Source organism: Caretta caretta, chromosome 9, assembly GCF_965140235.1.
Source record: "Caretta caretta isolate rCarCar2 chromosome 9, rCarCar1.hap1, whole genome shotgun sequence".
NCBI lineage: Eukaryota > Metazoa > Chordata > Testudines > Cheloniidae > Caretta > Caretta caretta.
In genome coordinates this window covers 6661620-6731873 of record NC_134214.1, presented here as the reverse complement: position 1 = coordinate 6731873, position 70254 = coordinate 6661620, and the positions used below count along the sequence as shown (strand labels likewise).

Genomic DNA, 70254 nt, shown 5'->3' with positions numbered 1-70254 from the left:
AGCCCACCCTTCGCTGAGGAGTATGGCTGGAGCTGCAAAGCTGGGAGAGTTGCCAGCTCCTTTCAGCCACACATCAAAGCACTTGGAGCTCAAGGCAAGTAATGATAAATGTACTGAGCAAGGAGAGTGGATCTAAGTCTGGACATCAGCGCGGCCTGGGTGTTTCTGGCTGGGAGAAGGGCCGGGGTGTCCCTTATGCACCCAGCCCACCCCAGATTGTAACCAAACCCTGGCCAATGATGTCTGGTGCCCGCGTACCAGCCGGTTAGGTGTTTGAAGAGGGCAAGTCTCACAGGGTGTCTGTAAATTAACATCCATGCCTACAGGATGGGCCCATTCGCTTAGGGGGGGAAGACGGGTGGGTGGGCACGGCACAGCATGGGAGTCACAGTCTGGCGTCTGTTCCAGGCTCCACCACCCACTCACTACATGATCTCGGACAGGCGGCCTCTGTGCCTCGGTTTCCCCATCTGTAAAACAGGTGACTTGCTGGCCTGCCTTGCTGGGGGCGCGTTATGGTCGAGGCCTAATTCCCGAGTGTTTGCCAGGCACACTGCTGGCGGAGAGGCACTGGAGCAATGCAGTGTGTAGTTGGAGCCGTGCCGGGGGGCTGGCCCCATGGATGGCAGGCTGAGCAGAACCCATATCAACCAGGTCAGTGCCTCTGCTGGGATGGTGAGGCTGATGCAGAACCTGTCCAGGCCGCAGTCAGTGTGTGCGCGAGGGGTGACCGGAAAGGCCTGTAGGGCCCCGTTTCAGACGGGCACAGGCAGTGTACATGGTCAGTCCGGCACGTACGCTGGGACAGGTGGCGGCCACAGGGCAAGCTGGGCCTTTAAGTGGGGCTGTGGCCTAATTTTCTCCCAAATCAGGGGACTGCAGGTCTGAGAGCAAGGCCTGCTGGGAGAGAAAGCAGGGTAAATGCAAGCCACTTTCCCTCCTTCCGGAGTCAAGGGGCACGGTGGCAGGCCTCTGGCTGGGTTGGTGCAAAGATGCGGTGGCTCGGGCCTGGCTAGGGCCAGTGGGGAGCCGCCTGGATGGGGTTGTAGCAACAGCCTGCTCATGGGGCCCTTGAGGGAGGCTAAGAGCTGGGCAAGCCAGCGGGCCAGTGCTGGAGTTAGCCCTGTGTGATGTGGGTACGTGAGGCTGGCGTGGATGGCTGCTCCGTGGATGCGCGCTCTCTCTCTCTCTCACAGGGACACCTTCATCCTATTCTTCCCACATCACATAGAGGCCTCATTTGCCTAAAAGCATGTTTGCTCCTTTGCATATGGAACAGCACCTGGAAGGGGAGTGGCCCATGGCAAACATCCTTCCACCAGCCCCGCCCCAGCTACTCCTCCATTGTGCGTGCATGTTATTCCCCCAGCTCCTGGGGCGGATCCGGCAGCCTGGCCCCTCTCTCTCCTCCCAGGGCTCTGCCACTGGGCATGCTTTAATAGCTGCAGAGCCCTTTGGGATGCGGTGCATCGGCTGATAAAGAGAGTGGAGGAAATGGGGTGAGATTTGGGAGAACGAGGCTGGAGAGAGGGGAGCCAGGAGCCATGCTCTGCCTTGGGAGGGGCCGGAGCGGGGGCACCGTTAGGAGAACATGGCGCCCTGGGTGAAGGGCGTCCTCCCCCTCCCTTTGTGCGAATAGCAGCTGTGGCGAAGGGGCTTTTGGCAGATTGAAGCAGCAGCGGAAGCTGTGGGGAGGAAGAAAGGACCGACCTCACTGCGGGAGCAAGTTCCTCCTTCTAATGGCCACAAGGGGTTGGGGGAAAGGGAGCGACTGCACTGACCCCAGTGTGGCACTAGGGGGTGCTGTGCAGCAGGGAGCAAGATAGGGGACACCGGAGGGGGCGCTGTTCCTTTCAGCTAAATCAGTGCTGAGCCCAATGTCCCAGCGCTAGGGGGCGCTGTATGGCCGGGAATGGGTGATTCAATAGGGGCCACTCTCCCCTCTGGGTCAATGCTGACCCCAGGGCAGTGCTAGGGGATGCTGCACTGCCGGGAGCAGAGTGGGTGACTCAGTAGGGGGTGCTCTCCCCTCTGCTGAGTCAGTGGTAACCCCGATGCCGGCACGTGGCAGTAGGGGGCGCTGTGCTGCTAGAGGCGGTATCTTGCAAAGAACATTCAAACCCAAATCCCTGACCTGCCGGGTTGGGTGGCAGTGGGGGTGCTTGGGGCTGACACCAGTTCTTGGTGACCCAGCAAGAGGGATGCATCAGATTTGCTTCACACTTGTTTCTTAACCCAACAGCTCCAGCGCCCCTGCCCTGGGGTTTTAAGACGTCACCGTAGGATGCATGCTGGTTAGTAAACACCCCCGACACAGCCCTACTGTCCTGTGAAAGACAAAGGGATTGTGGATGCTGACTCATGGCAAAGCAGGAGCTGAATTCAGCTCGCTGGCTGCACAGACTGTGTGTGCAGTGTGTCCGCACGCCTGTGTACCTCTGGTGTCGCTGTGCTGATCCACTAATGACAAATGGACACGGGACATCAGACCCTGTCCCCATCGTGACATCCCCATCGTGGGGAGAATGAGTCAGACTCTGACAGAGGCCCAGGGCCTGATGTCTCTCTCTCTCTCTCACTCCCTATTATTCAATTCAGGAGGCCACCAAATGAGCATGAGATTGTCTTAAAAACCATGAGATTCCAAACCAAACACAAGTGGGCTCTGTGTCTCCGCCTTCTGGGTTTTTTTGAGCTGTTTAGGGGCCACATTTTCAAGCTTTTCTCTGCAGCCATGAGGGCTAGCCCCTGACTTTTAAACACGAAAACAAGGTTTTTCCATGATCACAGGACTCCAGGAGCTGGGGCTTTAGTAAAAAAAACACCTAATACTGCAAGGGTCACAATGAAACTGCAAGAGCTGGCAGCACTGGCATGGATAGGCGTACGGAGCAAGCAGGCCCGTGTATTGCTAGCCAATGCTGCCCTCTTCTTGTGCACAGGCCAAGCCCTTGGTTTGCTGGAAGGTCTCTGCTTCCTCCTTTCCCCTCCCCTTCTTCCTTTCATATTAAAACACAGAGCCTGATGCTTCCTCTCTGGTGAGCCCCTGCTGGGCCCTACCCCACGCTGGCTTCTGGCTGTCACTTCGGCTTGCAGGGGAAACGGGCTGACTAACAAGACCCGCTGGATTTGTGAGCTGGGAGAGGGAGGGGGGAGCTGAGCTCTGCATGCAGCACATGCGTGTGTGAGGCCGCCTAGCATGTATGTGCATAGCATGTCCGAGATAGAGCACGTGGCTGACCCATCACAAGTGTCTGGCGTAGCCTCTCCAGGGCGGGGCGGGGGGGAACGCCGTGCGCGTGTGCAGTGCGGCTGTGCACATGTGTGTAGCGTGCTTGTGAACACGTGTGAGCGGCATGCCCTCCGCACGTGGGGGCAGCACATGCTCGTGCTTGAGCGATGAGGGCGCAGCCGGGGCTGTGCGTGCGAGGAGGGGCACGGGCAGGCGGCGAGGGTGAGCAAGCGACCGTGCCCACTGGCCAGGCGGGGGGCGTGAGTGTGGACGGGGGCCTGTGTGTGTGTCCGTTTGCACACCCGCCCGCTCGCCACCTCGAGGGGAGCGAGGCAGCGGGCCAGCCAGAGCCCGCAAGTGTGATTTAGAGCCGCTGCCCGGGTGATGCGGGGGGCCCTGGGCCTGCTCGTGCGCTGGGGCCCTGCTCTTTGTTGTGCCTGGCGCCAGGCATCCATGATGTGGAGCCTGAGCGGGAGAGGCAGGAGCTGCGAAATGGCGGCGGGGAGGCGGGGAGAGGAGGGGAGGCGGGAGCAGGGGAGGGAGGCAGCAACTTGATCCATGGCTGAGCTCACACACAGCCCCACACGAGCACACACACACAAAGGGCTGGAGAGAAAACACGGAGGCCAGCAGGAGGCTGCGTGGAGCGGGGCCTCCTCCCTGTGTTGCCAGCCCCGGGGTGCGGGAGGGAGAAGAGGGCCCTGCGCACCCCCAGCTGTGCCCCCCGGGGCTGGCAGTGATGCCCCGGCTCCGATTCTGCCCAGGGATCAGCAGAGAAGCAAATTGGAAATGAGTTCAGAGCCTAGATCTGTGCCTGATGACGGTGGCCAGGCTGAGCCAGGCCCAGTGCCCCCAGCACTGACCTCCCAGCACCAGTGCCCCCTCGCCAGCCCCATGAGAACCAAACCCGCCTGCCGGGGCACAGCAGCCTGGTAGCCGGTCCGGCTCTGGGAAGGCAGCAGGCTGGCTTGCTGTAGGCTGGCACGGCGGGGCCAGCAAGGGGGCTGAGCAATCTGCTTTTGGGAATCAAAACAGCTTCATTTTGGGGCTTAGGATGGTGCCTCTGAGTAGCAGAGAATTCCTCCCACCAGGCCAGTTCATACATGGGTCAGGGAGGGATGCAGGAATTGTCTTCCCTTACTCCAGGGCCTCCTATCTAAGGGTCTGAAAGCCTTTGTAAGCACCGCACCTTGCGCCTTTCCTGGCCACAGTAGGGATTATTAACCCCTTCATGCAGATGGGGAAACTGAGTCACAGAGCAGGGAAGTAACTCGCTGAAGGTCATACAGCAAACCAGTGGCACTGCTAGGAAGAGAATCCAGGCGTCCTGACCCCCTTTCTCCCCAGAGCTGAGAATAGAACCCAGGAGTCCTGACTCCAAGTCTGGCGATTTTTGCCTGCCTTTCAGAGCATGTCTTCAGTGTGCACAGTGAAGGGGCCCTGTGGCAGTGCATTAAATTAAAAACCCAGGGCACAGTTTTGCTGGGAGTTGCCGATCATCTTGCAGGTAGCGGGCAGGATCGGGGGTCTCCTGGTTGTGAGTGGAGCGGGTGTGGGGCGCACGAGCTGGGACGCAATGCCGCAGCCTCTGTTCAGTACCCTAGGGATGGGAGTTCCGGGGTATGGTATCGTATATACTGTAGGGCAGATTGTGTGCCCATGTCCAGTTGTACTTGGCATATGGCCACGTGTTGATGGTGGCTTTAAGTCACCTCTGCAGCCCTTCAGTCCTGGGCCCAGCGGGCACTGGCCCTGTCCGTGGCACAGGACGGAGGCACCTGAAGGCTGCAGCTGCCCCAAGGGGCTGTTCTGACAGCTGGGATGAACGGCCAGGCCCCACCCCAAGGATTCAGGAGCGGGGAGAGCACTGCACCACCAGATTTCCCCTCCACAGCGAGGCTGGGAGCATTGGAGCACAAGTCCAGTGTATCCAGGGCATGGTCCATGGTGCAGTGAGTGGAGATGGAGTGCAGTGCATGATACCCTGCACAGTGCGGGGAGCAGCTGGGGACAGCCCTGACCGTTACAAATCAGCGCCTCTCCACTGAGCTCACTGGGGTTGCACATAGGAGCAGAACTGGGTCCAATGTGCAGTGTCTGATGCTGTGATGGTGCTAACAGGCAGTGTGGTGATGAGGCCCACGTGAGCTGGGCAGCTCATGCAGTGCAAGGTATGAGACTCTCACTCCCCCGGGAAGCTCTCTGCAGCAGATGGCTTCCAGGCCTGAAGGGGATCTGGTCACCTTGGGGCTGCCCTCTAATCCTGTTCTGAGTGGCACGTCTGGGAGAGGCTGGTGCTGGGAGCACAGTGGTGAAGGCTTCAACAGAACAAACTCCGCCAGCATCTCTCCCACTCCCCGCCTTTCAGGTGTTTCTTTTCAAACTCCTGGGCCGAGCTGGGTAATTGGATGCTTCTGACAGTGAGCAGCAGATGGAACTGGCAATGGGGAAGGGGAGGGAAGTCACAGCGTGAGCTTCTCCCCCAGCTCTGCCAGGGCCCCTCGCTGCTCCCAATCCTAAACCCCAGATGCAGTTGGTGGCCGCCCCTGCAGTGTTAATGCTGGCCAACTCCTGTGGCTTGGGGCTGCAGGGACGAAGATAGCCAAACGCAGGCTGCACACTCCCAAACATGGGGAAGAGGGTCTGGCCACGCTGACCATGGGATGGGGTGCCATATGGAAAAATCCCTGGCCACCCCGCAGCTAGCACAGCTACCTGGGACTTCGTGGTGGGGCTGGAACTCAGACTCTCCTGCTCTAAAAGGACTAAAATGGCACCATCACTTCACCTAATGGGGGATTGCCATTAGCTGTTAATGGCAGAGGGTCTATGACACACAAGCAAGCTGATCTGATTCTGTCTGGCAGAGGGCAGTGGTGGACACGGACACACACACATGAAGAGGAGAGAAACACAAAACACACACACACATGAAGAGGAGAGAAACAAAACTTGAGCTGTGTTGGGGCAGTTGAAGTGAACAGCCAGGGTCTGGCTGGTTAGAAACTTGGGGGAGGCGTGATCTGAGGATGTGGGGGAGCCCACAGCTGCCCTTCTGCCCCTGTGAGCTCCCAGGGACCACCACAAAGTGACCACACACAAGCAGGCATCGGTGACAGTGTTTCTCATGTCCCCTGCTGGTGGCTGCTCCACAGAGGGTAACAGCCTGCTACTTCTGCTAGCTGGGGGGTTCCTCCTTTAGCTCCAGTCAGAAGTGTGTACTGCAGTGCAGGCGGTCCTGGGTGTGAATCCTGGTGGGGGTATCGCACGATCAGCCTTCTCCACGGCTGAGTCGTGTGCCAGTGGGACTGGACATGGTCTCACTGAAATATCCTTGGCAGCTTTCAATCCTGCCCCGAGCTCCTGGCACAAGGAGGGAGTCCCTAGCATTGCTGGGGTGATGTACACGAAGGCCAGTCCACACAGGCTGCCATAGCGGGGAGCCAGGAGCGAGCAGTGGGCTTGCCCCCGACTTAGGGCTAGGTGGGCCCCATTTGAATGGCATCCTAGGGTCCTGGACCTGCTCAGCCCCCCGTGACACAACACTGTGTTTCCCACTGCTGGTGCCTCTGTGTAGGGGCCCCCCAGATGACAGCGTCAAAGCCCTCAAACATCCAATAGCTAAAACACGGCCAGGTAATGATTCCTGCTGCACCAGGCTTGCAATGGCTGCAGCTCACAGAGCCTTTGCCCCTGGCTGGGATGCACCCGCCAGGCCAGGGTGCAGAGACGAGGGCTGTGCCCGCTGTCCGCCGCTGTGAGCCCTGGGGGCCCAGCACCCACGTGAAGGGAGTGGTTGCAGTGCAGGCCGCTGCATGGGTGCCCCTGTCACCCAAACACTGCCTCCAGCTGCCCTGGGCTCCATCGAGTGGAGTTTTCCAGTGCCAGCCTCCCAGGTGAAAAGCCACTGACCGGGGTGTGTCTTTCCTATGCTTCTCCACCCCCTCCATCCGAGACATTGGGAGCCCCTTGGCACGAGATTCAAGGCTGTCAGGGCTTCACTCCTACAGCCACCGCCCCAGAACAGAGCTCAGAGAGAGCAGGCTGGGTCAGTGCCCAGATGCCTCCTGCCCCGTGCACCAAGGACGTCCAGCAAATGCCGTTTCCTCCAAGGCCAGCCCCGGTCAGCTGCATGCTAGAGCCTTTGTAGGATAAATTCCCTCCATGGCCCAGCAGTGCTGCTTCCCCGATGGCTAGAGGGCCCCCCCCCGCAAGGCAGAAATCAGCATGTTTCCTCTAGGTCCCTTCCAGGCACAGACAGCTGAGAGGCCGCTAGGGGGCCTTGAACTCGGCTCCCCTTGGGCTCCAAAGGTTGATCCGCTCTTCAAGGGGCTGGAGTGACTCTCCTAGAACATAGAATATCAGGGTTGGAAGGGACCTCAGGAGGTCATCTAGTCCAACCCCCTGCTCAAAGCAGGACCAATCCCCAATTTTTGCCCCAGATCCCTAAATGGCCCCCTCAAGGATTGAACTCACAACCCTGAGTTTAGCAGGCCAATGCTCAAACCACTGAGCTATCCCTCTCCCTTGTATGCTGGAGAATTGCATGTTTTTTAATGCACAAAATGCAGTCTACTAATTCCAAACATGCCACCCTGCGTCCCTGCTTCTGCTGGCACCGTGCCCCCGCGGGGCTGCCCAGGCCCGGGGCTGGCCCCGGCCAAGTTCCTGCTGGCAGGGGTGTAGCTCCTCCGGGCCGTGGCTCTGCGGCAGCGCATTCCTCCCCAGTGGGCAGGAAGGAGTGGGAGCCCCAGGGATCCCGGGAGCCAGGGCTCGCTCAAGCCCATACATGTCCCGGCCCCTGGCAGGGCAAAGCTCTGCATGCCCTGACACAAAGCAGGTATTGTGCCGGGGCTCTTTGTCTTAAAGGCACCATGCGCCTTTCTGGTGCGGCTGGCTGAGCCGCCAGGCCATTTCCCAGCGCGCCCGCTCCCCTTGCTCCCGTGCGCTAATCTGCCCAGACGGGACCCCAGGCAGCTCACCCCGTGCTCTGCTCCCGCCCACCCCAAAGCCCTCCCAGGAGGCAGGACGCTCTGGGCAGGCAACAGGAACCCACTGATTGCAGTTGCCCCGGGGTTGCTTTGGGAGGGGGTCTTTTATCCTGGGGGGGGAGGCATGGCTGGGTGGAGGGGCCATGCCTCCAATGGCGGGAGGGAAGAGGCTTGTTGGATGATCGACAGGTTACCCCTGCGCTCCCAGGAACGCTCAGCTGCCCCAACCTGAAGTGCGGGTTACAGTGGCAGCTGCAATGCCCCAGGCTCTCGGCTCCTGGCCTGGGTGGGTCCCATGCTGGGGGCCAGATCCTGAGCTCCTCCCTCCAGCAGAGCCCCGACCGCCTGTCATAGGAGAGAGCGACAAGATCAGGGCTGGCATCCATCCTGAGAGCAGCGGCAAAGTGGCCCCTGTGCTTGGAGGACAGGCCGGCCCTATGACATGCTGACATGAACGGCGGGGGGGCAGATCGGAGGCCAGGGAGACTGCGGATCTGTGCAGACCACCAGAGCAGGGACAGCATGGGCAGCCTCCCCTGCCAAAGGGCCTCAGAGGGGTTCCCACTGGAGTGGGGCTGCGGCCCATTGGCAGGGCCTCAGGCAAGTATCCACTTCTCCTTGGCCGGGATGTGGATACTTGTCTGGCCCCGTTTCCTTCCCTGGGTTCAGATGGGGTCTTTAGAGCAGAGAAATGCCGCTCTGGTCTTCGCACGCTGAGTCCCAGACTCGGAGCCATGGGGAGAAGCCCCCTGTAACCAATGCTGGCTGCTCCTTGGCCACGGCCCACCGTTCGTGGGCCATCCCACAGCTTGGGACCTGGCTGCGGCTTCCTGGATGGTTAAGGAGACGCTGACGACAGGCTTCAGGCCTCTGTGGCACAATCTGGTGGTGCATCAACTGCAGCATCGTGGGTTATAGACACTGATGTCAAGGCACGTCATCGGGTCGAGGCTTCCCCTCGGAGCGGCTGGCCAGGAGGGTGGCTGTGGGGCAAGGAAGTCGTTTGCTTAATAAGAGCCAGACCAGTGCGAAAGAGCTGATTCTTCATGGGGAAAGCTGAGATCAGGAGCTCAGCAAGGGAGCTCGGGTTTACTGGGCGAGACGCTGGTCGGTGCCGCTTTTGGCTCGGCCAAAAGGGGCACTGCAGGACCAGGCGCCCCCTCCTCCAGGTGCTGAGCATGTTACCCAGGCCCTGAGCTCCATCCAGCCTCTGCTGACCCTGAGGGAGCGAGAGACGCAGCCCTCACCCGCTCCCGCACGGCCACTGCTCTCTGGGAAGCTAATTTACACCAGGCTGAGGGCTGAACAAACTCGTGCCAGTGTCTCCACCTTGTGCTAGTAAAAAAAGCAACAGGGGGACCGTTAATGCAGGGGTTGGGGGGCAACTCCAGCCCAGCATGAGCCGTGACCAAAAGCTAGTGCCTTACGTGAGACGAGCGTTGTGGGGTCTCAGGCCCGTTCCCAAGGGGCAGAGTCCGGCTCACAGAAGCCTCCCCTACCGTCAGCCCCTGGGACTCAGCAGAGAGGCAATGCTGCCCAGTGGTTAGAGCCCCAGCCTGGGGCTCCAGAGACGTGCGTCAGTTCCCTGCTGTGACGGATTGACCTCAATCCCGGGGAGGGGAGAGGAGGGGGTGCGGGAGGATAAATCCAGCGAGGTCGGTTAGGAGCATAGACACTGGGGTGATGGGAGCCCAGACTGGCACCTTCGCTAGCAAGAGGCTAGGGGCTGGTGGGCTGTGGGGACTGGCCACCCCTGAAGGTGCCCCCTTGCAGGGCCCAGTGTGTTTGCTGCCCGCTGGGGGCTGATAAGAGCAGCAGGGCTGGTTCGGTCAATGATTGACGAGCTGGACTGTGTTCTCTGTGCAGAAGGGCCAGCCAGCACTGATAGGAGCCTGTGGCCGAAAGGGGCAGGAGCAGCCCAGGGCGGGGACCAGCTGCTGGCTTTGCAGAAGGTTGATAAGGATGTTTGCCTGGGAGGTTAGCGGGGGCCGATTCCCCAGCTCTGGGCTGAACCCTGGTCCCTGCCTCGGGGGCCAGCCCCAGAGGACAGGGATTCTGTGACGTGAAGAGGCAGGGTCACCCCTGGGGTAAACCTGCTGCACTGGCATGGACTCATGCCAGGGGGGGCTATGTAGGGCGATGCCGGGCTGGCATTTTAGGGGACCATCCACTCTCCCTGTGGCTCGGGTTGGGGGCTGGCAAAACCCAACCCCTTGCCACATCTGATTGCCCAAGTGCAGCGCGCCAATGCAGGAATGCGGGGCTGTGTTTCGGGCCGTCAGCCCTGATTAAAGGCTGGCGCCCCCCCCCCCCCCCCCGCTGCCAGTGTAAATCCCTCACCGCCTTTCAAGTGCGTTAGGGGATTAGGGGGGCCCAAGCTCCTGCGGCCTGAGCTTCTCCCATGGCCCCGTCTCTCTGTGCCGCGCGTCTCCTTCCCCCTCTGCCTGTCTCCCTCCATCCGGGCTCCAAGCTGCCCCCCTCTCCCCTCCCCCATCGGCTCCGTGCCCCGCAGGGCTGGACCTTCCTCCGGGGAGCAAGAGGAACATTGCCCCACGCTGGTCCTGATGTGCAAGGCCGTCCCTCCCAAATCCACACAACAGGTAGCTCCAAGGGACACCCAGCTTGAGGCCCAGGCCTGGCCTCGGAGCCAGGGGAGGGGTTTGGGGCCCTGCACCCGCCGGGCGATGCACGGGGTCAGGCGCCTGGGGCTGGCTCTGCTTTTCCCCTCATTCAGCTGCTCCTGCAGCCTGCCAGCTCCCTCCGGGCCATCTGCAGAGCTGCTACAGAGCCAAGCTTGTCCTGGAGACACGCCCCCACTGCTGCCTCCACCCCCCCCCACCCCATAGCCTTGGCCCTGGCCCTCCCGGCTGCTTTCGCCCGGCCCTGGCAAGGCCCTGTCCTGGTGCGACGTCCCCTAGTGTCCCAGCTGCCCGCGCCACCTCCCTGCACACACAATGCACAGCCCCCAGCTGGCGCCGAGGGCATCCACTGCTAGGATTTCACAGCGAGAACGAGCACGCGGCCCGGCGCTGTCGCCCTGGCTGCAGCAGGGAATCTGCATCGGCCTGCCGGGGCCTCCCTGGCACCCTTGGCTCGCTTTCTCCTCCCCGATCCAGGTGCTCAGCATGGCACACCAGCGGCTCCGCTCGCCTCCCCCAGGAGCAGCCTGCCCAGTGGTGCCATTGGGCTGCTCAGGCCCCCTGTGTCCCTGGGAAGCCCCGGAGGACGCTGGGCAGGAGGGGTTTGCCCAGGTGGTGTCTGTGAATCGCAGCAGGATGGTGCCACCTGCTGCCACGTTTGACATGCTACACTCGCGTCCATTCACGGTTTGCTAGCGGAGTCCAGACCTGGCCATGGCTTCGATCTCCAGATCTCATTCTTACAGCCAACAGGCGGCGCTCCCGGGGCTGGGACAAGAGGGCTTCCTTTGGAGACTCCGGTGGCCCTTACTCCCAGCCTAGATGGAAAATACTTTGGCGGGTTCCCACCGCCCCCCCCCCCGCCCCCACCTTGGATGTATGTTTCAAGTCAAACACACCCCAGAGCTGCTGATCAAATTAAAGAGCCTATGGCACATATTTATGTTACAGAGAGACCCCAATCACTGATCAGGGCCCCACTGTGCAAGGTGCTGCACAGACATATATAAGGGCCAGTCCCTGCAGCCAAGAGCCTCCAGTGTAACTAGACAAAGGCCAGGGTAAGGAGAAAAGAGTGTAAGATCCTCTTGCACATGAGGTGCAGGGTCCTCGTGGCCCCCACATCCTGCCCATATTCCAATCCCCGTCTCTACATTCTGCCCACCTATTGGGCTAGAGTCGTAGCTGCTGGATTCCTCCCCAGAGGTAGCTGCATTCCAGAGACACTGCATCTATCTCCATTGTAAAGTGCTTTGGGATCCCAGAGAGTGAAAGATGGTGTTCAAAGCCCTTGTATTCACTATTGGTGTGCTCACACAGGCAGGACCCTTCCCCACTCCCACCCACTCCCTGCCCCTTTATTTAACAGTGGGATCAACACAGACAGTTGATCTCTGTCCTTAGCCGTGAGGAGATCACTCAGTCCCGTTCCGTGCCATGGCTTGGTGCGGGCTCCAGGCTGCTGGCTCTAGTTAGATGCTGCAGATCATTGTCTCTTTCCCTGTCATCCTCCCTGGTTGCAGGCAGGGCAAGAGCTTGGGAGATCTTTGGCTTCTTGAACACAGGCCAGGATATTGCGTCCTTCTGGGAAGTGGGTAGGCAGCATTCCCCAAGGGAGGCATTAGCTCTGCCTGTCACTGGCTCTCGTCGGTCTTTGCTGGACATCACCAGCTATGATGGGCTGGAGCCCAGGCAGCTTCCCTGTGGTAACCCAGCATGCCTCAGCCCTCACAGTGAGTGTGTGCACGCACGACAGGGCCAAGTTTTGGGAGGGACTGAGGGCTGGGCTCTTGCCTTTGGCTGTGGTTTGTTTTTCTCACTTGAAGTCAGCCCTGGACCTGCAAGTTGGCTAAGATAAGCTAGGCGTATTAGCCGGCTGGCTACGGGGCATGGGCTGGCTGTGTTTATGGAGGAGGAGGGGAAGGCTGGAGTGGCTTCCCTCACAGCTGTGGGGTGTTTTCAAAGCCCCCCCCACCCCTTTCAGTGCTGGAGTAAGGATCAGGGCCAGTGTTGTGACGCTGGCCCTTGTGCACACTCCCATGTGCACGCTCATTTATTTGTGCAAAAAACCCAACCCCGCCACACATCCTGCACACACTTCCACGCCACCACCATGCAATGCACGTGTTCCTGTGGGCACAGCCGTGACCTTGCACACTTGCCCATTGCTTTGCCCGTGCCCGCACATTCCCATCTCTGTGCTGATGCACGCACAAGTGACTGACTCTGTGCTCCGGTGTGAAGGGGCATGTGTGTATGCCTGAATGCACAGCCTTGCCTATCATTGTGTACATTGTGGGAGTGACGGGAGATCAGTGGGTGTGCTCTGTGTGCGTTGACAGGCTTGTTTCCATGTGGAGCTATTCACACCCCACCTTAATCTGAATTAACTTGTCAGTGTGGACAAGCTCTAAGACAGTGCTGGAGGTGCACGGCGTGTCACGGAGTGTCCCGCCAGCTATTGCTGCTGCTGCTCTAACCTGATCCTGTCCCTCGCTGGTTAATTTGCTGTCACTGCTTTCTGCACTTAGTGTGTCTCTAGGGCTGTTCTGCGGGGAGGGTGATGGGGACAGGGAAGCACAGGGATCTCCAGAGAACACTCGGCTCCTTGTTAATACAGCCGGTGGCTCTGGGGAAGGAGGGCTGTGTCTAATGCTAATTGCCCAGAGGAGTGAGCAGATGAATAGAGCCTGGTGAACACTAGAGGGAGCGCAGGAAAGCAGACCAAGACAGAGTGCTCTAAATCGCGAGTCTGGCTTAAAAATAATGAGATTTTATTAATAAGAATAATTGTTGGTTCTTCCTCTTTGCCTTCTGGTTTCAGACCCTTTAGCTGGCCTTGGGCCATGTTTACCGGCTTTCCTCTGCCAGCACGAGGGCTGGAAACTTTCTTTTTTTAAAAGAACTCCAGGCACTGGGCTTTAAGAGAAAATCCCCCGAAACGCTGTGAAAGCTGGCAGCCCTGAATTTGCTCCATTCATTTCCTGCTGACACGCAGGGGTGCTGGGAGAGACCAGACTTTATTTCATGGCCCGCGTCACACGATGGGGGCAGAGTGACAGGTCAGCATCCAGCGCTCCAAGAGCTGCTGTTACACAGGGCCGATCTCCCCTGCTCAAGCGTGAAGACTGAAGGCCTCAGCCTACATTCCCCAGGGCTGCTGGCAGGAGGGGATGGGTTGTTTTGCACCACACCCCTCTGGATGTGTGTGTGTGTGTCTCTCTCTCTGTGTTGCAGAAGAGGAGCCCAGGTGCCAGCACCTCATCCCTCTCCGAGGCACTTTTGAGATCCCCCTTTACAGCTCTCCATCGCAGTAGTTGTGGGCGTTGCAGATCCCACAGGCTCATTCGTAGTGGCTCAGGAAAAAGTGAATGGTGGGCTGGGGAGCCCCACAACTAATTGGGCTAGAATTTCCCCCCAAAGAGAAAGGCGATGTGGTGACACCGGAAGGCTGGAGTCAGGACTCCCAGGTTGGCTTTACCACTGACTTGCTGTGTGATCTTAAGCAAATCCCTCCCCTCACCCGGTGCCTCAGTTTCCCCATCTGAAAAATAGGATAATAACACTGACCCGCCTTGCAAGGTGGGACTGGTGTCCGTGCAACACTTTAACAAAGCAAGAGGCTGCGGAGGGCCGAGCATTGCCCCGATTATTCCTAAAGCTGGCCCTGTATATTCTACCTTACCTTTGCTCCCACACATCCTTCGGCTATAAAGGCATGTGTTCTCCTTTACCTTCCACTGAGCACCACAGGCAAAGGAATTAATTCCCCAAAGCCCCAGCCTCAGAGCCATTTGCCTCCCTGCCACATTTGGCACAAATCTGCCTTGCTGACTGCAGCTGCAATGCACCACTCTCTCTTAGTGTGGGACAGGCTGGGAAGTGTCGTGGTGGCAGAGATATTGATCAACTGCTGGACACGATGGACCATGCCGGAGACTTGTTGCTGGGAAGCCAGCCAGAGCAACGCGAGGGGCGTGCAGTGCTCCAGCAGCTGGCAGGGGACCTGCTCCTTGAGCCGTGTGCTCATCCCTTGCAGTGATGCCCCTGTATGCAACAGGGTGCCCAAACTTTGCCAGCTGGGGAACCTGAGGGCCACTGTTTGCAGAGAAACTGGGGGCAGACTCCAACTGCCCTGAAAGTGGAAGTGTATGCGGCTTGCAGAAATCACAGCTCCCAGCAAGCCTCGTTCCACAGAACACCAGTGGCCTGCCTCCAGCTCCATTCACAGGCCATTCCCCCATGAGAGCTCCCTGGCTGTTCCCATTCTCCAAGCTAATCTGCTGGCACCCACCTGTTCCAATAACGGGAATCTTGTTATAACACTGGTTTCGACCAATCACATCAGGGGACAAAGCTGTGAAGACCCTGCCAGCTCCTATGGCTGCGTGTGGGCCATCCAAACCAGCAGCCTGCCTCACCAATGTCAGATACTTCAGAGAGAATGAAGAAGCACCCTAATGGGTAATTGTGGAATAACCTGCCGGTAGGGGGAGTTTCTTCCTGACCCCTGACAATTAGTGCTATCTAATGCCCTGAAGCATGAGAGTTTGTATCCTAGCTAATGTAGATGTGGATGTTCTCATTCTTTATATAAATCACTCTTGGAATCGTATTAAGCTCTTGGTCTCAATGACATCTTGTGGCAATGAGTTCTACTAGGCAGGTTAATCTAGTGGCTAGCATTCTGGGACACAGGAGAGCTGGGCTCAGTTTCCAGCTCTGCTGCTGGTTTTCTGGTTGACCTTGGCTGAGACACCGTGCCTCGGTTTCCCCATCTGTAAAATGAGGCTAACGATACTGGCCTCCTTCGTAAAGTGCTTTGAGATCTGCTGATGAAAAGTGCCAGATCCGAGCCAGATGTTAACATTACTAATAGTAACACAATATTTCCTTTTCTTATTTTTAAGTCTCTTGCCTTGCAATGTCATCCAGCATCATTGTTTGTGAACTCTGGGACTCCCTTGAGGATTAGCTTCCAAACCAGACTGTGCACAGACAAAGGTAGCAGGTCGGGAAGCAGGACAAAGCAAGGCGACTGAACGGAGACATTCGGTGTGAGGAGATGTGTGTCACACTTTGTTTTAGGTAGCGTTCTATATTTAGATTTTTCTCATGTTGTGTTGGTGTGGCATGGTGGGGCGATACAGGCTACGCGACAGATCACGCTAAACCCAGCGTGGCTTGGCACAGCAGTATCCAAAAGTTGTTAATATTTGCTAGTCATTCAGTGGCTTATGTGAAGTAACTTGATGGAGCGCTGGACAGGACAGATGGTCCAGAAATTAGGGCACTAGCCTGCAACTTAGGAGCTCTGGTTCAGTTCGATTCCCTGCTCTGCCACAGACATCCGGTGTGACCTTGGGCACATCACTTGCCTCAGTTTCCCCATCTGTGATGTGGGCATAACAGCACCGCCCTACCTCACAAAGGCGGGGGGAGTAAATACATTAGCTGGGAGATGCTCTGATAGTACAGGAATGGGGGATAGATGCCTCCTCAAGATAGACAGTCCAGTTCCTGCTACCCAGGTGCCATGTCACAGCCGGTGCAGATTGTCCCCCTCTTTTGCGGATTCGGAAGGGAGGCCAAGGGTTCATGGACCACAGAATCTGAACGAGGCCCCTGTGACAGGCAGCCCCCTCACTGTGGGTCCAGCCCTGGGGTGCCTGTGTATGGATCCAGATGCCTAGCTTGAGGCCCCTCACTGTTTCATCCTCATGAAACTGGGGTGAGCGGTAGATGAGTGAGATGAGTGCCCCCTGGTGGTAGCTAATCCTTAGTACAAGAAAGGACCTCTGCTCCTGGGACTTGCTAAGCAGACTCGTTAGCAGAAGGCAGAGATTGGCATGAGAACAAAGCAGGGTGGGTCATCGGCAAAGCCTGTTTCTCCCTGCACGAACACAAGGCCCTGTGTCTGTACAACACGCCCCGGGGACGGGGGGACGGGACGGGACCGGGACTGACTGGCAGCTGGGAAGGGACTGGGAAAGGATAACGCCGCCCGCAGCTGGCCCAGGGGTGGGGGAGCGAGCCAGGCCGGGTGGGGAGGATCGCAGCGTGTTGGGCTAGCTCGCAATGAGAGGCGAACGGCGTTCTAAATTTAAACCCGTCCGTGCCCAGGATCTGGGGCCTTGTCTCAGCCTCGCTGCATTGCTCCTGTCAGCCACACCCTGGCCCCAGCTTGAAACAGTTACAGCCTTGGCTGCTGGAGCGTCTGTTTCATCAGCAGGAAGTAACGCCCGGGGCTGAGCCGAGGCTGGGCTCCCAGACAGGCCCATCCCATGTGGAGCACGCCCCCGGCCTGCGTGCCGCACGCCCTGCCGCACACCTCAAACGCAGCCACGAGCGGCCTCCGGCACACACGGCCACAGCCACCCGCGATCCGCCTGCGGCCACAAAACCCCAACACGGGGCGGCCCCCTTCCCTGAACTCAGACTCAGATACGCACACCCCCTCCTCCCCGACAGGCCCCAATTCTTGACTCAACTCAAGAGCCAGAGACATACCCATGAACACAAACCAAAAGGCATGCCCAGACTCAGCACACCAGCTCATCATACACCCCCGCCCTCACACACAGATAACTACCCCCTCAAAACACACACACACACAACATTTAGATCACACACACACACACACACATGCTTTACGCTTAACATTTAGATCACACACACACACACGCTTTACACTTAACATTTGGATCACGCACACACACCTTACACTTAACATTTAGATCACAAACACACACACGCTTTACAGTTAACATTTAGATCACACACACACACACTTTACACTTAACATTTGGATCACACACACACACACACACATACACACTTTACACTTAACATTTAGATCGGCCTAGCTACATTGCTCAGGAACAATTTGAACAATCTGGCGCCCTGAGTGCCGTCGTTAGGTTGACCTCACCCCAGTGTAGGAGCAGCTAGGTCGACAGCACAATTCGTCCATCAACCTAGTTCCCACCTCTCCGAGCGATGGATTAACCAGACCGGTGGAAAAGCCCCTTCCGTCCATGGTGCTACGCTGTAGCATAGACGTGCCCTCAGAATCTCGGTGTTACTTTTATTACCTGCTATAGGCTCAGGGGTGACAATTTAAAGAAACTCTGCCCGGTCACTTGAGCCAGCGCCGGTGCACTGCGGTGATTAGAATCCGGGGAAGAATGTCCCGTAGATCCCGCAGACTGATTTTGGTTTGATAAAGAGACTCACCCTTTGTTCCCTGGCTGGGAAAGTTAAATGAAGGTCACCACTCTGAGCAGGACCAAATGACTTACCCATGGCACATAGGGAATCAGTAGCGGAGCCAGGGAACTGGACCCGGCAGTCCGCTCTAACCACTAGGCTGTCCTTCAGCTCAGGTGCAGAGATGACTCCATCATCTGAAAGCAAAACTGTACTGCAAAGGGAGTCCTGTCAGCAGCCCAGAGCAATCCCCGACAGGCCATCAAGCAGAACAGTGGGTCTGGCTGGGGGGTGGTGGAGGTGCGGGGGGGTGTATCTGGGCTCAAGGGCAGGGAGCTGAGTCTGGTTCGTATCTGATGTTCCCACTACCTGAAGAACAAGGGCCAGTGTATGCTGAAGTGCCTTGGAATGGCCCAAAATGTGTGGGAACGGCTCCAAATGGCTGGCGTTCCTTAATTCTTCACCCTGGCGTAATCTGCCCTCAAACAGAGCACATCCTAACATAGTCAAATCTGAGCGGACCGGCCTGCCCGCCCCCTCGGAGGGGAGGTTTGCAATGACCTTATTTTAGGGAGTAGAAGCTGCTTTATCTTTTTCCTTGCCCTTTAACAAAACTCAACGGCAGCTCCGCTTTCCAAGCTCCCTCCCTCCTTCCCAGCAGCTGCCAGGCGGGGGAGGTTTCTGCCAGGTGCCCTGAACACCCCCTGCATCCGGGGAGGGTGTGGGCTGGAATCAGGAAGCACGCAGAGCATGGGCATTTGTGCCCCGCTTTGGCCCAAAGCCAGGGTGCCGGATGGGCCGTTGACATGCCCGTTGTCCAGGTTCGCTCTTTGCAGCTCGCCCGGAGCAGGCTGGGGAGACACCAAGGCCCAGCACGCCACACGCTCCATTGCAATCCCCACAGCTCCCTGGACAAATTCCTCTCCCCAGCAGCCCCAGGAAGACCCTTCCTCCCCTGCTGCCTCACCCCCAATACCACTAAGATGGGCACTTCCGCCACTTCCCAAGGGGAAGGAAAGACCCCGTTTAGTGCCGACGGTTTGGCCAGCTTCCCAGTCTTCCCCTCTACTGGATTTGCCTGGGCCAGCTATTTCACTGTGGCCGGGGGCGAGGGGGGGGGGGCATGTGTGTGAATGCTGGATCTTGGGGGATCATGTGAATACAGTGGCATTGAAATCTCACCCCCTCACACACAATATATGCTCTGTTGCTCTGTTGCTTCCCATCAGAGGCTCTCAGAGCATGACACAAAGAAGGGCGGCTCTCAGTATCCCCATTTTACAGAGAGGGAAACTGAGGCATGGTGAGCCTCATTCACTTGCCCAAGGCCACAAAAGGAGTGGGGGGGGGCAATGACAGAGCTGGGAACAAAACCGCGTCCTGCCCTGACTACTAACACATCTGTGCCCTGCCTGAGCCCCCAGACTCCAGTCACATGGAGCACACAGCAGGATGGACTGGAGGACCTGGCCGGTCTCTCCTGTTTCTGGTGTCGGATGTGGGCACCTAGAGCCAGACAGGACTGGGGTTTGGCCAGGGGAGCATGCCTAGCCCATGTGCTATGCCTTTAAGAGGGACACGCCCTTGTTATTAAAAGCCGCGCTCCCAGCTCCTTCTCCAGAATGGCTATTTTTATCCTGAATGTTCTTGGCCCTTCCTCTTGCAGATGGCCCTGGTGCTGGGAATGGAGCCACAGTGCTCAGCCAGACGGAGAGCAGGCTAGCTCTGTGGGGCTGGGCCAGGGTCATGCTGAAGCCAGGCAAGGCTGGGAAAGCTGGGGACCTTTTGCAAGCAGAGCAAGCCAGGAACTGCACTGCCTCCCGCCCCTGCCAGGCAGCGGTGGGCTCACACCCAGCAGAGTGCCTGGGTGGGCAGCGGACAGGGAAGATAGTAGCAGCAGGGGGTGGTGGAGGAGAAGAGGGGTAGAAAGAGACACACAGAGCGAAGGGGAGGGAGAGGGGTTGGTGGAGGGGAGACTGAGTGAGCCACCGAAACAGCCCTGCAGCCCCTGGCAGCGTCACCCACGCCGGCCCAGGGTGTGCCGCATCCCTGTCGCTAGAGGACAACAGCCAACTACTGCTCCCCGCTAATGGAGTTAACCCTCTAGGTCAGGCAAGAGAGCAGCCTGCGGATGGTGCCAAGTTGAAATGCTGCTGGCCCAGGGGAAGGGGTGCAACAGCAGCTGGGCCACCAAGTCCCAGACGGGCATGGGGTGTCACCCTGAGAAGCCTGCCCCGGACACAGAGCTCTGGTGGAGACGTGCGGGGACTTTGCCATGCTGGCAAGGAGATGGAGAGGGGGTGCAGCCCTGCCAGCTCCCACGATCTCATCACTAGTCTTGTGGCACTTGGGGGTTTTCCTTAAAGCCCTGTCTCCTGGAGTCCTGTGATTTGGAGAGATGCTCCCTCTCTAGCCCCCACAATGGAGGGGACAAGCTGGAAAAAATGACCTGTAAATCCTCAAGTGGCAAGCGGCAAATAAACAGAAACCAGCGTTTAATAGGCTTGAAAACCTCATGCCTTGGGGACCTGCCTCCTGGTTTTGAAGCGCTTGGGGTTAGCAATACACTGGGAGGCACAGGGAGAGAGCGAGAGAGCGAAGGGATGTGAAGTGAGTCAGCCAGGGAGGGAAGGTGTGCTGTTTGTGTTTTGTTTCTAAAGTTACCGTGTCCACAGCACCCCTGGAGCCACCCTGCAGCTCCTGGGATTGCGGGGGTCCCCAGGGGTTCCCGAGCAGCCCTGCAGCTAAGCCCACCACAGCTAAAAATATCCCCAGCCATTGTAGTCAGCAACAAAGCAGCTGAGCTCACGCCGGCTTATTTTTAGCTTTATCGCATCGGAGATCTGCCACACCGCCCTGTTGGGAGATACTTTCTTCCCCACCCGCTCTCTACCCTCTGCAGAGCTGGGCAGAGCCGTTCTGCTGGCAGGGACTTTACGAGAGCCAAACCTGCCGCTGGGTTTCCCTTCTCCGGGGGCAGGATCGGTTCTTTCTCAAGCTCAGCCAGGGTTGAGGGAGGCTTGAGCCGGGCGGCGATCTGACCAGATACGTCGCTGCGCGTTAGGTCGTTCACAAGGGACTGGGTAGAAGGGTGCACGCTCTCACACTGTCATCGAGTGGCTCGAACAAGGAGCCAGGACTCCTGGGTTCTATTGCCAGCTTTACCCCTGACTCACTGTGTGACTCTGGGCAAGCCCCAGCCCTTCCCTGTGCCTCAGTTTCCCCATCTCTTACGCCAGAACAAAATGACCTGCGTGGTTATGAAAAATAAACTCAGCGAACGTGCTTTGAGATCATTGGGTGAAAGGAGTCATTATTAGCTGGCGAAGGGAATGTGCCAAGAGCCGCATGTGTCTCTAATGCAGCTCTGTGTGAGCCCCACGTCGCCGTGCTCCTGTGTGGCTGTACGTTACCCGGTGTTTGCATGGGAGCACCACGTGGCTGCATGTTGCCAGGCGGTGGGACCAGAGCCCCCTGTGGCTGCTCATCACCGAGCGCTGCTGAGCGCCAGTGGGGGCAGAAAGGGGGGTGGACTGCCAGGCTGCTGGCTGCGTGGCTTTGTGACAGACAGCGCCCAAGGGCCAAGGGAGTCACAAGACGGGAGGCCTTAAGCTGCAGCATTAAAAGCAGATTAAGGAGGGAACCTCGCGGTGCTGATGGCGGGGAAGGGGAGGTATGCTCAGGGACTGGCGACAGGATGCCAGAGCCTGTTGTCTCTCACTGATCGGTTCAGATCCAGCCCAGGGGACTGTAAGTCGGTGCCCTTGAAGAGTTGGGCAGCGAAATCAGCAGGATCTCGGTCTAGCCTCCAGCAGGGGCGCGTTCACATGACAACGGTGCCAAAGGGACCTGCAGCAGAGGTGCCAAGGGTCTTAGAGTGACCTCCCAAGGGCATGGGCAGGGCAAGCTGGGCCATCTGTCTGTGCCGGCACTGGTCTAGCTGCCCTCCGTCACTCCGCCTGCTCAGTTCTGCTGCTCCCTGGGCCAGCCTCGGAAGCATGGAGAGGGTGCATTTCCCAACTGCCTGCCCCACCTTAGCTGGGATGTTCATTCCTTCCAGGCCCTGCGCTCCCGGCCAGGGGGGCTGGAACAATTTGTATAGCAGGGGCGCTGAGAATCATTGAGCCAAACTGTGAATGCTGCCTATGCTGGACTCCACTTCCAGCCAGGGGGTGCGGTAGCACCCCCAGCACCCCTAGTCAGGGTGGATTTGACATGATTTAAATCACTAGTCAGGAAGGCTTGATTTAATCGTGGGTTTCTACATAAAAGTGCATTCTGGAATATGCTGCTCAAACAGTTACACTTTTGTTTCTACTGCCTGTCTCTCCCTTCTCACATTTCTCGCCAGACTTCTTCTCCTGGCCCAGATCTATTCCGTCCCCACCAATCTTCTGTTCATTGAACTGGTTGAAACTTTGCACTTTGAGAAAGAGGTAAGGGATTGACGCTGTGAACACAGATTTGCAGAGGGACAATAGGGTGGAGGTCTGTTATTTCTCACCTCTCTATATTATTTATTTATTTTAAAACATTTTTGCTGTTAACAAGCATGTTATCTCTGGAGACACAAATCCGCAGTTTGAGAACGGCAAAACTAAGCATCTCTGATGGTATCTTCTAGACTGAGCACTGAGTCCCACTGGGTAGAGAGAAAGATTAGCCTAAATAATCTATACAGACCCCCCATAAGATTGGGTCCCTAATCCATGAACTATTGGAACTCATTTAGAAAACTTTTCTTATTACATGAATATATTGTCTCATATTATAGAATTAGAATTATAATCCCGATTCCATGATGAGACATCTTTGAGCTATAAGGTATCTTCATTAAAACTATCTTTGGATAGGTTTTTTCCTCAAAAAGCATTTTATCAAAAAAATCCAATTTAAATTAAAAAAAAATCCAATTTTAAAAAAAAATCTGATTTTTTTAAAAAATTTTAAAAAAAATCATTGATGTTTATCCACCCTGCCCCTAGTTCCAGCACCTATGCTCCCGGCTGGCCTCCTTCATTGCTCCGTCTGATCTCCACCCTGGAAATGCTGATTCGTGTGACGGGGCTGGTGGAGGACTTTTGAAACCCTCCCCAGAGCCTGTGCAGAAGCGGATTGACCATGAAACAAACAGTGCGGTGGCATGGGGCCCCCAATGATGTGGGGCCCTCAAAATGCAGGACACATCACACCTGACACCCTGCCCCTGAGTCCCAGCCGGTGGCCCCATGCCGCTCCCGGAAGCCAACGGCTGCTGGCACATCTCTGTGTGCCCCTGGAAGGGGGAAGGGGGCTCCGCATACTGCCCCCGCCCCAGGCAGTGCTCAGAGACCCACTGCCCCCCTCCCCCCCAAGGCGCACGCAGAGATGTGCCAGCAGCAGGGCTAAGGCTGCTGGCGTTGCCTCCCTCCCGCCCCGAGCACCGACTCCACAGCTCCCATTGGCCGGGAACTGCAGCCAATGGGAGCTGCCGGGTGGCACTTACACCCCTTACCCCCTGCCACACCCCAACCCCCTGCCCCAGCCCAGAGCCTCCACCCTGGACCCAAAATCCTTCCCAGAGCCTGCACCCCTCACCCCTCCCACCCGCCAGCCCCCTGTCCCAGCCCAGATCCTGCAGCCCACACCCTTCACCCCCTCCCGCATCCCAACCCCCTGCTTCAGCCCAGAGCCCGCACCCAGCACTCAAACTCCCTCCTAGAGCCCAACCCCTGCACCTTCTCCTGCATCCCAATCCCCTGCCCCAATCAAGGTACCTCACTTTATTGTCATTTACTTCTTATTACTTATAATATAGGAGAAGGAGGAAGAAAAACAGAATGAAAAACGGGGGGGGGGGGAGATAAGAGAGAATGTTCTTTTTCTTGGCTGGGTCCCGAGGGGGGGCCCCCGAAAATGAAGCTGTGCACAGGGCCCTGCTAACTCTACATCCGACACGCCTGTTTCATCGTCATGTCAATGAGCCTGTGCCTTCCTCCTCCTTTGCCCTCTCTATTGCTTTCCAAGGCAGATAGAGCCTGCTCCTGTGATCTGCAGAGGCCCCCTACACGAGGGGCTGGAGCCCAGTGCGGATGAGCGGGGAGAGCTGCTGGCTCGTTCATACCCTGGCCTCTGTTGTAGCTTCATCAGCAGACCTGAGGGGGATTGGAAGAGATACTGTCTGAGCAGTCCCAGCCATAGCTGGTTATAGGATTGCCAGGGCAGCTCTCTCGGGACCTACAGACCCCGAACACAAGCCCTGGCTGCCAAGTCCAGTTGTGGGAGGGCCAGGGGGACTCGGAGTGGGGCACAGAGTGCTCTAAGTGGGAACTGGGGAGGGGGGTTGGAGCTGTTCACCCCAGCTCACTGGTTTGCATCCAGCCCGGGTCAGCAACAACCAGCCATCGCTTGCCCTGCACGGAATGAGGTTGGTGGGTCTCCGTCCAGACCCGTGGCCATGCATCCAGGACAGCGATGAGCTGTTAGGTGGACCATTGCTAAGCTTGTCCTGTTGATAATACCCAGGCTGCCCCAGTTGTGGGGTGGAGGTCTCAGGTTCGAAAGCTGTCAGCACATCACCACATTCATGCAAAAAATTAAAAAGGTGGATTTCTTGGGTGGGGAGAGGAAATTTTGTCTCTCCTCTCCCTTTTCCCCCCATACCGATTTGGTCCTTTGCCATGGACAGTGTTAGTATATGGGGCACCCTCTGGTCCAAACCAGTGGTCCAGGGACAGATGAGCCATCTCTGCAGCTGGAAGAATCGTACATGACGGACTTGAGCCAGGAGTGGGGTCATCTTGGAACTTCTCCATGGCCCACTCAGGATAATATTGGGTTAAGGACATTTGGATGCCAAATAATCCATGCCCTTCTGCCAGCCCGGCTATGAGATGCCTGGCGTTGGGCAGCCTGGGGAGGTGATGAGCTGCTCAGTAAGGCACTGGAGTGGGAAGATTTCCAAGGCACATTCGTTTTATTGTGATTTATTGTGTATTTATTGTGGGCTGGGTCGCCCAGATCAGGAGGCTGGGAAATTCCCCGGCCCAACCCAAATCCCCCAGGAACGGAGCCAAGAGTTACTCCTCTAGCCAGTTTGATCAATGAAGTCAGGTGGGTTTGACCCCTGCTGCGTCCAAGGCCTGAGTATATTCTGACAGCCCCGGCGTGGGGAGCGGGCGTTTGACTGCAGGCACTTCTGAAAGGCTTGCAGGCGAGGAGATGAGCGCAGGTGCCATGCACACAGCCCCCTGGCAGTGAGTCAGCCGGTGAGGAATGGCAGGGCCTTGCGGGAGACCTGGTAGGTGCTGCCGGCTAGAGCGAAAACCACAGGCTCATTGACATGACGATGAAACAGGCGTGCTCAGTGTGCAGCTTGTGCCGCTCCCCAGGCTGGTCCATTCAGAAGATAACAACCTGCTACTGCTTCTAGCTAATGTAGTCCCTTAGCACAATTGGTAGAGGTCTGTGGTTTGGTGCCGCAGATGCCACGTTCAAACCCTGCTGCTGATCTCTAGTAGGGGGCTGTTAGAGTTGGATAACACTGCCCTGGCTCCCACTAGAAGCATCTATGGGTTACTAAGACAGTGGATAAAGATCCTGGAGTGGGGCCATTCTAACCGGTGTGCTTCACACGTGCTCACCAGGACTCATGTCTCCAGGGTACTTACCTAGCTACAGTACTCACATGGCCCCACTGCTGTAGTATCGAAGCATATCACAAAGAAATCATGTTTTTATTCTCGCAGCGCCCCTGGGAGGTGAGTCAGGGCCCTCGTTCTCATTTAAGGTCACACAGCCGGGTTTCTGGAAGAATTGAACGCCCACTTCCCGAACGCCAGGCTGGTGCCCTGGCCTCTGGGCTGTCCTTCCTCAGCAAACTGGCCAGGTCATTTCTTCCCCTTTTGCACTGGGACGTTCTAACATTTCTCCCAGAAGCTGCAGCTCACCATAGGGCCACCCTTCCTCTCCTCCCAGCTGGGCTGTGGGGCTTTCTGGTCCACCGAGCCCACCCCCTGCTTATGCCTCCTCTGCAAGGGGATGTATATTTGGCCTCTGGATCCAGCTGTCTCTGCGACGCTCCAAGTGGCCAGCGCTGTGGCAGCTAGGAAGGCCGGGGCTTTGTTCTGCCGCACCCTGAACTCTGTGGCGTATAGAACAGAGTGCGTCACAGACTGGGGCCCGCCGAACAGGCCGTTGCTGGGGCAGCTAGTTGCCTGCTCAGTTGAGCCCCGGCGCAGGGTGGTTGTATGCAGTACGTGCGCATCGGTGTTGTGTGCTGTGTATTGTAGGGCACGGCACAGAACAGGTCATCCCTGGGGCAAAGCAGCACCTGCCTCCCACCCTGGCCTGTGTTCTGTGCGGAGCGTAGGTTTCTGTTACCGCAGGCAGCAGGAGGGGGACGAGTGGGGGGGCTGCTTGCTCTGTGGAATGAGCAGCTGGGCTGGGGGCTCTGGAGCTGTCCTGGTTGCTTCCCCCACCTCCTTCTCCCACACACAGGGTCTCCCCTGGAGAACTGGTATTGCCTGGCTGTTCTGCAGCCCAGGCTGGACCCCCAGGGCGAGAGCAGGGTAATGCAACCCTCTCCCTCCAGCAATGGCTGGAGCGCTCCTGAGCTCTCACTGACTGGGAGTCTCAGGGAGTCCCCTTCCAGCACAACACCTCTGTGGGTGGGTGTGTGTGCGCGCCCCTGCACAAACCCTGCACCAGCGCCTGGGGGACAGAGACAAGTGGGTGGGAGAGCATCTCTGCCAGCAGCACCCAGGGAGCAGAGATCTGGGAGGGGGGCCAGCAGGCAGCACCCAGGGGTGCCGTGATCTGGGAGGGGGGCCAGCAGGCAGCACCCAGGGGCGCCGAGATCTGGGAGGGGGGCCAGCAGGCAGCACCCAGGGGTGCCGAGATCTGGGAGGGGGGCCAGCAGGCAGCACCCAGGGGCGCCGAGATCTGGGAGGGGGGCCAGCAGGCAGCACCCAGGGGTGCCGAGATCTGGGAGGGGGGCCAGCAGGCAGCACCCAGGGGCGCCGAGATCTGGGAGGGGGGCCAGCAGGCAGCACCCAGGGGTGCCGAGATCTGGGAGGGGGGCCAGCAGGCAGCACCCAGGGGTGCCGAGATCTGGGAGGGGGGCCAGCAGGCAGCACCCAGGGGCGCCGAGATCTGGGGTGCCTTGGGCTGCGGTAGAAATCTTGGAGAAAAGGGAAGAAGGAGACAGATAAAAAGCGAGAGGGAGAAGGAGAAAGAAGAGGAGGAGGAGACAGAGAGAGGGGGAGAGAGCTAAACCAGCCCCGGGAGCCAGCAGCATTGAGGGGAGCAGAGAGCCGGGGACCGGGAAGCAGACAGAGAGCGAGCGAGCTAAGCGAGCCGGGCTGTGGGAGCCGGACTCCAGGGGGAGAGTTTCCCAGCCCCGGGAGCCAGCACCTCTGAGGGGAGCAGAGATCCGGGAAGAGAAGCGGGGACCAGCCTGGGGAGTGCGAGCGGCACCAAGGCAAGCAGCGCCCCAGGGAGAGAGAGACACACAGAGGGGGAGGAGGCGGCGGAGCTGCCCGGCCTGGGGGCACCCAGGGGAGCGCAGCCCCGAGGAGAGGATCCCAGCAGCAGCCCCCAGGGCAGACAGCGCCTCTCCCCCGTGCACGCACCGCCCGCCCCTCCGCCGGGGAGCGGGCGAGCCGCCCGAGGGCCCCTTCCCGGAGCAGCCGCGGGGAGCCGGGGCTTTGCAGCGACGCTCCGCGCCGGGACGCGAGCTGGGACCGCGGGTTACGCGCTGCGGGCCCGGGGCTCGGCGGGGGCGGGCGGGCTTTGCAGGGCGCTCGGGCGGGTGTGTGTGTGGGGCGGGGCGCTTATAGCTGCTCCCCTCCTTTAGCCTCCGATTCCCCCCCCCGAGCCCCCCTGCCCCTCAGCTGGGGGCTGCCGCACCCCGCGCAGGGGGCTGGCTCGGATCAATGGACCCCTCGAAACCCCCCCCCCCGCGGAGCTGGGGCTGAGGGACGCGACGGACCTGCCCGCTGATTCCCACCGGCCGGGCTGCAGGAGGGAGGGGGGGGCGCACAGGGGCTCCCCCCCCCTCGCCCCACACATGCGCCGGACCACGGCCGGGGGGGGACCGGCGCACGTGGGAGCCGGAGGCGGGGCCGGGGATGGGGTAATGGAAAAATACAGTCAGGGCTGCGGGGGGGGGGGAGCCTTGTGCCAGCGGAGGGGGCCCGGGGCTGCAGCCGCCCCGCCCCGGAGGGGGATGGGACACGCCCCCTCCTCTCCCCCCCCCCGCCGCATGGCTGGGCTGGGGGGAGGCAGCGATGAGCACATGGGCAGTGGGCGAGGGGCGGCCGGGAGGGGTGGTGCCCGGCCCCGGGAGGGAGGAGAGCTCGGTGCCCGGGGCAGCGGGGCAGACAAAGCTCCCGAGCCTGCTGCTGCCGCTGGAAGGCGGCCGCCCCCGCGGCGTGGGTCGCACCAGGGGCCGCCCAGCGCCATTGAAACGGGGGGGGGGGGGAGACACATACAGATTTGCTCCCCGCCTGACCCTCTTTCCCTGTCCCCCCAGCTGCCTGACGCCCCCGCCACCAGCCCCTACACCCGCCTTCTCCAAACGTTGTGACCCGGTGCATGGTGGTGGCCAGGCTGTGGGTCACAAACCCTGGCACATGGCTGTGGGGCGGGGAGCCTGCAACCAGAGCATGCACTGGGGGGGGGCAGCTGTGGGTGTGTGTGTGGGGGGGAGAAGGGGTGCATAGTAGCATGGGGTGGGTGGCTGTGGCAGGTGGGTGTTCGCAGCGAGAGGGGGTGGTTGTGCATGGGGGGGTGGTGAAGTGAGTGAAGGTTAGGGGTGTGTGTGTGTGTGTAGGGGGTGACATTGCGGGGCGCGTGGGAGTGTTGATGCAGAGGACGGGGTGTAGGGGGGAAGGGGTAGTTGTGTGGGTGACAGTGCTGAGGACGGGGTGTGGGGAGAAGGGGTAGTTGTGTGGGTGACAGTGCTGAGGATTGGGTGTAGGGGGAAGGGTTAGTTGTGTGGGGTGGCAGTGCAGAGGACGGGGTGTAGGGGGGAGGGAGTAGTTGTGTGGGTGACAGTGCTGAGGACGGGGTGTAGGGGGAAGGGGTAGTTGTGTGGGTGGCAGTGCAGAGGACGGGGTGTAGGGGGGAGGAGGTAGTTGTGTGGGTGGCAGTGCTGAGGACGGGGTGTAGGGGGAAGGGGTAGTTGTGTGGGTGGCAGTGCAGAGGACGGGGTGTAGGGGGGAGGGGGTAGTTGTGTGGGTGAGAGTGCTGAGGACGGGGTGTAGGGGGAAGGGGTAGTTGTGTGGCTGACAGTGCTGAGGACGGGATGTAGGGGGAAGGGGTAGTTGTGTGGGTGGCAGTGCAGAGGACGGGGTGTAGGGGGGAAGGGGTAGTTGTGTGGGTGACAGTGCAGAGGATGGGGTGTGGGGGAAAGGGGTAGTTGTGTGGGTGGCAGTGCAGAGGACGGGGTGTAGGGGGGAGGGGGTAGTTGTGTGGGTGAGAGTGCTGAGGACGGGGTGTAGGGGGGAGGGGGTAGTTGTGTGGGTGACAGTGCTGAGGACGGGATGTAGGGGGAAGGGGTAGTTGTGTGGGTGGCAGTGCAGAGGACGGGGTGTAGGGGGGAAGGGGTAGTTGTGTGGGTGACAGTGCAGAGGACGGGGTGTGGGGGGAAGGGGTAGTTGTGTGGGTGGCAGTGCAGAGGACGGGGTGTAGGGGGGAAGGGGTAGTTGTGTGGGTGACATTGCTGAGGACGGGGTGTAGGGGGGAAGGGGTAGTTGTGTGGGTGGCAGTGCAGAGGACGGGGTGTAGGGGGGAGGGGGTAGTTGTGTGGGTGGCAGTTCTGAGGACGGGGTGTAGGGGGGAAGGGGTAGTTGTGTGGGTGGCAGTGCAGAGGACGGGGTGTAGGTGGGAAGGGTAGTTGTGTGGGTGGCAGTGCTGAGGACGGGGTGTAGGGGGGAGGGGGTAGTTGTGTGGGTGGCAGTGCTGAGGACGGGGTGTAGGGGGGAAGGGGTAGTTGTGTGGGTGACAGTGCTGAGGACGGGGTGTAGGGGGGAGGGGGTAGTTGTGTGGGTGGCAGTGCTGAGGACGGGGTGTAGTGGGGAAGGGGTAGTTGTGTGGGTGGCAGTGCAGAGGACGGGGTGTAGGGGGGAGGGGGTAGTTGTGTGGGTGGCAGTTCTGAGGACGGGGTGTAGGGGGGAGGGGGTAGTTGTGTGGGTGACAGTTCTGAGGACGGGGTGTAGGGGGGAGGGGGTAGTTGTGTGGGTGACAGTTCTGAGGACGGGGTGTAGGGGGGAGGGGGTAGTTGTGTGGGTGACAGTGCTGAGGACGGGGTGTAGGGGGGAAGGGGTAGTTGTGTGGGTGACAGTGCTGAGGACGGGGTGTAGGGGGAAGGGGTAGTTGTGTGGGTGGCAGTGCAGAGGAAGGGGGGTGGGGGAGGGGGTAGTTGTGTGGGTGGCAGTGCTGAGGACGGGGTGTAGGGGGGAGGGGGTAGTTGTGTGGATGACAGTGCTGAGGACGGGGTGTAGGGGGGAGGGGGTAGTTGTATGGGTGGCAGTGCAGAGGACGGGGTGTAGGGGGAAGGGGTAGTTGTGTGGGTGGCAGTGTTGAGGACGGGGTGTAGGGGGAAGGGGTAGTTGTGTGGGTGGCAGTGCAGAGGACGGGGTGTAGGGGGGAGGAGGTAGTTGTGTGGGTGGCAGTGCTGAGGACGGGGTGTAGGGGGAAGGGGTAGTTGTGTGGGTGGCAGTGCAGAGGACGGGGTGTAGGGGGGAGGGGGTAGTTGTGTGGGTGAGAGTGCTGAGGACGGGGTGTAGGGGGAAGGGGTAGTTGTGTGGCTGACAGTGCTGAGGACGGGATGTAGGGGGAAGGGGTAGTTGTGTGGGTGGCAGTGCAGAGGACGGGGTGTAGGGGGGAAGGGGTAGTTGTGTGGGTGACAGTGCTGAGGACGGGGTGTAGGGGGAAGGGGTAGTTGTGTGGGTGGCAGTGTTGAGGACGGGCTGTAGGGGGGAGGGGGTAGTTGTGTGGGTGACAGTGCTGAGGACGGGGTGTAGGGGGGAAGGGGTAGTTGTGTGGGCGGCAGTTCTGAGGACGGGGTGTAGGGGGGAAGGGGTAGTTGTGTGGGTGACAGTGCTGAGGATGGGGTATAGGGGGGAGGGGGTAGTTGTGTGGGCGGCAGTTCTGAGGACGGGGTGTAGGGGGAAGTGGTAGTTGTGTGGGTGACATTGCTGAGGACGGGGTGTAGGGGGGAAGGGGTAGTTGTGTGGGTGGCAGTGCTGAGGACGGGGTGTAGGGGGGAAGGGGTAGTTGTGTGGGTGGCAGTGCAGAGGACGGGGTGTAGGGGGGAGGGGGTAGTTGTGTGGGTGGCAGTTCTGAGGACGGGGTGTAGGGGGGAAGGGGTAGTTGTGTGGGTGGCAGTGCAGAGGACGGGGTGTAGGTGGGAAGGGGTAGTTGTGTGGGTGGCAGTGCTGAGGACGGGGTGTAGGGGGGAGGGGGTAGTTGTGTGGGTGGCAGTGCTGAGGACGGGATGTAGGGGGGAAGGGGTAGTTGTGTGGGTGACAGTGCTGAGGATTGGGTGTAGGGGGAAGGGGTAGTTGTGTGGGTGACAGTGCTGAGGACGGGGTGTAGGGGGGAAGGGGTAGTTGTGTGTTTGACAGTGCTGAGGACGGGATGTAGGGGAGAAGGGGTAGTTGTGTGGGTGACAGTGCTGAGGACGGGGTGTAGGGGGGAAGGGGTAGTTGTGTGGGTGACAGTGCTGAGGATGGGGTGTAGGGGGGATGGGGTAGTTGTGTGGGTGACAGTGCTGAGGACGGGGTGTAGGGGGGAAGGGGTAGTTGTGTGTTTGACAGTGCTGAGGACGGGATGTAGGGGGGAAGGGGTAGTTGTGTGGGTGACAGTGCTGAGGACAGGGTGTGGGGAGAAGGGGTAGTTGTGTGGGTGACAGTGCTGAGGATTGGGTGTAGGGGAAGGGGTAGTTGTGTGGGTGACAGTTCTGAGGACGGGGTGTAGGGGGGAAGGGGTAGTTGTGTGGGTGACAGTGCTGAGGATGGGGTGTGGGGAGAAGGGGTAGTTGTGTGGGTGACAGTGCTGAGGACGGGGTGTGGGGAGAAGGGGTAGTTGTGTGGGTGACAGTGCTGAGGACGGGGTGTAGGGGGGAAGGGGTAGTTGTGTGGGTGACAGTGCTGAGGACGGGGTGTAGGGGGGAAGGGGTAGTTGTGTGGGTGACAGTGCTGAGGATGGGGTGTAGGGGGAATGGGTAGTTGTGTGGGTGACAGTGCTGAGGACGGGGTGTAGGGGGAAGGGGTAGTTGTGTGGGTGACAGTGCTGAGGACGGGGTGTAGGGGGAAGGGGTAACTGGGGGTCAGTGGGGTCAGTGGTGGACTGGACAGAGGCGTGGTGGGTGCAGAGGTTAGCATATTTTCATTTTCAGCTAAGGTACAAGGAATGGAAAGAGCATGAAAAGCCAGAGAGGCATCTGCTCCTCCTGTAACCCCGTTTCTAGCTGGGCCTGCCAGAGCAAACCCAAGAGCTCCAGCCAGTTTGCAGACGTGCTCGTGACCTTCTGCTCCTTCTAGTGAACGGGAGTATAGTGCAGGGCCCAGAGAGTGAGATTCAACAGTGAACCCTCACTCCCAGCGAACCTGGAGATGGAGCTTCTCCTGCTGCATCCTTTTTTACCCCAAACCCCACTGTCAACACAGGAGTGGGTCTCTTGGACTGAACCGGGATATAGCAACAGTGCAGTTTAGTGAACTTGGATATTCAGTCGTGAAACACGACCTGCAGGGCAAAACTCGCCCCCGTGCAGAGGGACAACGCTAGGCGAACGGCACCCCTAGTGAACTCCAGGAGAACCCTTTCTTTCTAGTTATTTATAGGGAGGCCCGGTGTGCAGAGAGACCAGATATAGTGGAGCCCCACATGTGGGGAACGCAGATAGAGGGAGAGCAGTGACCCGAGGCATTTGCAGTGTGTGGGAAGCAGATATTTTCTAATCTCACTTCTGTTTATTTTTGTAGCTGTCCCGCTGTAAATAGAATTGGTTTGGCAGCTCTTGGCTGTACCGGCTGCAGCTTTGTTCCCCAGAAGGCCTGTCAGGCAGATGGGTTGTTTATGGTAGATTGGGGTGGGCAGCGTGGTGCCTACAGGGTTAAATGTGACCCACAGTGTCCCATGGTAGCTGTGGCCCAAGGCCAGACTGTGGGTCTCAGCATGAACGGCTCCCCTTTGATCTTCATGCAGGGTGCTCTGCTTCTGCAGGGGAGATGAGAGCTGCAGGGACAGGCTCCTTCTCATGCTTACTAGGGCCAGTCCTGTGGCAGCTGGAGAGATGACAGCGGGATTCTTGTTTGAGCACCTTTTGGCCCTGCTGTGGAACACAGAGTGGCTGGGCTTTTGGAGCTCGGGGCCGGCAGGACCAGCTGCCGGGATCCAGTTTTGCAACACGTTTTGTTTGTGCTCTTGGTGTAAAGCCTCACGTGCCCTGAGTTCTGGGCTAAGGAATTGCAGTTGTGAAATATGACACCCTTGCATCCCCTGCTGTGTCAGTCCCGGGTGCGCCCCACAGGGTACCTGCCAGCCCTGGGCTTCCTAGGCACACAGCTCTGCCTGTGCCCCTGGTACCTCCTATCGTTGCAGTCCCAGTGCTCTCCTGAGCAGAGCTCCAGGGGTCTTGCAAGGTCAGCCACCATCCATTCGGGACAAGGCTGAGCCACTCATGTTAGCCTCACTGGTGACCTGAATTGCACCATTTGCATGCACGTCCACCAAAAGGAGACGTTGCCGTGCTGCAGGAGCGCCCCCACCCCACCGCCCCCCAACTCGCTGGGCATGACCGATCCATCCCAGCTGTGGCAGCTGCTTCCTACCGCCCTCCTCCTGGCAGAAGGGGCTGGGCAAGTGGCATCTGTCAGCTGGTGCGGGGAGGGGAGCTGGGCCAGTAGGGGGTGGGAGATCAGGGCGAGGGATAAAGGAGGGCCTATTTTTATACTGCAAAGCAATTTCCAGCACCTCGCAATCCTTAATCTGCTCGAATGCCCTGATGCTATTGGCTCCTTCCCTGAGCCTGGCCAGGGCTCTGTGCAGCGGGGTGAGCCTCCCTCGCCCTTGCTCAGCAATGTCCTTGTGGGGCCCCTTCTTGAGGGGAGTGGGAGCTGCAGCTGCCAGCCAGGAAGCTGCTCAATGCCTCTCTCCATCCAGGGGCCACCCCATGAGAGTGATTTTCCATCATGGCAGGCCTAGGTTAGGACTTGTAGCCTCAGGAACAGGAGCTCCTCTCCCACCCTGATGTCCTGAGCCACCCAGTTCCCCTTGAGTTCCTGAGGATGTGGGGAGTGGCGGGCGCCACTGGAGTGGAACCGGTGTGCTCCACGAGCACAGATGGATCTCGAATGCTCTGGGTGGATTGCTGCTGCGCACTGAATGGCTGGGGTGGAGCTTGCCAAGCCTCTCCCGTTCCGGCCTCTCCCCATCCCAGTCGTTGCTACAGAACCAGTTCTGTTGCTTTGGCAGTGTGTGAGGTTAGGCTCTTGAGCGGGAGGAATAATTACTGGTGTTTACAGTAACACTTTTCATTCCAAGAACCCTAAGCGCATTATATGTACACACAGGGGTCACTTAACCCCCTCTCTGACATGCAGCCACCTCTGGGGCGGAGCACAGCAGTGCTTAGCACAACAGATGAGGACAGGAAGTGGAGAAGAATCCTGCACTGGGTGCAATCTGTAAAGGGGCAAGCTGTCCTTACTCTACTGGAATAGCTGGGGCACCGGTGTTACTGCCCCCTGTGAAGAGAGGCATTGAGGACGTGTCTGCATGGGCGTTTGGAAGCGCGGGACGAGTTCAGAGCATGACCTTTGTGTGCCCTGAAGAGATGAGAGGCCGAACTAACCCTCAGAGGCACTGGAGGCCCAAGGGCTGCCTCTAATGGGCTACAAGGAAGTGCCACCCACGACCAGGGAATAAAGCAGAAGACTGTGAGCAGCGGGAGGGGTTCCATTACTTGCTTCATCTTTTAAGATAATGGATGTTAGGGCCTTCCGAGGGGACAGTGATGGGGAAGAATGGAGAGCGAGTGGCTGTGGGTCACCCAGGGATTCCCGGCGGGTGGAGCCGGCCACGCTGTGCTGATGCGGCAGCATGTCAGCGTGCGCTCCGCAGCCTTTGCTCAGCCATGAATTATTCCGGAACCCCGTGACAGTGGCTCTTGGGGGAAGCGTGGCAGAGCGGCCCCCGAAAGCTGAAGGTGACGGGTTCACCGGAGCAGAGGCAGCCGGCGACCTGTGGCAGAAAGACAGGCGGTGGGGCAGAGCGCAGGGCTTCCCCCGCAGTACAGACTCGAGATGCTGGGAACACTGGGCGTCAGAGAGAAGGCTTGGTAGTCGGTTACACCACAAGAGGGCCCTTTGCTTGCTCCATGAGCTGGCCCAGCAGGGAGCAGCATGGGGGAGGTGGGTGGAGTGCACTGTGGGGGAGAAGAGAATGGGGGGCATCCCCCCGCCATCAATTATCAAGAATATATTTACCAGCATCGCTTAACTCAAGACCATTGTCCTGCTAGAAGTCTCAGAAATTGCTTTGGATGGTCAAATCCTGGGTGTGGTGTTGGTAGAGGCCCTGAAAGGAGCTGTTAGCAGGGCATATGGGCACCCGGGGAAGAATGGATCCGACTGAGCCTGAATTGCCCTCCTGCGATGGAGCGGAGGAGAGGGAAGCAGAGAAATGTGAGCAGAGGTGCCACATGGGGTAGTCTAGTGGTTAGAACAGGAGGGTGGGAGTCAGGAGTGGGACCTGTTCTCAGTGGCCTCTGGAAAGCAATTTCCCCTCTCAGTGCCTCGGTTTCCCCTGTTGTAAAAAGGGGAGAGTGATGCAGATGCGCTGATGTGTGTGAAGCATGTTGGGACCCTCCACTGCAAGGGCAGGGGGATGGGCTCCCTATTAGGATCGAATCCCGCCTGGCCAGGGCACATCTGGCGCACACAAATTGGGCGCACACAGCCACACTCAGGGTGGGGGAGAAGGCACATTTGCGAGCGCAGTGCAGGAAAGGGCTTGGCCAACGCTCGGTGCCTGCCGACTCCTGCAGTCGTGGGACCCCGCCGCCCTGGCGCTGGGTTTCAGCAGTCGTAGGGCCCCGCCCCTCACACGTGTCCCTGAGTGAGAGAACTGCCCGCGTTGCCCTAGTGCTCTAGACCTGCCTCTGAGGCTTGGGGCATGGGTGAGGGCATGCCAGGCATACCACGCTGCATGGTGTGTCACTGGGGAGGGAGCATGCTGACTGGCCGGCTCTCTTCACTCTTTGCCATGCCTTCCATGAACACCCTGGTGGGGGCTTCTGTCCAATGCACCCCCTGTGGTTAGCAGTCCTGTTGGGCAAAGATCTGGGAGATCACAGAGCTCCTGCAGGCCGAGGCAAGGGATCAGTCAGCATCTGGTTGTTTGTACCAGGGTGCCCCCTCTCCCCTTCCTAGCAAGCTGATGGTCCCGGCCAGACTCTCTCGTGATGGAGGCAGGCCCGTACCCGTGCTGGCAACTGGGCAGGGTGCTTGCTGCTGAGCTCTCAGGACAGTGCCCCAAGATAAAGCCAGGACCCCCTTTGCAGTGTGGCCACATCGCGGTGATTCGTGGGGGTTCTGGCTCCTTGCATGGTTGTGCCGCAGCCTCACAACTGCCGTGTCCTGCACGCCACATTCCCGGGGCCAGCCCTGGAGTAGAACCGCCGCGGGGAACAGGCCAGGCTCAGTGCACAGTCGTGCCAAGGCCGGGAGCTCTGCGGCGTCTGACTTGGATGCTTTCTCCCCTGCCTGCTCCCTGCAATAGGGACCCTGCCCTGGGCACACCCCAGGCAGCCACAAAGCAGCTGTGGGCCTCAGCAGTAATTTACTTCCATGAGCTAATGGCTATAAAAGGCCCTAATGGAGGGACTGAGCCTGAATGTTTGATGAGGCTGTACTGCTGCTCCCAGGCCAGCCGCGTTAAAGGGACAGGCCTCTTCCCCCAGGAACAGCTGGGAGCGGCCCTGAGTGTGTTTGTGGGGTGGAGGGGGGAATCACGGCCATTAGGGCAGGAAAATCCCTGCCAAACCCCATCCAGCGCCACCCTCATGGGGACCGGAGCAGGATGGTCTCGTCCAGCTGGGTTTTAAATCTCCCAGGCCGTGGGGCTCCCAGAGCTCCCCTTGGGCCGCGACTCTGCAGCCTCCGCTCCTGGCACCGGGAGCAGCATCCTGATCACCCAGCTGAGTTTCCCCACCCTAGTCTTGCCACGGGGCTGGTGCCCTTTCCAGGCCCCGTAGATGGTTTCCCACTTGCAGAGAAAGCAGGAAGGCGGGAGAGGAAAAGCAAAAGAGAAGAGGGAAAGACGCTGAGCCCTGAAACGGCTCAGCCGCAGAGACGGGCAGACATGCTCCCACTCCTGTGCCCACGTGGAAGGCCAGGAAGACGAAATGTGCCATTTTCTCACCCCCAGCTACACTTCCTTAAATACAAGGGCAATCCATACTCCCTCCCCCAGGGGCAAAGCCGGCTCTTTATATTGGAAATGGCACCGTGACATCTCTCGGGGCTCTACAGCGGGGTCCAACCAAGGGGCTGCCGGGGCGAAGGCCACTGGCATGGGGGTGGGGGCACATGGCAGCTGGAATTGCTGCCACGGCTGAGGTCAGCGGCTCCTTTATCCAGGCCCAAAGAGCCTCTCCCACAGACAAAGGCATTTTACGAGCGCCCTGGCCCCAGCAGCCCAGCTGGTGACATTTACCACCTCCACATTCCCACGGGATTCAAAGGGCACAGATGCACCATGGAACTGCGTGGCCCAGCCTCTCACCCCTGACTTCCCTGCGGAGCCTAGGGCAGGGGAAGCAGCAAGCAGAGAGCACAGGCCTTCCTCATGGGCTGCCCACCAGGCACCAGCCCAAGTCTCAGCCCGTAGCCCTCACCCTCGAACCTGCCCCCTTTCTCTGCCTCGTCCTTACTGCTCTTTACCCCACCTCTTCACAAGCTCTCACCCCAACTGCTCCCCCTTTGGGGGATCCCCCGGAATCCCTTCCCAGCTGGCTCGCATGACCCAGTGGGCACTGCCCTCTCTGAGGAGGGCAGAGCTTGCCAGAGCGGGTGGAAACCCATCTGGGAAGGAAGGAGATGGGGATTTGTGGGCTGTAAGTGCTGCCCTGAGGCAGTTAGCACTCTGGAGCGTTGGGAGGTGCCCATCTGCTCTTTGAAGGGGGTGCCCTTTCGAGGAATGATGCCAAGAGGTACTGTTAGGGCCCCATCAGGCCAGCCTCACCGTTGCCTTGGGCTCTGTGAAGTGCCTTACGCTGCAGTTAGCCTATGATATACAAAATGACCTATATCCCATGGATGCCCCAGGGCCCTCAGCATCCACATGTTCTCTTCAGCCTCTCAGACGTTCCAGGGATCCCTGGAGACCCCAGGCAAACAGCTGAGTCCCTCTGAATGGGCCACTGCCTCTGACGGTGTCTTGGGAAACAGGAAACGCCCTCTGTACAGATGCTGCCGGAGACCATGAGTCACTGCTCCAGAGAGAGATGGATCCATGTGTCTGGGGAATTTCTAACAGCAAATACACATCACTTGGATTTCCTCGACATGCAAAAGCCCAGAGGCCCCCTGGCTCTGCCTCTGGTGGTGACTCAGCAGGAGGCGCTCTCTGAGTCAGTCCTCTACCCCGGGCCCCATTAGTGGGTGCAGAGCTGTTGGAGGTGTCATATTTCAGACTAGATGTGAGCCCACGGTCCCGGCCACTTTTGGCCACAAAGGATCCTCAAATGATAAAGAGTCAGGGCATGTACCCTGGTGGCTGGGTCAAATGCCAACTCAGGTAATTACATGCTGCTTCCCTAATTCCCCCTACAGTCTTGATTAGATAGGGTCTTCTTTTCCCCATTCCAAAGAGCTGCTGCGTTGCTGTTAAGCTGCCATGTTTCACCCCAGAGGTGGCTGCCGTTCAATGGTGGGTGGAGTGACACCTGTACATATGGCTTTTTAAATCATTTTTGCCACTGAAAGTCACCATGTAATTGTCAGCTATTGTTTTTTGTTTGTTTGTTTGTTTGTTTTTGGTTTGCTGTGGGCAGTGGAGGTCTGGCCGGGCTCCAGCGACTGCAGTGGATCCCATCTGGCATCGCATCTTGTCTGGTGGGCAGTGCTGGGTGAGCAGGCTGCCTTTAAAATCCAGGCTTTCTATTGCCAAATACCTGCTCGTTCAGCTGTCTGTATGTGGAACAACAGTGCTATCTAGTGGTTAGTTTTACTTCATAAATAAGTAAGAACACTAACCCTTAACTTCTTCCAAGTCCTTTGAAAACACTAATGAGCTGAGCCTGAAAACCTACCTGGGAGGAGATGAGAGCGTCTGATTATCCCCATTTTTCAGAGGGGAAACTGAGGCACAGAGCGGGGCCATGATCTTCACCAACATCACACAGCAAGTCAGTGGCAGAGTTGGGATTAGAAGTCAGGAGCTCCAGGCTGTCAGCCTTGTGTTCATTCTTCTAGCTTTACTCAGAGATTCCCTTGGAGTTCAAACCACCGGAAAAGAAACCTTGGGCTTTCCAGATAGATAGATAATGAATTTATTGCCAGTGCCTGCAGTGATTTTGTGTTGAGGACTGATATTAATTAGGACGAGAAGCGCAACTCTTACTTTTCCTTTGTCACATAGGGCCTTGTCTATACTGAGGCAAAGGCATCCTGTTAGCAAATGGGTTAAGTAAGACATTTTAATTAGCATGATGTTAAACACAACTTGACTCGTAATGGACTCATCTTTAATAGGAAGAAAGGTGTGTGTTTTCAGCAGATGTGTTACAATCCTAGTGTAGATGGGGCAATCTGGATTATAATACAGCTCTAGCAGGGAGCCTGGGGTTTCCTTTGATTAGCTAACAAGTGTTAAAACTACATCTTGCCTTGCTGATGCTAGAATTTTAATGTGTGTTAAAACCACTATTTTTGCCTTGTGTAGATGTGGCCCGTGTGGGCCAAGACAGTCGGGTTTAAAAATACGTTAGCTGGTCATTGACACTGTCCTTGTCTGAACAAAGGGCTTAACATCATGTTAGTTAACACATTTTTCAACATGATGCATTCTCCCCAGTCCTGAGCCAGGATTTGAACCTGCCGCTGTAGAGGTTACAGGTGCACCTGCCCCTGGATGCTAAGAGTGGAATTGTTATCCTGTGTAGCCCTTTGCCTGCACTGGATGTGCTGGGTTGGAGATGTCAATAGTGAAGATTTGTTAGTCTCTAAGGTGCCACAAGTACTCTTTTTTTTTTTTAGTAGCGAAGAGGTTAATCTCTACAGCTTCACCTTGATTATTTCCTAAGGCCTGACTTCCAAGCCCTCTCCTCTCCTTACGCATATCCTTTCCCTTGGGAAGCTGCAGACCTGCTCCTTGTGGTCAGCTGCAGAGCTGGGCCTGTTGGTCATTCACATCTGCCTGGCCCCTTTGTTACGGTGGTCAGGTCTGATTGCCCTTCCCCAGAAGTGACACAGAGGGGAGCAGACCACAGCCCTATAAAAGGTTAAAGGAGGAGGAGCTTTTACCAAACTCATCCCCAAAAAGTCTCCAGCAGGATACCAAGGGACAGTGCGCCCAGCCAATGACATGGCCAGCTTGAAGCATTACATCATCACGAGACACTCTCACTGGCTGATCGTAGGCTGAGGGCAGGGCACTGATCTTAGCAGCTGTTAATTATGTTTAATGTTTCATATTAACCCTTTCCTGGGGAACTCTGCAGCAGAGAACTCCCCATGGAGCCCCGAGGTAGTTTATACAGTCGTTTTCCTGGCTGTTAGAGCCCTGTGGGAGGTGATGGGAAGGTACAGGTGGAAATTCAGCGACAGTCTATGGGCCTGTCTCCTCAGACATGTGCACAAAAAGGAGCTGGCATGTCACCCGTGACAAGCCGTGGCCTCCTTTGTTCCTTCATCTCACTGCTGGGCTGCGTGTGGGGCTGTGCAAAGCCCCAGCGGCTGGTAGAGCCTCCCCCTGTGCGTGTGCAGATGGCATTATTATTGTGCGAACAAAGGCAGGAGGGGTTCTGGCAGCTGGATAGCAGGGTAACTGGAGCGCAAGCTGTTCCACCAGAACCCCATCAGCGTCCAGCTACAGCGCGGTTCCATTGGAACTGGGTCAGCATCCAGCTCCGGATGGTTCTTCCACAACCTGTTCGAGTGGAGCCAGGTTGGATCCAGCTATGGACTGTCCCTCCAGAACCCGTTTCAATAGATTCGGGTCCGCATGTAGCAATGGCCTCGTGGTTAGGAGATCATCATGAACTTGGCATCTTTCAGAAGGTAATGGCTACCAAACAGATCAGAAGCCACTCCACTGGAGGGCAAGGGGCAGCCTGGCTGAAGGAGGCACACGGCATTTCACAATGTGCTCTCACACAGTAAGGTCCATCTATGGCTATTAGCCAGGACGGGCAGGGATGGTGTCCTTAGCCTCTGTTTGCCAGCAGCTGTGAATGGGCGACAGGATGCATCACCTGATGATGACCTGTTCTGTTCATTCCTTCTGGGGCACCTGGCCACTGTCGGATGACAGGATACTGGGCTAGATGGACCTTTGGTCTGACCCAGTAGGGCCATTCTTACGTTCTTATGTAAGACAGTGTGACCCCTGTGGGTCCTGTGTCCCATCTTGGCATGCTGAGAGCCATCGTCTCTCTGGACCGCACCTCTACAGAGGTATAAGGGCAGCTTCAATCTGCCCTGTTTTGTACAAATCAGGGTGCTGCCGCCCGTCTGTCTTCTGGCAAGTGCTCATATAGCCCCTCGTTTGGGCAAATTTGGGGCAGTTCTGCTTTAGATGCTGGCAGCCATCCTGGCTCTGTTGCAGATGGGTTTTGCCCACCCCCTGAGCCTGCTGGGTTGTACGCAATACCTAGCGTGGCTATATTTTTAGCTTCCTATTTTAAGGGCTGACTTGGGCCAGAGGGAGTGCGCTCTCATGGTTAGAGCAGGGGACTGGGAGTCAGGACCCCTGGCTTCTATCCTTGGCTCTGTCATCAACTCACTGGGTGAGTCATCCCCCGCCCACACCCGCTCTGTGCCTCAGTTTACCCATCCATGTAATGGGGATATTGATGCACACTCCCCTCCCAGGGGAGCTGTGAGACAATCCAAGAATGTATATAGCACTCTGAGCTTCTCAGATAACAGACACTATGGAGGGGTAACAAATTACTGTTATCTGAGCAAAGCCCTGGGACCTGCAGTGAGGGGAGGAAGGAGCAGCTCCTGAACCCTGTTAAACAGAAGCACAAATAAAGAGATCTTCAGGGCTCACTCCCTTTCAGTACATCCTGCCTGAGCTCCTGTAACACTCCAAGGTCAAGCCCCCAGTTTCCAGAGGAAACCGGCCTGGAACCATCCTGTGCTGGTTTATTGGCTACATTGGCAGCACTGAATTCCTGGATCTCCCATGGGGCAGGGTGTAGGTACATGGGGTCCTGTTACCCTATGTGATAAAGTGGAAATTATCTGTAATATTTTTATGAAGCCTAGGCGTGCCTCAGTTTCCCCATGTCTGTTGCATTGCTACCCAGTGGGTGCAGAAGGGTTAACTCCGCACCTGGAACAGTGCAGGAGACAAGAGGTGTGCGTGTGTCACCTAGCTGTGGGTGGAATGAAGAGAGTCATTGAAGAATTGGCTGAAACTGACCCAAATCAGCAGAGAGTCAACCAAGACAAAGAGAACCCCAAGGACTGAACAACCAACCCCTAACAGCAGGAAGCTCCAGCAGGTGGGACACTTGAACTGAGCTGGAGAATAAAGGGAAAAGGGGGCAGGTGACCAGGAGGAAGGCTGGCTTTGGAGGGACTCGGCTGCTCTCACCTGGGCACCGGCGGATGAAAGACAGAGAGATCCAGCCAGGGAATGAAGCCCACTGTAGCTTGGCTGACTCGTCACAGCACGGGCTGGGCTATGGCTTAATTTCGGTCTCGCTTTGCTGACTTAAGGCCCTGCAGAGACTGGAGCCAGGTGACTTGGGAATGGTGGCCTACCTTGGAAAAGGCTGGCTGTGTCGCTGTGAAGACTCCCTGGGAGCATTGAGCCCCTAACGAGCTACAGTAGAAGCTTCCTGCAGGAGTCTAGACTCGCTGCAGGGAGCCACGGAGAGAGAGACGGGTGGCTGGTGCCGATGGCCCGGTCTCAGAGTCGTGGAGGCCACGGGCCTGCCGCTGCGGAGCTGTGTGAATCCCAGGGGCCTGGCCCATTAAAGGGCTCATTCCCAGGAGACTGGTTCCAGGCTGGGCATAGACCAGCCACTGTGATGCCGGGACACCCCCAGGATCCCGAGGGGCAGGACTGGAGCATCTGCCTCTCCCCTGGTGTGCATGGGAAGGAAGGGGGGATTTGATCCTCGATGGGAACAGAAGCATCCATGCTGGGTGGAGAAGGCTGGGCATCTCCCCATCTGTACCACCTACCCACCAGCCCAGAGCAGCTCTGACTGGGGGGAGTGCCCCCACCCGCCCCGTCTCACTCCCCCTCCCCCCGCCATGTCTCTGGCAACGAATCCCAGGGACACAAATAGCTCCTTTTGCCCAGCCAGCCTGGTGGGTTGCCTTGGGAACAGGAGCTCGGCTTTTGATGTCACTGGGATGGTTGCTACGGCGACTGGCCCAGATTGCCTGTCCCTGCGTGAGGTCACTATTGCCATGGAGACGGCCTGGGGTGAGCGAGAGCCCTGGTGCTTTGGCGGTGTGGGGAGGGAAGTGGATGGAGCCGGCCCAGCCCCTTGGCAGCTCCTGAAATGCAGCCGCATCACACGTCCGGCTGCACGGGCCCCATCTGGGACAGGAAGCCTGGCTCTGCTGCCCGTCGTGGTGACCCGGGGCTGCACCCAGGGGTCAGAGAGCAGGGGATGGGGGTCAGACCAAAGGTCCATCTAGCCCAGTACCCTGTCGTCCAACAGTGGCCAGTGCCAGGTGCCCCAGAAGGAATGAACAGAACAGGTGACTCGGGGCTGCACCCAGGGGTCAGAGAGCAGGGGATGGGGGTCAGACCAAAGGTCCATCTAGCCCAGTACCCTGTCGTCCAACAGTGGCCAGTGCCAGGTGCCCCAGAAGGAATGAACAGAACAGGTGACTTGGGGCTGCACCCAGGGGTCAGAGAGCAGGGGATGGGGGTTAGACCAAAGGTCCATCTAGCCCAGTACCCTGTCGTCCAACAGTGGCCAATGCCAGGTGCCCCAGAAGGAATGAGTTAAAGAGCAGGAGGAGCGTCAGTGTCAGAGGGGCATGTAGGCTCAGAGGACACCAGAGTATCAGAGGAGTATTACGGTCACAGAGAGGTGGTAGAATATTCCAGGGTTACTGGAGGTACTAGAGCATCAGAGCAGTACCGTGGTGTCAGAGGCGTACTAGAGGCATTAGAGTATCAAAGGGGTACTAGAGAGACTAGAGTCACAATGATTCTAGGGAGTATCCCAGGGTTACTAGCGCTATGAGAGTACCAGTATTGTGGTGTTAGAGTACTAGAAAAATTAGACTAGCAGAGGGGTACTAGAGCATCAAAAGTACTACTGTAGATACTAGCCTATCAGAGTCAGAGTCGTAGTAGAGAGTTCTCGGGTATCAGATGAGTATTAGAGAGCCAGGAGGTACTTTAGATACTAAAGTGTCAAAGGAGTACTACTAGAGGTACTAGAAGCTCAGAGTGGCACTAGAGGGTCAGAGAGAGGAGTACTGGAGTATTAGCATATCAGAGGTATACTAAAGGTGCTAGAGGATCAGGGTGTACTGGATGTACCAGGGTATCGGGATGGTGGGGATAGAGGCATTAGTTTATGTGGAATAATGTGTTAGATTATCAGAGGGTGCTAGGGACACTAGAGCATCAGACAAGTACTAGTACTAGAGTATCTGAGGGTTAAGAATGGTACTAGAGCATGAGTGAGGTAATAGAAATGCTAGAGTCATAGGTACTGCTAGAGTGTCATAGGGTACTAGAGTATTGGAGGATCAGAGGGACACTAGATGTGGAATATTGGGTCATGGATTTCAGGGTGAAGGAATTCTTAAACTGATGCTGAGAGTAGGGTTCTGCTTTACGAAGGACTTTGAGATTTCAAAGTTTGGCTTCATTTAGGAATGGCATGAAACCTTTGAAAGTCTCCACAAAGGACCATTCCAGAAAAAAATGGTTTGGGATCGATTGAAACATTTCAATTTCAACTTTTCTATTCTATTCTATCCTATATAAAATACAGAATAAATCAAAATGAAAAGTCATTTAAAAGAAATCAAAACATTTCAGTTCGAAAATGTGGAAACTGAATGTTTCAGCATCGTCAGAACTTGGTTTTTACCCCAGAATGAAAGGTTGGCGAAATGGCCACGATTTTGCGACATGTTTCGATTTTGACGGAGCTGCATTTGCTGACAGTAAATGGTTCAGACAGTTTTTCTGCCCAGCTTGAATGGTGCGTGGGACAAGGGAGTGTCTGAGACGGGCTACAGGGGATAGTCTATATGTGAGGGGATGAGGGCATGTCAGATGGGTGATTGAACATGTGGAGTGTGGTCAGGCAGTGGAGTTGCCAGAGGATGGACCATAGCGAGAGTGACCATTATAGCTAAGGTAGCAGAATGGTTACCACACCAACCCCCTTTTTTCAGTTGCTCATCACTTCCTGAAACTTTCCCCTCACCTTCTGCCCTGTCCCATTTAGCATGAAGACTCTCCCCAGCACATCCTGTGATCCCTCAGGCCTGTAAAATGTTGGGATTAGCTGCTTCTGCCACCAGAGTATTTAGCCAAAGCTACTTAGTGAGAGCTGCCCAGGATGGGCAGATGGTAGGTTCTTAAATAGATGGACAGAGATAGGGCAAACCGGCAGTGTACGGATACTGAGTGAGGCCACATGTAGGGTGGGCACTGGAGTAGCCATCCTCCTGTGAGCGACAGCTCGTCTTACTCACATGAACTAGCCTTGGCATAGTTTAGCTGAAAGGCCAAAGCCACCGGGACTTTGGAACTATCCTGTCCAGGCCAAGGGGTGAGATGGCACCTAGAAAAGCTTTTCTACCTTTGGCTTCTAGGATTGTGGGAGAATGTTTTGGGGGAAGGAAATTCTGGGCTGAACACCCCGGGCAGTAGCAAGGGCAGGCAGGCTTGGTTGGTTCAGCGCTCTTTTTGCAAACCCACTGCTTCATTGCAAGTCCCCCAAAGTCATGGCCCAGGTCCTCTTCCACTTAGAACATAAGAGCAACAACGGGGTTAGCGTTCAGAGCCTTCTGCTCCCAACGCCACCTGATCTAAGGGAGAATCTTCATTAGCTGTTAGCAGGATGGGGCCTTTAAATCACAGTTGTAGTTCTGATTCTCTCCAGTAGAAGGCAGTGGTGTATGTGCACATCAGCCAGTTCCTTACAAAAGCCTGAAAAGTGCTCTGAGACAGAAGGTGTTATGGACGCATAAAATATGATTGCAATAGTGTAGGGGTTTTTCCTTAGCGGCAACGGGGCCTGAGCCATTTCCTGCATCCCGGAACCTGTGCTCTGGATCTGAATTTTGTGGCTGGAGTCCGTGTCTAAGTTTGAGATCTTATCAGATGAATCAGTACGATTCCACCCTCTGTCCCCGAGGGCTGGTTTATCCACTCCAGCAAATTGTTTTTGATAAGGTTCTGCCTTAAAGCATTAAACTCTTAGCTAAGCTAGCATGGGCCGAAGCTCAAGCCATTCGGATAAACGGAACAGCTATGGAGCTACTTATCCCAACCTCTTTGGTTTGGAAACTGGACCGTTAAACTAGCAAGAACCAGCTCCCTTTGCTGACATAGGGGTTCAGCAGGGCTAGCATCTGAGAATCCAGTGGGAGGAGTCCTTCTGGTGGGTGCCCAGGCCCAGATGAGGAGACAGGAAATGTTTTGAGGACCCCACTGATTAAGCTTCCAGTTGCATGTTTGGGGAAAGCCTCCAGCTGGGTCTTAAATGTAAGCAAATCTCAGCATGGCAAATGGGGACTGTGAGCCTCTGCAGCTGGAGATCTGCAGTAGGACTGCTCAGCAAGACACCAGCTGGGTTATTGACAGAGTAGAGCACTGTACATCCTTTGTGTTATACCCTCCACTGGAGTTAGAACAAAGGAGACCTGGACCACATTCTCTTTAGAGTCTGCCAAGACACTCCTGACATCTATCCAGAGCAATGCAAAGCACCAGGACTGGGGAACCAAATCTGGCTCCCCACAAATGCTGAAGGCTGAATGCCACATGGCTTGAGCAGTCACAGAGGTTATTCCGTGGAACACTACAGAACCGCAGGGGACCATAGCGCAGGGACACGGTCCCTTATCCCAGCTGCGGATCGGATCGCTGCTTAGGAAGGAGGATGGACTGTAAGGCCTGGAGGAGAGAGTGGTGCGTTGGGGGAGGGCACTGGGAAAGCAAAGAGAAAGGCGATGAATGACCGTCACAACAGTCTGCCATGCAAGAGGTGTTAGCAGCTTAGAGTCATCCTGTCCCACAACACGCAGGACCCCAAACTTCCCACGGGGGCGGGGGGGGGGGTACAGTTAGCAACTCCTGAATTTATAGTCTGCCCCTTGTGGTGCTGAGCAGGCCCCCTGGTGTAAACTCCCAACAGTCACTGTGGTTGGATTCAGCTCATGGTGAACCAGCATGTGCAGAGCCAAGAGAGAATGCCAGCCAATCTAAACAGAGGGGCATGAACTACCCTCTCAGGCTCACAGCTGGGAGATCAAGCCCTCTGGCCGCAGAAGCGCTGGAGTCTGAGATCTGGATGCCGCCTGCTGGGAACCCCTGGAGAGCCCCAGCAAAGGTGTCTGATAGTGAATGCCATCCTCTAAGCGCACGTGGCTTAACTGCATATAATCCATTCAACAGCACAAGTCACCTGGGGCCCTGATCTGTCCTCATTAGATCAAGTGGGGCATCCACCTAGTTTAGCATCATAGCAGCTAAATGCAGTATTTGGGGATTTGCACGCCACGTGAGGTACATTGTGACTACAGCAGTGTCAGAGTAGCAGCCGTGTTAGTCTGTATTCGCAAAAAGAAAAGGAGGACTTGTGGCACCTTAGAGACTAACCAATTTATTTGAGCATAAGCATAAGCATCCGATGAAGTGAGCTGTAGCTCACGAAAGCTTATGCTCAAATAAATTGGTTAGTCTCTAAGGTGCCACAAGTACTCCTTTTCTTATAGCAGTGTCATCGCTCTGGCTAATGCTTTGCACCTTTCATCCTGGGATCTCAAAACTCTCTGTGAAGATTTGGTAATGAAACCTCACCCACCGTCCCTTTGAAATAGGGAAAGGTTTGACAGGGAACACCCCCCCTTCCACTGAAATGCAGCCACTTCTGGGGTGGAGTAGGGCCAGGAAGGCTTCAAAGGGTAAAGCTACACTACCTACCAGTGCAGGACAGGAAGTGAAGAAGGATCCTGTATCCGGTGGAAAGTGCAGGGCGAGTTTAGGGAGGCAGAACAGAGCAGCCTGCACGGGAGGTTGGTCAGGATGCAGGAGCTTATGCTCCGCCTCTGACCAAAGCACCCATGGGTGGGATCCTGAATGGTCTCAGACGTACAGGACCTTTCCAGCTCACCCAGATGACAGTGATTCCAGCAGTGCAGCATTCCCAGACCACCCTGGAGAAAGGGGGTCAGCAGCCACTCAGAGGGGAGAGCGCCCCCTACTGAGTCGTGTATATTGCTTCCTGTAGCCCAGCGCTCCCTAGCGCAGCGCTGCGGCACCGGGGTCAGCACTAACTTAGAGGGGAGAGCGCCCCCTACTGAGTCACATGACTTCCTCCAGCAGAGCACCCCCAGCAACACATGGAGGCAAAGGGTTAAGTGCTGTCTAGGAGAGAAGAGCGCCCCCCACTGACTCACACATTCCCTGACACCCCTTGGCGTTTCCCTTGGGGGTGGCCCAGGAGTCTAATACTAACCTGAGTGGTTAGCTTATGGGATCAGCTGGGAACCCAGCACAGTGGCCTGACTGCAGGCCAAGGCTGAAGCGCAAGGGCACGGTAGGTGTAACGCACATATACGGTAGCTCAGGAGCTGGTTTATCCACTCCAGCGACTTGTTCCTCGGCGTCAAGATGGAAACTTGTTATTTCGGCGCAGGAAATAAAACCAGATATTCCCTGCTCCGTTTACACTGTGACGGAGTCATTGTAAAAATATAGCGATAATAATTTGCTACACAGCCTCGCACATGGGGGTAAGTGCACGTGGTGGTTCTGGGCACATCCCCTCCTGCTGGTCCTATGGCAATAGTACATCTGTGGAGTGCGCCGTAGAATCCCGCCGTGATCACCCACCACGCCTGACAGCGCGCCCCCTCTTTGATGGCAACAATAACTATCCCTGGCGTTCCAAAGGACTTTAGGAGTTACTCGCATTAGCCCCCCGTTGGTAGGTGCAGGTAGGGTGATCAGATAGCAAGTGTGAAAAATCGGGACGGAGGTGGGGGGGTGGGTAATAGGAGCCTAGATAAGAAAAAGACCCAAAAATTGAGACTGTCCCTATAAAATGGGGACATCTGGTCACCCGACGTGCAGGGTTCACCCCATTTGGCTGAAGCCTAGGGAGGGCAGGCAGTCCGTGGAAGAGGTGGGAATAGAACCCAGGAGTCCTGGCTGCTGGGCCTGGGCGTCAGCCACAAAATCATCCTTTGTCTACAGGGCAGAGGAGAAGAGCGAACATGGACGTCCCCCAGGCCCTAGGGAATTGCGAGATCGCTGTGGACGTGGGCTGCCCTGAGGGCCCCGGGGACAGGCCAATGCAAGTGTAAGGGGCTGTTGCCCCTTACTAATGTTCAGTGGGGGTGTTTGAGTTGCTAGCTCCCAGTACTCAAAGGGGGAAGGGTCGATGGGGAATCAGGACCCGGAGACTGACAGTCCCCAGGAACAATGGCGAGAGGCCAATGCTCCAGGTCAGCCTGAATGACAGGGCGGGCAGGCTAATCAGGGAGTCAGGGGGCCAGGGGGTCCCGTCCTCCCTGTAAGCTGGAATTGCCTGGGTCAGACAGAGTGGGGCTGAGCTAAGGAGAAAGCAGGGGCCCAAGCTGAGCTGGGGAGCAGAGCCATGCCAGATCCAGTGACAGCTGATCCTGTTCTGGGAGCAGAGCTGCAGCCCCAAAGCCAGAGGCACAGCCCAGAGAGAGCAGACTGGCCCTGGGAGCAGAGCTGCAGCAACCAGAGCCAGAGGGGCCAGAGAAGCAGCCCAGGGAGCTGGAGGCAGAGCAGCCGCCCTACTGAGGCAGAGCGGAGCTGGAGCCAAGACAGAATGGAGCTGGAGCTGGGGCTGGAGCAGGGGCTGGGGCTTGAGCAGTCTGGAGCCGGGTGTTGTGAGCAGCTGGGGAACCCTGGGCAGTGGGCCCAACACAGGGAGATGCCTCAGCCAGGAGACTGTGCAGGTCAGACTCGAAGGGGGATTGGTAACCGCGACAGGGCGGGGGCAATGCTGGGAAGAAGGGCCCTGCCACCTAGAGCGTGTGGCCACCACCAGAGCGAGTGGCCAACCCGCAGCATCCCTGCAGCGCAGCCAGAGCCTGAGAAGAAGGCCTGGGACTTACAAGGAGCAGACTGTGAACTGCCCTGACGTTCCAGAGACACTGTTTGTTATGTTCCCTGCCACAGAGCGGGGTGATGTGTTTCTTTTAACCTTTCTCATTTTCCCTTATTCTTTTGAAAATTAATTGTTGATTAAATAACTTGCATTTGCTTTAAATTGTATGTAATGGTCAGTGGGTCAGAGAAGTGCCCAGTGCAGAGAGGGTACCCCGGAGTGGGGACACCCTAGCCCCTGTCCTAGGTAACCACAGCAAGGTTGGGGGTCGAGCCCCCCAGGAATCCTGGGCCCAGCCTTGTTGGCATTACAAGGACTCTTCCAGACAGGAGAGTGGAAGGGGAGTCCTCAAGGGCAGGGAGGCCACTGGGTAAAGGAAGTGGGAGCGAGGACTCAGATCCTTTCTCTAGCCCACTTCACCGGGGTAGTGGAGAAGCCAGGAAAGTTCCCCACAAGAGTGGGACTATTTCCCCACTTACACAAGCACACGGGATGTTGATGCTGCTGGCTTTCATCCACCGGCCAGAGAGCAATGGCTTTCTGACCCGCAGAGCAATCCAGCCCATTGAGTTATGGCCAGCTGCTCAGGGATAAAGCTTGGAGTCTCAGCCGTCCATCCCCCGTCGTTCCCTTTCATCCTCCCTTCCCTGGCCCAGATTCTCCCAGCTCCCTCCTTCATTCTCTTCAGATTAGTACGCTCAGGCCTGCGGTTTATCTTCACAGCTGGGTCTCGGGGCGGCTTAGCTCGGTCACCAACCTGCGGGCTGGCAGTGCCCAGTTAATCTGAAATCCAATGGATTTTCCTAGCCACCAAGACGGATTAGCCAGGCCTGTGCCTCTGCTATTGTGTCACCCAAGAGACCCGGGGGGCGGTCGTGGGGAGAGAGGCCCTAAGGGCCTCACTTGATGCTCTGCACACATGGAAGTCTGCCCAGGTGGGCATGGCTGGAGGAGGGGAGGCAGAATTCCCGTCGCCAGCTCCAGGGCACAGCCCACTTTGGGGGCAGCATAAGGCCTCAGCTTCAATTCCCAGCTATTCCAATGGGGGAAGCTGGCGACACTCCCCACTCCTGACGGCCCCACAATAAAGAGCGGGGAGCTCTTTGCGTGGCATGGTAGGCTGCAGCCAGTTCTGGGGAGGAACATGCTGGTGGTTTAACAGCACCCACCCAGAGAAGGTTTGGGACAGGAAGTGAAGCAGAATAGCATTGCCAAATGCAGCAGCGGGGGCAGTTGGGGAGGCAGGATGGATTTAGCTGAGTGGAATTCAGCCAGGACATCAGGGCTGGGGCCTCAGAGAGTGCCAGTGGGGGTCTGGGATGGCCACTAGGAGTGAAAGGAAGGCACTGCCGGGAGCACAACACGGCCCAGCAGCGGACTGGGGTCAGCCCCAACTCCCAGGGAAAGACTCCCGCAGCCCAGACGGCCTGCCTGGCACATACAGACCAGCCCTCAGGCTGCTTAGCTTATCGGAGCCGATGCCAGGGCCTTTCCTAGCGGCTTGGCTGTGTCGTCAGACGTCACCGGTGTGGTGCTCTGCTCTGTCCAATGTTGATAGCAGTCGGCTGCGTGCGTGTGTTCCCGCTGTGTGCGACCCCGGCTCTGCGCAGATCGCTGGCATAGCAGACCCCGAGAGAACCCCCAATGACCACAGACTCCGATAAGGTACGAAGGCACCCGGCCAGGTTTATTGCCAAACAAAACACAGTCTCTAGCTCCCCGGATCAGATGTCTACAGTTCTGCTAGTACATATGTGCTCCCTGACAATGGACCGGCTTGGTCAGTGGTGGGATTTACCACTGCCCCCTAGGCCGGACAAAGACAACCCCTTGGAGGTCCGTTTTTATACACAGGTACAAACAAGTTACACATCGCTCCTGACTTATTGAGGTGCGACCCCTCTGCGTGTCAAGGTGCTGCCTATCACCTTGTACACGTTGGTTCGAATAAAACAACCCCATCCACCATATTATCCTTTTGACCCCGTCTTTACGATGGCTCAGTACGGCCCTGTTATCGGAGGGGGAATGTGCTTGTGCTGGCTTGTTCTGGTACCATCCTGGCACGTGTTTACACTCCTTGTGCCCGGGACCTGTTGGGTACGTGTGTTTTGCAGCATCGGCCCTCTCCATGCCAGATTCTGTGGGCAGGGCCTGCCTCTGGCTCACAGCTTCACTTTGTTTTGACCATGACTTTAACTCCGGCCTTAGGCCTCATACCAGGCCTCTGATACAAGGACTTAGGTCTCAGGACCTCAACTTATTACAGCCTGCAGAAAGGGCTGGTTATTTCCCCACCTGGATATTAAAGTGGAGACACTCCCTCCCGCCCCCCCGCCACTGCAGGACAGACACCCCAGCTGGCTCTACCAGAACCCCCTCCGCGATCCCTGGCCCTCTGATGCCAGTACTGGCTTCAGGGGCGGGGGGGATGGTGCTAAGCCATTGGGGACACTGCCTGGTGGTGGGCAGGGTGACGGGCAACAGGCCTGGCATGAGTGACTACAGATGGCTAAGGCCAGCCTGCGCAGGTGGCTCATGGCAGGGCTCTAGCCCCGACCGAGCAGGGCTCCGCGGGGCAGAGAGTGGCTGGGATGGGCGGCCAGGTGGGACCAGCTCTGCCAATGCACGGCAACTACCGCAGTCCAGCACGCACTTCCTCCACCCCTGACTTGCAGGGATGTGCGTGAACCCCGGCCTGGGCCACCCACCCTCCTCCCTGTTCTGCCAAAGCCCCTGGTCTTCAGCGCCCCATCCACACCATGACAGTCCCGCTCCTCCCCCCATCACACAGAGCTCTGCTGATGCCCCTTAGCCCTGCCACCCATTCCCCTGGCTCCAGCCCTCGGCCCCGGGGAGCTCTGTCCCTATCGAATCACGCTGCTCCGCGGAACAGACGGGAGAGGAACCAGGGGCTGGATTGAGAATCTAGGAGTATATTGTGGGGCCATAATTGATCGCCGTGGCAATGGTTGTGATGTCACAGCTAGGATGATGACATCAGAGACCCTGGCCACACCCCGGGATCAGGGTTGGACATTGCTGTGGCTGGCAGAGCTCTAGCCAGTGGGGCCAGGGAGTTTGGACGGAGAACCATGCTAGATGTCTCCTGGATCTTCCTCTAACACCTCCCCCCGGCACACAACTTCTCATGTGGCGTCCAGGCCACCACAGACCAGGTGAGGCCTAGATCCCTGGGACCCTGCCTTCATGTTCCTGATGGGGAGCTCTTCCCTGGGCCCCCACCTGCCAGGTAGGAAAGCAGCCACCACGCTGGGTTGACATTGCCTTGATGTTGCCGGGCACAGAGACTTAGGAGGCCTCTGCCCGATGGCCAGCAGCCAGGGGGTGGGGTGGGGTGGGTGGGGAGAAGGATCATGAACACCAAAGGGGTCACAGATGGCTGGAATCAAAGCTGCTGTCTGGGGTGGGTGTGGAGACGCCCAGGAATCCCAGCGGCTGGCCTGGGGTTCAAGGACTGAGGCCAGCCCCATTTGGAGATGAAGTCAGGGGGCATCCCTGGAGATGACTCGAGGCCATATGGGAAAGCGGCACTGCCCCCAGCTGGGGCCCCCCCAGCACATGGAAGCGGGGCACCTACAGACGGGGCGGCCCTCAAAGAAGGAGCAGGGGCTGCCATCTAGTGGCCTCCATGGGGATTAACTGGTCTTTTCAATCCACCACGTCTCCTTCCCTCCCACGTCATCTCCCGGAGCTCGCAATGCGCTCGCACTTCTGAGCGGTGGCACCCCTGCCAGGGCGGGATGGCGTCCTAGTGCCAGGGCAGTGCCACAAGGCAGCAGGGAGGAGGCCCTCTCGTTACAAGCTCTGAGGCTCCGGGGCTGTATGGATTAGACTGGGGGTAGCACCCAGGGGCCCCAGTCAGGGGAGGGCCGTGCACATGTGAGCAAAGTGAGGGCAGACCCTGCCCCAGCTCTCAAAGTGCTTTATAGAGGGGGGTCTGCAGCATCATCTCCATTATACGGAGGGGAAATGGAGTCACCGAGACTTGGCCAAGGTCATCCACCAAGTCAGTGGCAAAGCCACTGAGCGGCGCTGCCTCCCATGTAGGATTAGGACAACCGAAAGAGGGTGTGGGGTGGGGAGACGGCCAAGGTAACAGCCAGGATTGGGTTGTTTGCACAACGAAGCCATCTCAGTGGTCAGACTCCGGTGCCCGCCCAGCTTTTCTGAGCCAGTGTTCCCCACAGGCTGCAGCTGAAGGGGAAAGGACCATGTTCTCCCACCCTGCACCCCCACCCCTGGGCACTGGGCACCGTCACAGGGAGGCCAGGAAGCCTGGGCTCAGGAAGGTGAACTGGGAGCCGGTCCAGGCCTCTCATTCCTGCCTGAAAGGTGCCCAGCACCTGGGGCTTGTCATGGGTAGAGAAGTGCCTCGTGCATGACCACACAGTGGTGAGGAGAGGGGCTGGCCGATGGGCAGGAGGAGGTGATGGGGCGTGTGGGTGAGGGGAGGATTACAGCTACCTTTGCAGCAAGAGCTATAAAGATTCAAAGAGGGAGAGGTTCCTGTTGCTGTGATGTTAAGCAAGAAACACGCACCCCACCTCCCGCCCTGAGCATTCAAAAACTAGAAGCCAGGCCCCCCAGAATCGTGAGATCCTCTTAAAAGTCATCAGACTTAAAAACAATACACTTGGGGTTCTGTTTCTTTGCTTTGGGGATCTGGAGCCCTTAGGTTACATCTTCAAGCTTTTTCCTGCCGCCATGGGGGCTAAAAACATGTGTGTGTGGGGGGGTGTTGGTTGTTTTTAAAAGAGCACCTCACCTAATCACCTGACTCCAGGAGCTGAGGCTTTAAGTACAACATCAAATACTGAGAGACTAGGGATCGGCATCACTGGGAAAGGGCCGCGATATCCCATCACGGGGCTGGCTGGTGCCTGGCACATGGCATGCTGGCTCTGTGGGCCGTCGTTTAAGCGTGAATGTGCTCGTTTGGGTCAGTGGTGCTGCAGGAGTGGGTTTGCAGGAGCGATTGGAAGGAGGCGCGAGGGGAGGAACAGTGGCCAGGCACCCGCGTGGCAGCATAGGACATGCCGCACAGGAGGGGCTGGTGTCAGTGGCAGAATGGAGAGGGCAGGGGAAACATGAGAGGGGCTCAGGACAGAGATGTCGGCGGGCCATGCACTGCCTTGAAGGAGGGGATCGGCGCTGAGTGTGGTGGGGAGCCAGTGACGTGCCTGTGAGAGCAGCTGAAGTGACAGGAGAGAGAGGCTTGTGGCAGCAGCGTTCTGATTCCATATTCCAGCCAGTTTTGGATGAGCTTTGACAGCCTGATTTTATGAGCAACACTGCAGCTCCCTCCCTGAGAACCAACGAGCGCTCACTTTGCAAGTCTGGCTTAGAAAGCAATCAGACTGAAAAGATCTGTCCATTACAAATACATGCTCCTTGGGGGCCCCATCCACTGCCCAGCCCCCGGGATACAAGCTGGACTCCCTGGTTGGTAAGTGCAGGGCTCAGTGTTGTTTCTGTGTATGAAGATTGGTACCACGGTCGATCTTCTCCAATCTCCCAGATCCGAGAAACCATCATCAATGGCGCGAAAAGTTCAGGCTGTAATGGCCTCAGTCCCATGTTGTGGGGTGCGTAAGGATGCCACCGAGCATGCCACCCGCCTGGCCTGAACCTCGCCCTTCCAGATCTAAAGCATGGATCAGATCTCCACAACTTGGGCTCAAATACCTTCCTCATTACTGTGGCCAGAAGTGTTCATAAACCCGTTTATGTGGTGTTGCCACTAGAGGGCGACAATGTGTTAGGGGGAGTTGCACGTAATTAACATCTGGAGGGGCTGATATTTTGTGCAGATGTTCCGAGCAGTTCCTTCTCTGCTTTCACTCAGAGTTACCTGTCCTGGCACGTCCTCCCTTCCTGACCACGCAGGCTGCTGCTCTTTAAAGGCAGGCTTTAAAAAAGTTCCATTGTGCTGGCCTCATTGTTACTTTCACCTATCTCGTCCTCCACTCATGCACTTCTTCCCCCTGCAGGGTTTGTAAAAGCACTGTTGATTCCCGTAAACCTCTGTGGCCGGCATGCTGGCCTTTCACTGCCCTTATCATTTCCCTGCAAGCGGTAACTGACTCCGTGGATTCTGGGTTGGTTTTCCTCCTCCCCGGGAGAGTTTTATTTAACCTCAGATCTCCAGGCAGCCTCTTGCGAAGCCCAGTTAGTCTGTATTCGCCTTTTCTCCAGTGACTAGGGCCCAGATCCTCACAGGGGTTTAGGAATCCAACTTCCACTGAAATCAGTCCATGGAGGATCTGGGCCTAGGTGCCTTATTATACTGGGGCTTTTAGGATCCTCCAGCCTTAATAGAATTAATTTAATAATGATCATTTAGAGAGTTGAAGACCAGAAGGAACCACTGTGATCAATTAAGGAATAGTTTTCAGAGGAACAGCCGTGTTAGTCTGTATTCGCAAAAAGAAAAGGAGTACTTGTGGCACCTTAGAGACTAACCAATTTATTTGAGCATGAGCTTTCGTGAGCCACAGCTCACTTCATCAGATGTATACCGCGGAAACTGCAGCAGACTTTATATACACACAGAGAATATGAAACAATACCTCCTCCCACCCCACTGTCCTGCTGGTAATAGCTTATCTAAAGTGATCAACAGGTGGGCCATTTCCAGCACAAATCCAGGTTTTCTCACCCTCCACCCCCCCACACAAATTCACTCTCCTGCTGGTGCTAGCCCATCCAAAGTGACAACTCTTTACATAATCAAGTCGGGCTATTTCCTGCATAGATCCAGGTTTTCTCACATCCCCCCCACCCCCATACACACACAAACTCACTCTCCTGCTGGTAATAGCTCATCTAAACTGACCACTCTCCAAGTTTAAATCCAAGTTAAACCAGAACATCTGGGGGGGGGGGGTAGGAAAAAACAAGAGGAAACAGGCTACCTTGCATAATGACTTAGCCACTCCCAGTCTCTATTTAAGCCTAAATTAATAGTATCCAATTTGCAAATGAATTCCAATTCAGCAGTTTCTCGCTGGAGTCTGGATTTGAAGTTTTTTTGTTTTAAGATAGCGACCTTCATGTCTGTGATTGCGTGACCAGAGAGATTGAAGTGTTCTCCGACTGGTTTATGAATGTTATAATTCTTGACATCTGATTTGTGTCCATTTATTCTTTTACGTAGAGACTGTCCAGTTTGACCAATGTACATGGCAGAGGGGCATTGCTGGCACATGATGGCATATATCACATTGGTGGATGTGCAGGTGAACGAGCCTCTGATAGTGTGGCTGATGTTATTAGGCCCTGTGATGGTGTCCCCTGAATAGATATGTGGGCACAATTGGCAACGGGCTTTGTTGCAAGGATAAGTTCCTGGGTTAGTGGTTCTGTTGTGTGGTATGTGGTTGTTGGTGAGTATTTGCTTCAGGTTGCGGGGCTGTCTGTAGGCAAGGACTGGCCTGTCTCCCAAGACTTGTGAGAGTGTTGGGTCATCCTTTAGGATAGGTTGTAGATCCTTAATAATGCGTTGGAGGGGTTTTAGTTGGGGGCTGAAGGTGACCGCTAGTGGCGTTCTGTTATTTTCTTTGTTAGGCCTGTCCTGTAGTAGGTAACTTCTGGGAACTCTTCTGGCTCTATCAATCTGTTTCTTTACTTCTGCAGGTGGGTATTGTAGTTGTAAGAAAGTTTGACAGAGATCTTGTAGGTGTTTGTCTCTGTCTGAGGGGTTGGAGCAAATGCGGTTGTATCGCAGAGCTTGGCTGTAGACGATGGATCGTGTGGTGTGGTCAGGGTGAAAGCTGGAGGCATGCAGGTAGGAATAGCGGTCAGTAGGTTTCCGGTATAGGGTGGTGTTTATGTGGCCATTGTTTATTAGCACTGTAGTGTCCAGGAAGTGGATCTCTTGTGTGGACTGGACCAGGCTGAGGTTGGTGGTGGGATGGAAATTGTTGAAATCATGGTGGAATTCCTCAAGGGCTTCTTTTCCATGGGTCCAGATGATGAAGATGGGTCCACGGTATACATCTGATGAAGTGAGCTGTGGCTCACGAAAGCTCATGCTCAAATAAATTGGTTAGTCTCTAAGGTGCCACAAGTACTCCTTTTCTTTAAGGAATAGTTAGCGCTCATGTCAGGAGCTGCGGGAAGCTCCCTAAAAGTGGTCGGGGGCCACCAGCTCCTGAACTGTGGCCCTGCTGCCCCTTCCCCCAAGGCCTAGCCTGGGCCCACCTCTTCTCCCTGAGGTCCCATCCTTCAGCTGCCCATTCCCTCTGAGGCCCCACCCTGGGCCCACCCATTCCCTCCAAGGTCCCGCCCTCGCACCGCCTCTTCACCTGAGGCCCCACCCCCATGCTGCCTCTTCCCCTGGGGCCTTGCTCCTGCCTTGCCTCTTCCCCCCAAGATTCGCCCCCCCCCCCCCGGCTCACTCCTCTCTGCCCCGTTTCCCCCATTGCTCACCCTTACGGCCAGTAACGTGTGATGGGGCCATGGCCTCCTGGTCCGCCCCTGTTCCGGCACCCCTGGGTCACATAGCACCTTCCTTACCCAAAGCCCTCTGGCTGAATTCTTAGGCACCCTGTGTGGGCCCGGCTGTATCTGTTTCTTCCCAAGCTCTCCTCTCCCCTCCCTGCCCGTCGGCCCTCCTGTCCCCCTGTTCTCCTGGGGTTTCAAGTGGAGGAAGGATGGTTTGGTAGAGTAGGCCCCAGAGACCTGGATCTAGTCCTGCCTCTGATGTTCTGTGGCATGTCACAGCCTCTCCCACCCTTGTCCATTTCACCTGTAAGCCCGTCTGGGCGGGGATTGTTTCTCACTAGCACAGCGCCCAGCCCAGTGGTGCCTCCAGCTGCTACTGTAATATCGACAAGAAAGGTCTCGGAATTGCTCACTCCCTGTTCTCTTCCGATCCCAGGCTCTGCCCCCTTCCCCAGTTTCCCCTCTGCCCATGCACTGTCCAGCTGGCCTTGCAGGGACTCCCGACGTGCGCATCTCCCATCCCTCCCTGCCTCTTCTGTGGGCGTCGTGCCATTGTGAACTGAATTTACAGCCAAGAGAAGCGTCTCTGAAGGTTATGTGCAGGAGGCCTGTATACACGGTCCCTTATCCAGAGAGAGTGAAGCCAGAAGGGATCATTTATGGCCTGACCTCCTGTATACCACAGGCCGTTGCGTTTCATACAGGTGCCCTTGAATCGAGCCCAATAACTTGTGTTTGGCTAAAGCACAACTTCCAGAGAGGCAGCTGGACTTGATCTGACGTCAAAAGATGGCAAATCATAGAATCTCAGGGTTGGAAGGGACCTCAAGAGGTCATCTAGTCTAACCCCCTGCTCAAAGCAGGACCAAGCCCCAATTTTTGCCCCAGATCCCTAAATGGCCCCCTCAAGGATTGAACTCACAACCCTGGGTTTAGCAGGCCAATGCTCAAACCACTGAGCTATCCCTCCCCCCCACTGTTTCCCTTGGCAGTGCCTTCCAATGGTTAATCATCCTCACTGTTAAAAATTGTGCCTTATTTCTACCTTGAATTTGTCTGGCATTGAATTCCAGTCGGTGGTTCTTGTTCTTTCTCTGCTCGAGACAAGAGCCCTTGAGTAGCCAGTATTTTCTCCCCAGGAAGGTACTTATCTACTGTGATCAAGTCACCTCTCAATCTTTTCTCCATCAGCTAAATGGACTGAGCTCCCTTGGGGTCATTTCCAGCTCTCGCTCATTCCCCACACTCCTTGGTTGGGGAATCAGACACCTCCGGTCTCGGATGCGCCTCTTCCTTCCCCTTGCCGGTTCCAGAAGGGCTCCCAATGTCGGCCTTGCTTTGTGCATCCCAAGCAGCTACCAGGGTATCTGAGCTAAGCAAATGTAATCACAGAATCACAGACACATCGGGCTGGAAGAGACCTGGAGAAGTCCCCCTGTGCTGAGGCAGGACTAAGTAAACCTAGACCATCCCTGACAGGGGTTTGGCCAACCTGTTCTTAAAAACCTCCAATGACGGGGATTCCACAACCTCCCCTGGAAACCTATTGCAGAGCTTAACTCCCCTTAGCGTTGAAAGTTGTAGCTAACATCTAACCTAAATCTCCCTTGCTGCAGATTAAGCCCATTACTTCTTCTCCTACCTTCAGGGGACATGGAGAACAACTGATCATGGTCCTTTTTACATCAGCCGTTAACATGTTATCAGGTTCCCCCCTCAGTGTTCTTTCCTCAAGACTAAACAGGCCCCTTTTTTTTAACCTTTCCTCACACATCAGGTTTTCTAAACCTTTGATCATTTTTGTTGCTCTCCTCTGGCTTCTCTCCAATTTATCCATATCTTTTTTGAGTGCGGTGCCCAGACCTGGACGCAGAACTCCAGCTGGGATCTCAACAGCATCGAGTATAGCAGGACAATTACTGCCCTTGTCTTCCATACAATGCTCCTGTTAATACACCCCAGATTGATATTAGCCTTTTTCATAACTGCATCATATTGTTGACTCATATCCATCTGTGATCCACCATAACCCCAGATCCTAAACAGCAGTACGACCTCCGAGCCAGTTATTCCCCGTTTTGTGGCTGTGCATTTGATTGTTCCTTCCTAAGTGCAGTACTTTGCACTTGTCTTTGTTGAATGTCATCATGTTGAATTCAGACCAATTCTCCAGTTTGTCAGTGACCACCTCCCACATGAGCCGTCAGTGGGGTTTGAACACGGGGGCTTCAGCACTAAACCCGTGAGTCGCCTTCTAGCCTGTCAGCTAAGAGATTAGCTCCATTCGCTGGTAGCAATACTAGACTTGTTTGCTGATCGGCCACTAAGACTGGAATTTTCAGGAAGGTTCGGCTCCGCTGAGGTACCAAAAGGTCCACTCGGTGCTAGAGGCTCATGGCTTTAGTGCTGGAGCCCCTGGTCCCTGGTCCTTTGGTGTGCCCATTCAAAGCAGGCCCTGCTGCTGGGACATAGAAGGTTAAAGAGGTGCTGGTTCAGGAGGCAATCTGCCCACTCCTGTGGCCATAAAGGGCCATCTGACATGTGGCTCGGGGGCTGAGGAAATGCCAGGGACCCATTGCCTTCTGAACCTTGGCTTATTGCAGTGGGAAAGGGACCAGAGTGGGAAGGTGCAAGCCCTGCTCCTTGGGGTTTCCTCTGAGACAGGTGCCGGGGGTGACTCTGCACAGAGGCCTGTCTAGCACAGACCCTGCTTCCAGGAGAGGCTGGGGCGGAGGCTTTGCAGAGCTGCCCGGGGCCCGGGGACATTGGTCAATGTGGGCAGCTTGCCATGCCCCTCCTCAGAGAGAGGCGGGGGGCTGGGGCCGGGTGTACATCCTCACAGCACTTTCCCTGCCATTCCGGACTCTCAGAGAGGCCTGGTGCATAGCAGCGGCTTGTGAGCAGTGTCGGGTTAACTGCAGGGCCCAGCTAATGGCACGGGCATGTCCCAGGAGGCAGGGTCAGGTCATCTAGGCCCCTTGCGAGGTGCTGGACACCTCCCAGCATGGCAGGATCCCACGCAAGGGATGTTGCGAAAAGGGGCCCCAGCGTGTCGGGAGCCAGGATAGCCCAGGGAGCTGGCATTGATTGAGACTCCATAACGAGGTGCAGAGTAGCACATGGAGCACGCGGTGACCACAGGGGAGAGGGCAGGGTGGATTGTGGCTGCGTCTGTCCCCGGACTGGGCAGTTCACGACAGCGTCCATCCATCCCTAGACAGGGCGGCGTCTGTTCCTGAGAGTGGAGGCTGTTGCTGGGCAGGGGCATGCGGCTTGTACCATCCCAGGACAGGGGTATCATAGCCGAGACCATGGCAAGCCCCATGGCTCGTTCTTGGGGAGAGTCCCGTGGTTTGGCTGCCGACGCGGGGCCTCTTCTGAACCCATCATTTCCCTGGGCCGACGTAGTTTTGATGTGTCTCCACTAGAGGGAGCCAAAGTGCCATGATGGTGCGCCCGGCCAGTGGGCAATGAGGGCCACTTAATGCCGGCTGGGGGCCCAGGCCATTTCCTGGCCAGGCGGAGGCTGGGTTTTGCCCTGACCATTGTCAGTCTGGACTCAGAGACACAATGGCCTGTGGCTCCAACAAGCATCAGTCCCAGGAGAGGCTGGGGTCACTGTACCCCCTGCCCGTGCCCCTGTGGGGTCCTACAGACAGGCTAGTGCCTTAAGGGGCTTGGCTAGAGCGGTGGCTTTACAGACCCCAAACCAGGGGCAGTTCAGAGCCAGGCTCTGTTTTACTGGCTAAATCGGGGTGCTTGACCTGGGGTCATGAACAGGTGTCGGGGTCACTCGCAACCACCACGCCCGTCCCATAGCGCTGCGGGAGGCGGGATGTTCCGGCTGGATCCCAGCCCCCCGGGAGAGCAGGCCCCGATAGGGAAAAGCTGGAGAAGCACCGGGATGAAAGGTGCTGGCTTTGTTCCATGGCTGCTTTTAACAGGTCACTTCCTTCCTTCCCGCTGGGCTTCAGCTCAGCGCCTGGTCAGCGCAGCTCCCCGTCCCAGGCTGGAAAGACCGGGGCCTTGGAGTGGACGTGGCTCTCACTCACCCCCAGATGTCCCCCGACCCCCACCCCACAGCACTGAGGATGGCTGCCCGGCTGGGACTGTCAATGAACAAGAGGCTTTCTGCCAAGAGCTCTGCTTCCCTGCACCCGCTCTCTGTTTCATTCTGCATCAGCCCCCTGTCTAGGGGTTGCTTGGAACAGTGTGGTCCTCTCTGCTTGTGACATGCAGCACACACCGTCAATGGGTTATAGCTGCTGGGGGGTTGTGGGAGGCCCTAGGTGCATGGGAGACCCCGCATTGGGGAGGGGGCATTGTGTGCATGGCCCTAGACTGGGGGTGGGGGGGGGTGCTATGTACATGGTGTTAAAGAAAAGTTAGTACATGTGACTCCATTTTGGTTTGGGGCCCACCATTGTCTAAAAGCAAGCACATCATGCACCAGGAGGCGTGTTCCTTAGATACTGCATTCCTGTGAAAATCCTCCTCCTTGTCTCCATCCTGCCTTGACTCCCAGTATCTGTTCTTTGTCAGTCCCTAAACTCCCTATCTCCTGGCCTTTGATGTGAGGCCTCCCATCCTGATAATAAAAGTTACTGATGCATGGCTTTAGGACCATGCTGTGTAATTAACATATTAGTTTAGCATGAGGAATGCACCAAGCAGGGATAGGTGGTAGATAAGAAAAGGGTTTGTTTATTGGCTAAGGTTTCCGATGCACGAGGGCAACATGCTTTGCTAAAAAGTATATAACCTTTGTATAATCTGTATTCGGGGTCCCCTCCTGGCTAGCAGGGGGGCACCACGCTCGAGCGTAATAAACTTAGTGTCTTTTGGGAACTCTGCAGTTGTGGACTTTATGTGCCTCAGCCTAGATTCGAACTGTGCGTGACCTATCAGGTATAATTCGCAGCATTTGTGTGCGTGTCCTACCAGGTGTAATTCGCAGCATTTGTGTGCGTGACCTCTCAGGTGTAATTCGTAACAATGGGAGATCCCAGATAACGGTGTGTGTGTGAATGGGAGACCCAGAACTGGTGTGTGTGTATACATGTGAGACCCAGGATTGGGGGTGGGTGCATGGGAGACCCTGGGGTGGGAGACATGGGAGCTTTGTTTCTGCCCTTGAACTGGTGTGTGTGTGTATGCATGTGAGACCCAGGATTGGGGGGGGGGGGTGCATGGGAGACCCTGGGGCGGGGGACGGGACATGGCAGCTTTGTTTCTGCCCTTTGGGCTAGCTCCAGATGGGGTCACCCTTTTCCTCCACGGAGTTACCATGAGGACCTAGCTCTGATCAATGAGAATGAGTCTTGTCCACCCTCTTCCGCCCTACGGCAGGATGAAGGTTTCAGGGTGCTGCATCCTACCTCTCTCTTGGGATACCCAGCTCCCGATGGAGCCCTCTCCCCGCTTTTGCCACTGGCAGCTTCGCTCCTGTTCTCTGTTCTGTGGTGCTTACCTCCCATCAGTTCCTCATGCATCCTGGCACCGCCATGCAAATAATAAATCATAGTGACAACTAAATGATGCTTCTTCCGCCTGGATAATAACTCGCAGCTACTCCTAGATGGTGCCCATCAGCCCTCCCCGACTTCGCTGGGCCTTAGCCCAGCTGTATATTGTTCGCGCTTTTCTCCACTCTGCTCTACACAACTCAGTCTCTCCAGCTCCCGGAGACACCGGAGGAACTCGGTAGCTCAGCGTTCATTTGAAATACAATTGTTTCCATTCCTCGCAGATGCAAAGACAAGCTTGAAAACGTGAGTGGAGTGTAACTGATGCCTGCCTGTGTCTGCAGAAAGCCTGGGGAAAAAAAGGATTTTTCAGACCCCGAGGGAAGTACCTATGCCCATGTAACTACAGTGCAGCCCCCAGGCTCCAGCCGCCCTGGCCCTAAGATTGCACTTGGAGCCAGCTCCAGCTGCCACGTTTCATCTCCCTGGGGCGCCTCCTAGTGGTAGGGGAGGTCAGGCTTCTGCTTTGGGTGCTTTATATAGCACAGTTCCCCAGAGTGCCTCGCCCTTGATGCTGTAAATCAGCTGGCGGTGGGCTGGCTGGTGCCTAATGGCAGCCCTGGTGGGTTGGGCAGGGCCTGGGGTGTCACAACCCCACCCACAGCCTCCTTGCGCGGCTTTCGCAGCTGGGATGTTCCCGTCCGGGGGGCATTGGCCTGCGCCCTCCCACTCCCCACAGCCCTGGGGTGGCCACGCTGCACCTTGAGCCCCGTGCGAGGGACAGGAGAAGGGACTGGGGAGCCTCGGAAGTGAGGTGGATGCCAAGGCCGCTGGCTGGTGCACGGACGACCCAGGCCTGCTCTGAGGGACCAGCTGTTCACAGGGCCTGACCACGTTCTATCTCCGTGTGTGCCAGAAGATGGCGCCCTCTCTATTACCTGCCTGCATACTCTGGCACCGTTACCCAGCCATGGCTTTGGTGTCACACACAGAGAGCGGGATCCCAGAGCAGGGGGGCACAGGGCCGTTAAACCAGGAGGAACCCAGGGGCTGCCCCCTCCCCACACTGCGACCGCTGCTCTGGGCCTGGCAAGGAAACCCCACATCCCTTCCCGGGAGTACGGCAGTGAGGCAGGGGCTCATTCCCACCGGCCTTAAGCAGGAGCTGACATGGAGAAGCTGGTCACTGAGGGTGCCGCGTCCTGGGTTCTAGTCCCTGGCCCTGCTGGTGTAATCGACGGTTTGCATTGCGCGCCCCTCCAGTGCGAGCAGACTCCACCCCACCACGGCTGCTGCTCCAACAGCCTCCTTACAGGCTATAGGCAAGGCTTGAACCCAGGACCTTTGCCTTCCCAGCGCAGAGGAGTAACTCTGTGAGCCGGCACCTGTCGAAGGCTGTTAGGGGTGGTGTGGCCCAGCTGCTAAAGTGGATGCAGGTAAGGATGACAGCTGCCCAGGATCGTCCCTTGTTTAAGGGAGCTGTCCCAGGGGAATCTATCCAGGTGCTCACATCACACTGCTGGCTGTCCAGTTTTATGGGCGCAGGATCATCCCAGATGTCCCAGTTTTGCTGTCCATAGACACAGTACTCACGTCCTCGGCATGTTCCACCTCCTCGCTGCTGACGAGAGTTCACCCTCCGCTCTAAAGGCCAACTAAAGTCAGGGAAGCTAGGGGCTGAGGGTCCAGTCCTCCTCCCATGGCAGCCTATGGGACTTGACCGGACCATGAATACTTTTGTGGCTCCGTTGTCTCCAGCAGTGGGCAGGGCCTGGCTCTTCACCTCTGCTTGCCCAGCCCCAGCACAACGGTTCCCGAGTCCTGCCTGGGGGCCTCCCTAACACAAACACCGAAGAACAATCCCCGTTCTGCAACGAGGCCGTGTCCCGGCTTCTCCAGCACGTCACAGGCATCTTTCCTTTCAAATCCAAATCTCCATCAGGAATCATCCGCCTCGGGAGGCTGTGGAGTGGAGGGTTTATACATAGGGGTTTTTTGGGGCACTGTTTTGAAATCGATGTTCCCGCCACGTGGGAGAGAAATAACAGGAAAGGAGGGAAATAAAGGCAGGGGGCAGGCACAGATTATTGCATCCCAGCAGGGAAGGGACATGACGCCAGGGAGCTAAAGCAGGACATAACGCCAGGAGCTAATGACACAAGGGCTGAGAAAACTGCCATGGCCGGCCCAGAACCTGTGACATCCATACGCCCAGTGACAGCGGCTGTCGCGCCAGGCAGCGCTGGCCTCCTGGAGACACTGCAGGCAGCTGAGGCCGGACTCCTTCGACTCACCTCCGTGGAGGCAATGGCGTCGCTGTGTTAGTGCCAGGAGGTGAGAGAACCGCGGTGGGGGAGGCCGTCTCTTGTCCTGGGCCGTTGCAAAATTCCATGGGACGTTCTTAGCCATCGGTGGCCAGAGTCCTATGGAGCTGGGTGCAAACCCGACAAACGGAAAGGGAAGAACCAGGCAGACAGGTGGAGCCCCCGACAGCTGGTCAGTGAAGTTCCCCCCACTACCACCACCCTGGCAATTGTCCGCTGAGGGCAGCTATTGACATCTCCCAGTGTAACACCCCTTCAGCCTCACCCTTCCTCCCAATAGTTTAACAATCGTGACCCCCTGAGTGAGAGAGGAAAGAAGAAAGAAAGGAGAATAAGAACGGGGGTGGGGGCAGGATGGGGAGAAAGGGGGTGCACAGAGTGCTCTTGGCATGGGGGGCCCTGGCATGGGGGATCGCTGAGGCCCTGGCAGAGGGGAAAATGTGCGGGCCCTGGTATAGAGGAATGGGGGGCACACAGAACCCCTGCTTGGGGAGGTGGGAGTGTGACGTTGCACCCCAAAATGCTTTATAGAAATATGCTTATGAATGTAAATAGGACATAACTGGAATATGTTTTACGCTAGATATGCCATGTAACATATCTCTGCAAAGGTTATGTTCTGCTGCTTGTATTCATCCTATTCGTATGCATATGTCATTTTTGTATCTGAAGTTATGAGTGTTGGCTTTATGCTGGTATTTAAAGTGTTTGCTGGAGAAGGCACCTAAGGCAGATTTGATCAACATAGCATGAAGGGGTTATTCAAGTAAATGGAAGTACTTGGCTAGCAAAGGACCTTGATAGACACAAATCCACATCTGAGCTTTCCTGGGAATGTTCGGCTAACGTGGGCAATGGCTTGGCCTGTAGAGGACTGAGTCATGCATGGACATGTGACTTGCCCATGTGACTCCAAAACTCCATCTTGTAGCTGCAAAGAGTCCTGTGGCACCTTATAGACTAACAGACGTATTGGAGCATAAGCTTTCGTGGGTGAATGCCCACTTCGTCGGATGCATGCATCTTGTAGCTGTGATTCTACATGGGGAAGAGACGGGTTGCCACCCACAAGAGAGAGACTATATAAGGCCCTGGGAAACCCCTCCATTTTGTCTTCAGCTGGCTCAAGAGAGAGCCTCTCCACCCCAAAGAGAAGCCTGAGAGAAATTGGAAGAAAGCACAGTAACTATGGGGGTGTGAGTGATTGCTGCACCCAGACTAGGAGGAAGTCCAGTCTGTCAAAGAAGCTTATTGGAGCATCTCTGAGGGTGAGATTTACCTGCATTTAGTTTCCTACTGTATTAGGCTTAGACTTGCGTGGTTTTGTTTTATTTTGCTTGATAATTCACTTTGTTCTATCTGTTATTACTTGGAATTGCTTAAATCCTACTTTTTATATTTAATAAAATCACTTTTTGCTTATTAATTGACCCAGAGTATGTAATTAATTCCTTGGGGAGCAAACAGCTGTGCACCTCTCTCTATCAGTGTTATAGAGGGCGAACAAGTTATGAGTTTACCCTTGTATAAGCTTTAGAGTAAAATGGATTTATTTGGCGTTTGGAGCCCATTGGGAGCTGGGTATCTGGGTGCTAGAGACAGGAGCACTTTCTGAGGCGTTTTTGGTTTAATTTGCAGCTTTTGGGTGCCGTGGGTCAGACCTGGGTCTGTGTTTGCGGCAGGCTGGCGTGTCTGGCTCAAACCAGGCAGGGCACTGACGTCCCAAGCTGCCAGGGGAAACAGGCTCATGGGTAGTCTCAGCACATCAGGTGGCAGTCCCAAGGGGGTTTCTGTGACCCAACCCGTCACAGGAGACCCTGGTTTGGGGGAAGGGAGACACACCGAGCCCCTGGCATGGGGAGAATGGGAGGCACACAGGCTCCCTGGCCTGGGGGGGAATGGGAGACCCTGCTATGGGGGTCACCCAGAACTCCTGGTGTGTGTTTGTGGAGTAACAGGGGACCGTGGTAGGGGAATGGGGTTCACAGAGAGCCCCTAGCATGGCCTTGAGAATGGGGGGCCTGGCCTGGGGAGGAAGGCAGCCGCTAGCCTTCCTCCTCTGGGGGGATGAGGGAGGTTGTGGGGAGTCCCTGGATTAGACGGGGAGGCGCACAGGTTTCTTGGTGGACACCAATGGAGCAGAGGAAGAAGGCCCCTGACACGTGCAATGAGCTTGGCCTTCAGAAGCAACCAAGCGTGTGAGCCTCTAATCAGCATCAGGGCCAGTCGGTCTGTGAGTGCGGGGCCCTGAGGGACTGCAAGGGTGGGGTGAGGGAGTCAGGAGGGTGTGCTCCGAGTAAGGACTAAAAGCAATGCCCAAGCGTAGTGCAAGGCTGCGCTGTGCAGCCCAGGGTGGGGGGCCTCTGGGACAAGATGTAAGCCCAAGGGCCTGATGCTCTGTGAACCGTGGCCGGCTTTTTAGCAAGAGTCGGGTGATCCCTCATCGCCCCAGCCAGTTTCCAATTCCAACGTCTGGGGCAGATCCCCCGTTAGACCCCTGAGCAGGACTAGCTATCTAAGATACTTCTAGTGTAGTGCCCATCACCACAGCATTGAGCACCAAGAGGAGACTGACCCCCTGAGCCCACTGCTTGGCAGGGGCAGGACTTTGGGACTCGAGTGCCCTGTGGCCACTCACACATTGCAGACACGATCAGTAACGTTTGGAGTTCTCTTGGACTCACGATTGTGCTTTGATTTAAGGTGCCGGGGGCGTAACATATTTGCCTCCATAAATTCACTGGGCAGCGTATCCGTCTCTTCCCAGCTCAAGCTGCGTGCCATTAAATGGCTGCCTTGCTGTGCTCCTCCCCAGAAGTGCCTGCATCCCAGTGGCACGTGACCGATTGCCACAAATCGCTTGCAAACTGCTTTTGGAGGCTGCTAGACAAAAGGCACCATAAAAGCTTAACAGCTTCTGAATGCTGGCTGGTGAGCTCAGAGAATCCTGCACGCTGGCACCGTGGTGGTAGACGGCTGGGAAAGGAGGCTCGGATAACCTACCCTTTGATCGTTAATGCAGCGGGAGAGCTGAACTGGTGCAGTGCTTAGCTGGGAACTAAAACACGACAGATGGAAACGGCCCATTTAACGGGGTGGGGAATCGTGCACAAATGCAACCACTACGGGACATCCAGAGCGTCTAGCCGCACAAGATCCTATTCTGGAGCCTCCACCATGCAGACAGGGCAGTTGTAAGGGGTTTTAACCCCCTGGTGGTTGGATTGAATCTGATCTCCCCATCGCCATGCTATCGAGCAGCCAGTGTGGTTGTCTGTGGTGACCTACCCCCCACGCTCGTTTAGTCACCCACTCCCTCCAGTGCAGGCTGGTCCATGCTAAGTGGCCCCAAGAGTCAAGGCCCAGCCAGCGGCGATTATGTGGCCGGAGCTGCAGGT

The 70254-nt window shown here is 56.8% G+C and overlaps 1 long non-coding RNA gene across 1 annotated transcript; it reads left to right on the top strand.

Annotated features, from left to right (window-relative positions):
* Positions 1-32411: 32411 nt before the first annotated feature.
* Positions 32412-50760, top strand: LOC142073154 (uncharacterized). Its single transcript, XR_012669835.1, has 2 exons — positions 32412-41344; positions 42555-50760. It is a non-coding gene; the product is annotated as an uncharacterized LOC142073154 (long non-coding RNA).
* Positions 50761-70254: the final 19494 nt, after the last annotated feature.